The following is a 72,089-nucleotide window of genomic DNA, read 5'->3' on the forward strand; positions in this document are numbered from 1 at the left end:
TTCATCTTAGCTCTTCTATTGCACATGTTAAATACCAAACATCTCAGGATCATATGTGTGTTTTATTCTATATATAGGGCAGGGGTCGGCTGAATTGAATGGCTTTGGCACATGAGCAAGCAGATCCTGTCTTAGGGCCTCATTTGTCAACGAGCTTTATCATAAGCAGCGAGTGATGAAACTAGTTGCGTATGACAATGATGCTCCAGCCAATCAGCTCCCACTGGCATCTGTTTGAAAAATGACAGTTGGGAGCTGATTGGCTGGAATTGGTATGATTTTCCGCCAGACGCATGGCCTGCGGTTCGAATCCTGACAGCGGCATCCCGGCAGCAGTGAAAATCCCGAACGCCCTAAAGTAAGTATTTGCTAACCTATTCTACCCCCCTAACTCTAACCCTCCCTTAGGGGTGCCTAACCCTAACCTCCCCCCCAGTGCCTAACCCTAATCCCCCCTCTAAGTGCCCGCTGCCTAAACTTAAGTCCCCCAGAGGGGTGCCTAACCCTAACCCCCCCTTCTCCTAGTCTGACCCTAACCTCCTGGGGGGTGCCTAACCCTAAGTCCCCCCTGGGAACCCTAAAACTAACCCTCCCCCCCTGCGGCTATCTGCACTCGGCGCCCGGCGTCCCTTCGATCGGGATGCCGGGCGTCGGTCTTCCGACATATGTCTAATGACAGTCTTTAGACCCTTGCCGGGATTAGACAGTCGGGAAGCCGACGGTCGGAATTACGTCCATCGGCTTCCCGACTTCCACCCGATTGGCTGGAGCACCATTTATCACTCTTTGCGTACGATAAAACTCATTGACATGAGGCCCTTAGTTACCTATCACCGAATGCCAGCAGTTTAAATGTTTCCTTACAACTGTTATCTAGGCCCCTGACCTAAGGTCCTCCATCATTCTGTAGCCAGCAAGCATTATTTGTCCCGCCAGACAAGCACGAGCCCAGTAAATCAGTCCCCGCCCCCTTCCTCGTGGAGCACCTGCCCAACCTATCTACTTAATGGTATGCAGTCCGGATGTTTAACAGTGACGATATCATAAGTCACTATGTCGACCTGACTATGCTGGAAAACTGATGTGGATGAAATGCTACTTACAGCATATTACTCCTGCGGCGATATAATTTTAAACATGCCAGTTTGCGGCATGTTTAAAGCTACTACCTCCAGAGAAGTTTCATTCCCTGTTCAAAGATGACCGCCTGCGCCATCTTGTCACTGTGTTGAGTGTCACAGTGGGAGACAGTAGTATTTTTTTTTTTTTACAGTGAATTAGAGTTTAGAATGAATTACTTCCACAATATGCAGTAATATGCCCCAAGCACTAAGTACTAGTACTACAACACAGTAACACTGATTAGAAAGACTGATTTCGTTAGTTACATTGTATCATCGCAATTTGAAGATTCTAACCTAGGAATGGTGCGTTGTTTTAAAATCCTCCATTTTCTATTTAACAGCAAGGGTCTGTATAGATTGTAGACTGGTATCTCATACACAAGGGCATTGCCAATGATTTCACAGCATTGATATTATGTTATGCTTTATTATTTCAGCTTTTTGTCCCTCATCTGATTCCCCTTGGAATACTGGACCTCATTCAGAGCCGGACGCTATTTGCGCTCGCTCGTTCAGAAAAAGGGGCCGGATATTTAAATAGAGCGCTCGCTCTTTGCGGTCTGTTGACGCCTCTATGTCTGAACGAGCGAACGAAACATGTGCTCGCTATTTTTAAAAAAACGCCCCCTGGCCGCTCGCATCCTACGTCATCTCCGCTATTTATTAGATTAATCGAGTACATCGAAAGGCGTCTGAACTGCTCGCAGTGCTTGTGGTAGCATTTTCCTACCGCAATCATGCGAGCGGTTCAGGCTAAAAGACAACCAAGTGACGTGGCCGATGACGCTGCTTTGTTAATTATGCACACCCTTAAAACGCCCGTTTTGACTGTTTGGCACGCCTGCGTTCGGATCTCCACTCCCCGTTTTCAAGCACCTTCCCCTGTTACCACCCACAAACGCCTCATTCTGTCACTCATATTAGCAGGCATTCGCTATTTTGCGAGCACACAATTTCCGACCGCAATGACTGGTTGGCGCATGCGTATTACAACCCATACGCATGTGCAGTTGTGCGAACATCGCTCCGAGCGAACGAGCGGCCGCTTACGAGCGGCTCTGAATCAGGCCCACTGTCTTAGAGATGAGCAGTTTACAATAGTATATTGTGGGAATAAACTACTTATTTCAATTCTATTGTTTGACAATGCTGCCACGGGAAAACAGGGTAAGACCAAACCTTTGTGCTTGTATGAATATTGTAATTTTGTGTTCGTTGTGCTTTAAATGAGCTTCCTCTTGGTCTTTGTGTACTTGGTGATTCTTTGCTTTTCCAGACTGATTAAATCAGCAAATACTGCACTAAATCCCAGCAGCAAACGACGGGCTGTACTAATATAGCTTAGGATAATAAATTTGTGATAGGTGTTTACTAAAGCAATCACATTTCTAGTACTACCTGATGGCACAAAAGATGGGTTTTTGTCTCACGGAAACATAATAACCTGAATTTCAATAAGTTTTATGAAGAGACTTCTGGGTATATATCTGTCATTCTCACTTGCTCTTGTAACTAGGACATGTCCTTAGACTCTAGCACCATTAAATACACACACAAGAGACAAGGGACTGTTTGCGTTGCCAGAGGCACCATCTAAGGGTCTTCCCAGGCTTGTGCGGATAATGACAGCAGAAGTGAAAGTCACCATCAGTGACGTCTTTAAACAAGATATATACAGTTTATTTTTAACTACAACTCTTCTCGATTCAAATGGGGCCTACTAATTCTTCCTCATCCTAATCTCCTGAAATAAACAATACCAGAGCAGTACATTGTCAAATATGGCACGAATGAGTGTTTGCAAATAGTATATCTGTGGAAATGGAGGGGATACCACTGACACCGGTAAGTAAGAGACACCCCAGAAGCGTGTACGGCATTCCGGAACACTAAATTAAAAGTTTGCTCAGGGGGAAAACGCAACAGTTCTTATCTGATCAAGTGTTGGGACAACATGGAAGTAATCAGATGTTGGGTTTGCATCCAATGGTGATGGTTTCAGCTGTCAATGGCGGAGATTCCTGTACTCCCAGCTATATGCAAACGTGATCTCCTGTCATCTGCACATGTGCTATCCGCGACCAAAGATGGCAATAGCGATAGTTTCTGTCGATGGAGTGAAACTATCGACCATCAATGTTTTTATCATCGATGTCCATCCCTACATCAAAGGGATTTGGATGTATGACCAGTTCCAGTTCTGGATCTGCGTGGTGGTGAGGGGAGAGTGAGCGAGAGGGTGGTAAGGTGGGTATTGTGAAGATGAATTGGTCAATGGAAAATGATGATGAGAGGGGGTAATAATAATGAGAGGGGTTAAAGTTGATGGGATGGGATCAATAATGAAGAGAGGGGGTAAATGATGATGAGAGGGGGTTAATGTTGAAAGGGGTTAATGATTATGAGAGGGGTAATATGATAAGAGGGGGTTAATGATGATGAGAGAGGTTAATGATTATAAGAGGGGTAATATGATGAGGGGGTTAATGATGATGAGAGGGATTAATGATAATGATGAGGGGGCAATAATGATGAGAGGGGTTAATGATTATGAGAGGGGGTAATAATGATGAGAAGGGGTTAATGCCGATGAGAGGGGGTTAATAGTGATGAGAGGGGGCTAATGGTGATGAGAGGGCGTAATAATGATGAGAGTAGTTAATTATGATGAGAGGGGTTAATACTGATGAGAAGGGGTAATAATGATGAGAGGGGGTAATAATGATGAGAGGGGATTAATGGTGATAAGAGGGGGTAATAATGATGAGAGGGGGTTAATGGTGATGAGAAGGGGTTAATGGTGATGAGAGAGGGTAATAATGATGAGAAGGGGTTAATGGTGAGAGAGTGTTAATGGTGATGAGAGAGGGTAAAAATGGTGATGAGAGAGGGTAATAATGATGACAGGGGGTTAATGGTGATGAGAGAGGGTAATAGTGATGAGAGGGGGTTAATGGTGATGAAAGAGGGTAATAATGATGAGAGGGGGTTCATGGTGATGAGAGAGGGTAATAATGATGAGAGGGGGTTAATGGTAATGAGAAGGGGTTAATGGTGATGAGAGAGGGTAATAATGATGAGAGGGGGTTTATGGTGATGAGAGGGGGTTAATGGTGATGAGAGAGGGTAATAATATTGAGAGGGGGTTCATGGTGATGAGATGGGGTTCATGGTGATGAGAGGGGGTTAATGATTATGAGAGAGGGTAATAATGATGAGAGGTGGTTCATGGTGATGAGAGGAGGTTACTGGTGATGAGAGGGGGATAATGGTGAGGAGAGGGGGTTAATGGTGATGAGAGGGGGTAATAATGATGAGGGGGGTTTTATGGTGATGAGAGGGGGTTAATGGTGATGAGAGAAGGTAATTATATTGAGAGGAGGTTCATGGTGATGAGAGGGGGTTCATGGTGATGAGAAAGGGTAATAATGATGAGAGGGGGTTAATGGTGATGAGAGAGGGTAATAATGAAGAGATGGGGTTAATGGTGAAGAGAGGGAGTTAATGGTGATGAGAGAGGGTAATAATGATGAGAGGTGGTTCATGGCGATGAGAGGAGGTTACTGGTGATGAGAGGGGGATAATGGTGATGAGAGGGGGTTAATGGTGATGAGAGAGGGTAATAATGATGAGAGGGGTTAATGGTGAAGAGAGGGAGTTAATGGTGATGAGAGAGGGTAATAATGATGAGAGGGGGTTCCTGGTGATGAGAGGGGGTTAATGGTGATGAGAGAGGGTAATAATGATGAGAGGGGCTTCATGGTGATGAGAGGGGGTTAATGGTGATGAGAGAGGGTAATAATGATGAGAGGGGCTTCATGGTGATGAGAGGGAGTTAATGGTGATGAGAGTGGGTAATAATGATGAGAGGGGGTTAATGGTGATGAGAGGGGTTAATGAAGATTGATGATGAGTAGAAAAAGAAGATATTGATTACTGTAGGATGACTGGATAGTGAAGGATTATGGTAAGAGGGGTTAATGGAGAACAATTATATAGAAAGTGGTTTAAATGATGGAGGGGGAGGGGTTAAGGATTGATGCATTATGAGCTCTCAACGATTAATAAATGAATATTGGAGAATTATATAAAATTAGGACCATCTATTAGCAGTTACTAATCTGACATTTGGGCTATTGCAGGGAAGATTTATTTGTTTCTGTATTTAAATTTTTTTTTTAATTGTTAATAATATGACTTTATGCAGTAATAATATAGTATATAACACCTGTATACACATTGGTACAGCAGGCACATTGGTTTGGGCTGGGTGCAATGTAAGATGCGTCCAATATGATATAAGCACAAACGGTAAGTGCACATTTTGCTTACATTCATATTACCCTATAGTCCCTACATACACTTGGAGCACAAATGCATCTATATCTAAGGGGGAGATGTATCAAACCATCTAATGAGGACTAGTGAAGAAGTTGCTCAAACCGACCAATTAGCTTCTAACAGTTATTTATCTAGATTCTTGTATACAATGATTGGTAGACTCTGGTTGCTATGGGCATCTTCTCCACAACATTTGATACATCTGCCCCTTAATTAGGGGTGAAATTCTAAAGTTGCTAATGCATCTCCCCATACTGCTGCTCTCCTAGACGTATTGGGATGTATACATATAGGCCCTCATTCAGACCCACTCGCGAGCGGCTGTCCGCTCGCAAGTGGGTTGTTGGTCCCCACTGCGCATGCGCACGACGGAGGGAGCTCCGTCGTGCGCATGCGCGAGACCCGATGAGCGAAGGACTTTCCTTCGCTCGGAGTGTCTCATCAAAGGGGGCGTGCTGTCGATGGTGACTGACAGCACGCCCCTTTGGTGGGCGTGCCTGCCAGACGTAGGCGTTCCCATGGGAACGCCTACCGTCTGAAGCCGGCCCCACTGACATCACTAGTGATGTCAGTGGGAGTGATTTTGGCTCTGATAGAGCCAAAATCACTCCTGGCCTTGCGGTTGAAAAACCCAACCGCAGGCTTTTGCTCGCAGTTTCAATGGTCGCGATGGTCAAGACCATCGCGACCATCATCCCGCACGCTCGTATATGCTGTGGGTGGTGACCCACAGCTATACGAGCGTCCAGGAGGGCATTCCATATTAATGGAGGTGGGCCCTGAATCAGAGCGAGCGCTCTGGTCAGAGCGTCCGGGTCTGAATCAGGGTCATAAACTGTTGTCAGACTAAAGTCTGCTCAACGTGGGTAACTAAAAACTTGTACTGTACATCCTTTGATGCAACATAAAATAAATTAATGTGTGCCGTCTTTAAGTCCATTGCAATTGTCTACATTTTCTGAGGTAATATAAGGCAGGATCGGGTGCAGGACGGACAAAATAGCTAATTTATTAGTTTGTGCAGAATATTATACAAATGTACATCGTGGAGTATTTCCGCTGTGTCCTGTCATTAATAGGTTTAATCCAAAGTTTATCAAACATTACAATTGGAAAGCAGCTGTTCTTCTCTTCAAACAGCCGCCAAATGCATGGTCCATCTCCTGTCGTCAGGTAAGTGCTCAGGGCTGCCAAGACTTAGGGCAGGCCCGGGTGCTGTTAGGGTGTAGGCGCTGGATATTGAATACATTACTATGGTGGTTCATCGGGGGCGTAGATTGCAGCATTGCAGGGGGACGTGGTTATGCCTCCCTCACACTCTTAAGGCCATACAGAGGCTTGTGCCCAGGTAATCTGTACTCGCTTTCACCCCTCTCGGTGCCCCTGTGTCATATAGCGTTACACATAAATATAGTATTTATACTAGACATAGCTGACTGAAAGGTACTAACCATACCTTACCTACGCTAGCAAAGCTCTTGGTAGTAGACCAGACTCCTGGATCCGGAGGCTTGATGTGGTGATTCACAGTGAGTCATGTCATGATAGCACTGTCCCATCTGCTCAATGCCACAAATTGACATGGCCACGTGCCACAGAAGCTCCCACCAAAATCTTCCCTTCATGATTTCTGAGAAGGGAGAAATCAAATATTGGCAAGTATAGCACAGGACGCCATTGGCACCCCCTGAAATGCTTCCACTCAGGGGTTGCGTCTGCTAACCGATAAACAGAAGCCGCAGCGCTACAAGTAGGGAGTGTTAAACCGTTGAGTTCGGACCCATTGGGCCTAATTCAGAGGTTTTGACAGTGCCGATGTTTGCGCAGCTGAGCAATGTTTTGTTACTGCGCATGCACGAAAAGTCTGGATAACCCTTACTGTGCACATGCGAACCAAGGTGTGTGATGGCGTACCCAGCTAAGTACTACATCTGCCATCCCTGGGCATTTGTAGCTGGAGACTGGGAGCAGAACTAAAGTCATTACAAAAAGAGGAGTTATCAAGGGCGTGTCATGGGTATGTCATGGGTGTGTTATGGGAGTGTCATGGGTGTGTAATGGGTGTGTTATGCAAGTAGCATTGGCGTGTTATAGGAGAGCCCTGGGTGTGTTATGGGAGTGGTATGGGCATGTTATGGGAGAGCCCTGGGTGTGTTATGGGAGTGGTATGGGTGTGTCATGGGAGTGGTATGGGTGTGTTATGGGAGTGTCATGGGTGTGCTATGGGAGTGCAATGGGCATGTTATGCAAGTAGCATGGGCGTGTTATGGGAGAGTCCTGGGTGTGTTATGGGAGTGGTATGGGCGTGTTATGGGAGAGTCCTGGGTGTGTCATGGGAGTGTCATGGGTGTGTTATGGAAGTGTTATGGACATGTTATGCAAGTAGCATGGGTGTGTTATGGGAGAGCCCTGGGTGTCTTATGGAAGTGGTATGGGCGTGTTATGGGAGAGCCCTGGGTGTGTTATGGGAGTGGTATGGGCGTGTTATGGGAGAGCCCTGGGTGTGTTATGGGAGTGGTATGGGCTTGTTATGGGAGTGGTATGGACGTGTTATGGGAGAGCCCTGGGTGTGTTATGGGCGTGTTATGGGAGAGCCCTGGGTGTGCTATGGGAGTGGTATGGGCGTTTTATGGGAGAGCCCTGGGTGTGCTATGGACGTGTTATGGGAGAGCCCTGGGTGTGTTATGGGAGTGGTATGGGCGTGTTATGGGAGAGCCCTGGGTGTGCTATGGGAGTGGTATGGGCGTTTTATGGGAGAGCCCTGGGTGTGCTATGGGAGTGTTGTGGGAGAGCCCTGGGTGTGTTATGGGCATGTTATTGGAGTGGCATGGGTGTGTTATGGGAGTGTCATGGGTGTGTTATAGGAGTGTAATGGGCATGTTATGCAAGTAGCATGGGCGTGTTATGGGAGAACCCTGGGTGCGTTATGGGAGTGGTATGGGAGAGCCCTGGGTGTGTTATGGGCATGTTATTGGAGTGTCATGGGAGTGTAATGGGCATGTTATGGAAGTGGCATGGGCCTGTTATAGGAGTGGCATGGGTGTGTTATGGGAGTGGCATGGATGTGTTATGGAAGCGGTATGGGTGTGTTATGGGCATGATATTGGAGTGTCATGGGAGTGTAATGGGCATGTTATGGGAGTGTAATGGGCATGTTATGGGAGTGGCATGGGTGTATTTTGGGAGTGGCATGGGTGTGTTATGGGAGTGGCATGGGTGTATTATGGGAGTGGCATGGGTGTGTTATGGGAGTGGTATGGGTGTGTTATGGGAGTGGCATTGGTGTGTTATGGGCATGTTATTTGAGTGTCATGGGAGTGGCATGGACGTGTTATGAGAGTGACATGGGCATGTTATGGGAGTTGTATGGGCGTGTTATTGAAGTGGCATGTGCATGTTATGTGAGTGTAAAGGGCATGTTATGGGAGTGGCATGGGCATGTTATTGGAGTGGCATGGGCATGTTGTGGGAGTGGCATGTGCATGTTATGGGAGTGGCAAGGGCATGTTATGGAAGTGGCATGTTAATGTTATGGGAGTGGCATGGTCATGTTATGGGAGTGGCATGGGCATGTTATAGGAGTGGCATGGGCATGTTTCTGTATGCGGCTATGTTCTCTTTCCCAGCAATAAAGCCTCAGTGGTCATATTTTAATAAATTTACAAGTGTTACTCTGCGCCAGGCAGTGGCTGCTTGAGGAGTTGATGCTGTGACAGATGGTGATTTGATGGTGCAGAGATCAGATCAGCCAGCACAGTTGAGCATTGATCAGATATAAAAGTGGGTATCTCAGGACTTGCTGAGTCCATCACACGGAAGTACACAAGAGGAATGCTTAAACTGACATTTGCATAGTTTCACACTTGCGACTCCATGAGAAATTGCAGTCGCGCATGAACCTCGTCCATCTCTGAATCAGACCCATTTTGTGATACTGTAACCCTGTATGCTGCAACGTGTCACAGGTGTAGACTGATGGTTGTTATGGTAACCTCCCTCAGGACTACATGCCCCATAAGTCCAAGGGGAAGTCCAAGCTGGTGTCTGTGCCCTGGAGCAGAGCGTATTGCAGTGCTTACAGAGGGGTCTGCTGGAGTTGGGAGTTGAGTCTAGGCAAAGACTCCACTGAGATACCCCAATTTATGTCTACTGGATTTGTGTAGTTGAAGGTGGTCACGCCACAGAGAACCGGCTGAGAAGTGATAAGAGAGACTGAAAGTAGATGTAAGCTGGAAGTTATAGCCTGCAATACAGAGATACCCAGTATTTAAGGAGAGTGTAAATCTTTGTTACCTGCAGCAGCAATACCAAAGCTGATCCCTGATGCTGCAAGAAAATGGGAACAGTCAGTCTGGGACCTGTAGTACTGTAAGCTGTGTCAAGCATCTGCAAGTTGCACATGTGTGGCTCCCCTATTTGAATTTAGAACTGTGCTACAGCCCCACCTCTGGAGCCGTCAGTGTTTGCATATCATCGTGTGGTCAGATTGGGTGAGAACAGACTAGGGGTGTACCAGCCACTTTTCGTGTTTTGTGTTTTGGTTTTGAATCTGGATCTTTCTTCGTGTTTTGGATCTGGATTAGTTTTGCCAAAATCACCCTTCTGTGTTTTGGGTTTTGGATCTGTATTTTTTTTAAAAAAAAGCATAAATACAGATAAAATCACAGAATTTGTGGGCTTTTCTGCTCCTATGCTATTATTAACCTCAATAACATTAATTTCCACTCATTTCCAGTCTATTCTGAACACCTGTCACGTTCCGCTTCAGCTGACAGTGTTTTCACCAGCAGGTCTTTGCACCTCTGCAGGCTTGTGTCGGCCGGAAAGAGAGATACCACATAGGCTTTAAACCTAGGATCGAGCACGATGGCCAAAATGTAGTGGTCTGATTTCAACAGATTGACCACCCTCGAATCCTGTCAAAGGGAATGAAGGGCTTCATCCACAAGTCCCACATGCCGAGCAGAAACGCTCCATCTTAGCTCCTTCTTCACTTTCTCCAGTTGCTTCTGCAAAAGCCTGATGAGGGGAATGACCTGACTCAAGCTGGCAGTGTCTGAACTGACTTCACGTGTGGCAAGTTCGAAGGGCTGGAGAACCTTGCACAACACGGAAATCATTCTCCACTGCACTTGAGTCAGGTGCATACCCCCTCCTTTGCCTATGTCATAGGTGGATGTATAGGCTTGAATGGCCTTTTGCTTCTCCTCCATCCTCTGAAGCATAGAGAGGGTTGAGTTCCACCGCGTCAAAACCTCTTGCCTCAGGTGATGGCAGGGCAGGTTCAAGTGTGTTTGCTTGTGCTCCAGTCTTCGGCACGCAGTCACTGAATGGCGAAAGTGGCCAGAAATTTTTCGGGCCACCCAAAGCGTCTCCTGCACGTCCTTGTTGTGTTTCAGAAAATTCTACACCACCAAATTTATTGTGTGATGATTTCCCTCAGTTTCTCTAAGAGGTTGTCAGCAATGTGCCTCTTACTGAAACCGGTGATACACAGCGTAGCCTGCCTTGGAACGAGCTGGCGTATCTGAGCTGCGGCTACTGGTGACACTGCTGTTGTTGCTGCGTAAGGCGATACATCTACCCAGTGGGATGTCACAGTCATATAGTCCTTAGTCTGCCCTGTTCCATTTGTCCACATGTCCGTGGTTAATTTGACATTGGGTACAACCGCATTTTTTAGGACACTGAGGACACTTTTTCTGACGTCTCTGTACGTTCTCGGTATCGCCTGCCTAGTGAAGTGGAATCTAGACGGGAATTTGGTACCGGGGACACACTACCTCCGTCAATTGTCTAAATCCCACTGCACTAATGGCGTATACCGGACACACGTCTAAAACCAACATAGCAGTCAAGGCCTCAGTTATCCGCTTTGCTTCAGGATGACTGCTGTCGCACTTCATCCTCCTCTCTAAGGACTGTTTGAGCGTCAATTGTTTAGTAAAAGAAGTAGTGGTGTTCCTACTTCCTCTCTGGGATGATGAACGACTCCCAGCAGCAACAGCAGCAGCGGCAGCAGTAGGCATAGCAATGCAGGATCCTTTGGAGGAATCCTGGATAGGAGAGACAGTCATGCCAGTGACATGGCCTCCAGGGCCACTTCCGATCCTGACTAAGAAGGAAATTGACAAGGAGGGAGTTGATGGTGTGGTTTTCAAGCGCTTGGATACAACAGGACAACAGGATTTAGGGGTCCCTGGACTGCTTACGGTCTTGGCCAAAGTTTCTGAACTTGACAGTAACTTTTTATGAATGCGCTGCAGGTGACGTATAAGGGAGGATGTTCCTAGGTGGTTAACGTCCCTACCCCTACTTATTTCACCTTTACATATGGTACATATGGCAAGACAGTTGTTCTCCGGATTTGGATAGAAATATTGCCAGAACAAACAGGTGGAATGCATGGTCTTCTGCCCAGGCATGACCGTGATGGGCTTTTTCATCCCACGGACAACAACTGTCTCCCCTGGAGCCTGATTTAAACAAACCACATCAACATCAGAATCCTCCTCATCAACTTCCTCCTCAGCGCCAGCTACACCAATATCCTCATCCTGTTGTACTTCAACAGTGACATCTTCAATTTGAATATCAGCAACTGGACTGTGGGTGCTCCTTCCACTTGCAGAGGGCGTGCAAATGGTGGAAAGAGCCACCACTTCCTGTCCAGTGCTGGGAAGGTCAGGCATCGCAACCGCCGCCACACTTGGACTCTCCTTGGGGATTTGTGATATCTTCTTAGAACGCACAGTTCTTTGCTGTGCTTTTGCCAGCTTAACTCGTTTGATTTTTGTAGCGGGAGCAGGGCTTCCATCATCATGTGAAGCTGAAGCACTAGTCATGAACATAGGGAAAGACCTTGCCATTCTGTGTTGTAAATGGCATATTGGCAAGTTTACATTTCTCCTCAGATGATTTAATTTTTTTTTTAAGGTAATTTTCCTGAATTTGCCATTTGAGATTTAATATGCACTCTACTATGACATTGGGCATCGGGCTTGGCAGACGACGTTGATGGCATTTTATCGTCTATGACATGACTAGTGGCAGCAGCTTCAGCACTAGAAGGAAGTGGTTCTTGATCTTTCCCAATTTTGTTTTTATCGGACAAATTTTTGTTCTCCATTTATGTTATATTGATATATATGTGCAGCTAAGGCGCACACAAACACAGAAAAGTAGAATTTTTTAATTTTTTTTGGAGTGCACTTTGGGGGTTACACCACCCTTTAACAGATTTATGACACAGGCGCACGCTTGGCACTGCTACTTTCTTGATGCACGTGCGGCTACTGCGCACACAATTCACAACACAGAAAAGAAGAATTTTTAATTTTTTTTGGAGTGCACTTTGGGGGTTACACCACCCTTTAACAGGTGAGCCAGCCGGCCCTTTACTTATGACACAGGCGCACGCTTGGCACTGCTACTTTGTTGATGCACGTGCGGCTACTGCGCACACAATTCACAAACACAGAAAAGAAGATTATTTTCTTTTTTAGGAGTGCACTTTGGGGGTTACAGCTCCCTTTAACAGACGAGCCAGCCGGCCCTTGATTTATGACACGGGCGCACGCTTGGCGCTGCTACTTTGTTGATGCACGTGCAGCTACTGTGCACACAATTCACAAACACAGAAAAGGAGAATTTTTTTTTTTTTGGAGTGGACTTTGGGAGTTACAGCACCCTTTAACAGATGAGCCAGCCATCCCTTTACTTATGACACAGGCGCACGCTTGGCGCTGCTACTTTGTTGATGCACGTGCGGCTACTGCGCACCCAATTCACAAACACAGAAAAGAAGAATTTTTTTTTTGTGGAGTGCACTTTGGGGGTTACAGCACCCTTTAACAGATGAGCGAGACGGCCCTTGATTTATGACACAAGCACACGCTTGGCGCTACTTTGTTGATGCACGTGCGGTTGCAGCGCATGCAATTCACAAACACAGAAAAAAATATTAGTTTATTTTTTTTGTAGTACACTTTGGGGGTTACAGCACCCTTTAACAGATGAGCCAGCCGGCCCTTTACTTATGACACAGGCGCACGCTTGGTGCTACTTTGTTGTTGCACATTCAGCTACAGCGCACACAATTCACAAACACAGAAAAGAAGAATTTTTTTTTTTGGAGTGCACTTTGGGGGTTACAGCACCCTTTAACAGATGAGTCAGCCGGCCCTTGATTTATGACACAGGCGCATGCTTGGCGCTACTTTGTTGATGCACGTGCGGCTACAGCGCACACAATTCACAAACACAGAAAAATGTTTTTTTTTTTTATTTTATTTGTAGTGCACTTTGGGGGTTACAATACCCCTGTAGACTTTGGAGTGGACACAGCCCCTATGGACAACTGACTGCACAACACAGCCCAGCCAGCCCCTATGGACAACAGCAGCACAACACAGTCCAGCCAGCCCCTATGGACAACAGCAGCACAACACAGTCCAGCCAGCCCCTATGGACAACAGCAGCACAACACAGCCCAGCCATCCCCTATGGACTATGGAGGAGTGGACACAGCCCCTATGGACAACAGCAGCACAACACAGCCCAGCCAGCCCTAACTCCCACCCTCCCTCTTCTCTGTCCACAGCCGGAGTGAAAAATGGCGCCGACGCGGGGACCTTTTATGGAATCCAAAACCCGCGAGATCCAACAGCAGGATGATGATGTTTTGCCTCGATTTCAGATCCGAGTCAGGCGGGAAAACTCGAGCCTGACTCGGATCCGACTCTGATCGGGTGGGCTCGGGGGGGTTCGGATTCCATAAATCCGAACCCGCTCATCCCTAGAGCAGACCATGTTTTGTATCCTTCATATCAAAGTGCCCGTAATATAAACCATCCTTCATATAAAAGTGCCCCAACAGAGCACTTAACTAATGTTCTGTATGTGGCCCGGGCTACCAACGTTCAAGTCCAAACTCTTTTTACAAGCGCTGTTATTGCACCCAGAGAATAGAGGGTTCCACCTATTGGATGGACAGTGTACTTGGGCCGCAGTTTATTGCTGCTGACAATGATCAAGTGTTTGAATAGTTGCTGTTCTTGGAGTGCACCATCAAAATAATAGGTCTGTAGGATTAAACCATTATTCTTGTGAGGTTATTGATAGTAGCTGAATCATAAGGAAGCCTTGCTAGATTCACCCTAATACCTTAAAGTGTTGAGTGTTTATATATCGCAGCCCATGTCATTGATAAACCTTTGAAATTATCGGTGTGGAAATTCTGTTTTGGTGCATTAGAACCTCTAGGAGGTTAGTTAGTCATAGTAAATGCAGTTTTAATAGGATGTGCACTGCTGAACACAGATTCCCGATGGTCAGAATCTAAACAGGTGCCGCAGTACAGGTCCTACGTGATTGCATCCCAAATTACAAATCTTTTCAAGTGGAGAGTAGGTTTATTGCACTTAACCTTGTGTGTATTCACTGTGTTAGGTTTGGGACTCCTTGCCTTTCTGTTGTGGTGTGGAGGAGGTGCTACAATGGGCATTGCCAAAGGTTGGTGTCATAAAAAGAAGCTGAACCCTCACCTCATACTGCAACCAGGTAACATCGGGCCTGTAGCAATCACCCTTAATAACAGCTACAAATATATTTGGCATACTACATGTGCACCAGAGAAGCCTCTGTCCCAGCATGAGAGGCAGTGGGGACAATTTTCCCATTCTTCGCTTTCCTTACATACTGCAGGAGCCATAGGAAATATGATAGGTGATTGGGAAAACCCGGGTTATTGCAGAGTTAACCCAGGTAGCTCCTTAGTGTAAAAGGGGACAGGGTTGGATTCCCGGGTGGAGTTGTCGGCAATCCAACCCAGGTAACTTGCAGGGTTTAACACGGGAATAACCCGTGAAACCCTGCAGTGTAAACGGCGCGATCCGAGTCACGATGTCCTGGATTGTGCCGCATGCCTGCCGATTGGCAGGCTTCAGTAGCGCTTGGAAATGACGTCATCCCCAAGCGTCCACTTCAACGCTGAAAAAGCCGGGTCTCTGCAGACCTGGCTGCGATGTAAACAGCGCCGACTCGGGAATATCCTGGGTCGGCGCCAGCTAAATTCCGGGTCTGATCCGGTTTGGAACCCTATTCCAACCTCCGGGTCAGACACGGAATTTAGTCTGTATAAGTCAGAACACTCGTACATGGTAACTGTCTCATTACATTTCAGCAACCTTTAGTTGACAATAATTACAACACTCAACAAAGAGAGACAGTCAGATGGAGTCTCTGAGCAACTTACATTATCGCCCTTTGATGTGAAAATGTTCCTCTCACATCAGTATTATGCATTTCCCCACAGCCTGCAGTGAAGTGCACACCTAATTGCAATCATGAAAAGCTTTAAGAAGAAAACCATTAATAATTCATTCGTGAAATCACACAGGCTCCGCTTTTGAAAATAACTTTCCCTTGCCTTCAGAAAGTCCCTTTTTGGAAGGGGTATGAGGATGGGGAAAATGACAGGTTTCAGTCAATATCAGCCGAGCTTCACCATTAACACGTGGGATTAAATCATATGTTTACCCTGACATACACAAGGATTCTGTTCCTAATTAGGTTTGATTGCTCTGGCACTAGGAAAATGCTGGGTGTGTGATCAGTGGGACTGAAAATAATCAGTGTTGATCTGCTTTAAACACGTTCACTGCCAGGAGAAACTACAAACTACTAAAGTGGTTTTATAGTCATTGGAACGGCGTCCTACACCAAGGAGAAATTTCTGTGGTCCCAACTGTTGCAAAACTACAATACCCACAAGTCTCATTGACTTGGTGGATAGTCAGATGTATGGTGAACTGTGGTTCAGAAGATGTAAATTGCCAAAAATGTCTTGCCAAGAGTTGGATAACCAATACCAAATTTCAGTTTGGACTGAGTTGAATGGCGGCGTTTATCATACTTCAAGACAGCGGTCACACAACTGATAGGGGCACTCACAGCATGCTGCATGTGTTTTGGGCCTGATGACTTCTCCTTCTTCAATGGGTTCTACTGCTACTTGCTCCACCATAACACAGAGAACAGGCCCTACCGGAGCAGACAGAATCCTTTTGGTTGCTACTGAGCTCATGCCAAGCTTACACCTATGAAGGTGATGGAGATTTTCAAAAGCCCCAGTGTCCAACACTTTCATATAATGGCATTAACAAGATCACATTTAAACATCATTGACTCCTTCATGAAGCTTCTTTGATTTCTGAAATACAGCAAAGCCAGAGACAACCATGGGATGGACTGTGGGCAACCAACCTCGGAATCAGATGCCACAGGCATTGAAGCATAAACATCTGTGGTTGTTTGGGACACTCTGATCCTGAATAACGCCATAGCCATGGAAATGGCAGTAGCTGTAACAGCACTTTCTGTGAAAAGTATCCACCCAACATTGCTCGCTGGAAGTTCACTGTTTACTGCTGTGAGCTGCTATGCCACATGTGTGGCCCTAACCTATGGGCAAGCACCTCCTACACCAGCCTTCTTGGGGGGAGATGTATGAAACCTTCTGACGAAGAGATGTTTCCCATTTATGACCCTTACCAGTTAGTAGAAGAAATTTGTTTATTCTATGGGGTAAATTTACTAAAATTCAAGTTTGGTTTAGATGGCAATCTCGGGTGCGTTTAGGCATGTTTTTCATCTGGCAAATTTAGTAAAGGCAAACTCGAGTTTGGGAGAGAGTTCTTTAATCTCACTCATAATACTCAGATCTTCTCAACATTGGGCAAACTGGGAAGTACTTTTCATGAAAGAGATGCAATTTGCAAATTTACTAAGATTCGAGATTTCAATCTTGGGTGTGATTACAGCAAACTCACAGAGAAATTGAAGTTTCAAATACTCATCTTCCTAAGCTGTGAGTTTAGCAGAAACATACACAGATCAGTGTGATTTGTGTATGTTTCTGCATGTGTAGTTAATGTATAATGTTTTTATTTAAAAAAAATGACTTTGGGTCCAGCCCCAAAAGCAATAACCAGCCCCAGACTGGTAAGCCAGTCCTGGTTCCAAAAATTATGGGGAACAAAATAGAGTAGAGTTCCTCGTAACTTAGGAACCAGCACCTGGCTGCAGGGTCAGTGCTGGTTTTAAATATAGGGAGAAAAAAATTGCATAGTGGTCCCCTATATTTAAAACCAGCACCGCACACAAACCAACCGGGGTGTAAAGCCACAGCCAGGAGACCCTATTACCGGGTCTCCATGGCCAAAGCATCCTCACCCCAAGCCAGTCAGGCCAAGCCAGGGATCTCAAGGGAGGTGGGATCACCCAAAAAAGGGGTCCCCCCTATCCCAATACCCCAGGCTTAGTACGGGGGTAATAAAGTGTAAAATAGTAGAAAACTATTGTATTTTACAGTGGAAATACAGGTGCCAGCATGCCTGCCCTTTTGCACTTGTGGAACTACAAGTGCCAGCAGTAGGTCAGCACCCATACCCCCACTGTGTGTGGCATAGTGCCTGTGTGTGGCATAGAGCCTGTGTGTGGCATAGCTCCTGTGTGCATCATAGCGCTTGTGTGCGGTATAGCGCCTGTCTGCGGCATAGTGTCTGTGTGCAGCATAGCGCCTGTGTGTGGCATAGAGCCTATGTGTGGCATAGCTCCTATGTGCGGCATAGCGCCTGTGTATGGCATAGTGCCTGTGTGCAGCATAGCTTAGCGCCTGTGTGCGGCATAGCGCCTGTGTGTGGCATAGCTCCTGTGTGCAGCATAGCGCCTGTGTGGGCATAGCTCCTGTGTGTGGAATAGCGCCTGCGTGCGGCATAGTGTGTGTGTGCAGCATAGCATAGCATCTGTGAGTGGCATAGCTCCTGTCTGCGGCATAGCACCTGTGAGCCGCATAGCTCCTGTGTGCGGCATAGTAGCTGTGTGCAGCATAGTGCCTGTGTGCAACATAGTTTCTGTGTGTGGCATAGCACCTGTGTGCGGCATAGCTCCTTTGTACGGCATAGTGCCTGTGTGCGGCATAGTGCCTGTGTGCGGCATAGCGCCTGTGTGCGGCATACCTCCTGTGTGAGACATAGAGCCTGTGTGCAGCATAGTATAGCACCTGTGAGCGGCATAGCTCCTGTCTACGGCATAGCAGCTGTGTGCAGCATTGCGCCTGTCTGTGGCATAGCTTCTGTGTGTGGCATAGCGCCTGTGTGCGGCATAGCTACTTTGTGCGGCATAGCACCTGTGTGCGGCATAGCTCCTTTCTGCGGCATAGCAGCTGTGTGCAGCATAGCGCCTGTGTGTGACATAGTTTCTGTGTGCGGCATAGCACCTGTGTGGCATAGCGCCTGTGTGTGGCATGGCACTTGTCTGTGGCATAGTGCCTGTGTACAGCATAGCGCCTGTCTGTGGCATAGCTTCTGTGTGCAGCATAGCGCCTGTGTGCGGCATAGCTCCTTTGTGTGGCATAGCACCTGTGTGCGGCATAGTGCCTGTGTGCAGCATAGTATAGTGCCTGTGTGTGCCATAGTGCCTGTGTGCAGCATAGCATAGTGCCTGTGTGCGGCATAGTGCCTATGTGCGGAATAGTGACTGTGTGAGGCATATAGCCAGTTAGTGGCATAACTCCTGTGTGCAGCATAGTGCCTGTGTGCAGCATAGCATAGCACCTGTGAGTGACATAGCTCCTGTGTGTGGCATAGCGCCAATGTGCAGCATAGCAGCTGTGTGCGGCATAGCTCCTGTCTGCGGCATAGCAGCTGTGTGCAGCATAGCGCCTGTGTGCGACATAGTTTCTGTGTGCGGCATAGCACATGTGTGTGGCATAGCGCCTGTGTGTGGCATGGCACTTGTCTGCGGCATAGTGCCTGTGTACAGCATAGCGCCTGTCTGTGGCATAGCTTCTGTGAGCAGCATAGCGCCTGTGTGTGGCATAGCTCCTGTGTGAGACATAGAGCCTGTTAGTGGCATAACTCCTGTGTGCGGCATAGTGCTTGTGTGCAGCATAGCATAGCACCTGTAAGTGGCATAGCTCCTGTCTGTGGGATAGCAGCTGTGTGCTGCATAGCGCCTGTGTGCGACATAGTTTCTGTGTGCGGCATAGCACCTGTGTGCGGCATAGCACCTGTGTGTGAAATGGCACTTGTCTGCGGCATAGTGCCTGTGTGCAGCATAGCGCCTGTGTGCGGCTTAGCTCCTTTGTGTGGCATAGCACCTGTTTGCAGCATAGTGCCTGTGTGCAGCATAGTATAGCGCCTGTCTGTGTCATAGTGCCTGTGTGCAGCATAGCATAGCGCCTGTGTGCGGCATAGTGCCTATGTGCGGAATAGTGCCTGTGTGAGGCATAGAGCCAGTTAGTGGCATAACTCCTGTGTGCAGGATAGTGCCTGTGTGCAGCATAGCATAGCACCTGTGAGTGGCATAGCTTCTGTGTGTGGCATAGCGCCAATGAGCGGCATAGCACCTGTGTGCGGCATAGCTCCTGTCTGCGGCATAGCAGCTGTGTGCAGCATAGCGCCTGTGTGCGACATAGTTTCTGTGTGCGGCATAGCACCTGTGTGCGGCATAGCTCCTTTGTGTGGCATAGCACCTGTGTGCGGCATAGTGCCTGTGTGCAGCATAGTATAGCGCCTGTGTGTGTCATAGCACCTGTGTGCAGCATAGCATAGTGCCTGTGTGCAGCATAGTGCCTGTGTGCGGCATAGTGCCTGTGTGCAGCATAGCATAGCGCCTGTGTGCGGCATAGTGCCTGTGTGTGGCATAGCTCCTGTGTGAGGCATAGAGCCAGTTAGTGGCATAACTCCTGTGTGCAGCATAGTGCCTGTGTGCAGCATAGCATAGCACCTGTGAGTGGCATAGCTTCTGTGTGTGGCATAGCGCCAATGTGCGGCATAGCAGCTGTGTGCGGCATAGCTCCTGTCTGCGGCATAGCGCCTGTGTGCGACATAGTTTCTGTGTGCGGCATAGCACCTGTGTGTGGCATGGCACTTGTCTGCGGCATAGTGCCTGTGTACAGCATAGCGCCTGTGTGTGGCATAGCTCCTGTGTGAGACATAGACCCTGTTAGTGGCATAACTCCTGTGTGCAGCATAGCACCTGTGTGTGGCATAGTGCTTGTGTGCAGCATAGCACCTGTGAGCAGCATAGCTCCTGTCTGCAGGATAGAAGCTGTGTGCAGCATAGTGCCTGTGTGCGACATAGTTTCTGTGTGCGGCATAGCACCTGTGTGTGGCATGGCACTTGTCTGCGGCATAGTACCTGTGTACAGCGTAGCGCCTGTCTGTGGCATAGCTTCTGTGTGCAGCATAGCGCCTGTGTGTGGCATAGCTTCTTTCTGTGGCATAGCACCTGTGTGCGCATAGTGCCTGTGTGCAGCATAATATAGTGCCTGTGTGCAGCATAGCATAGCAGATACAAAAACAGAAAGAAGAAGTCTATTAGGCAGTGCACTGGGACTGATATAAGTAAAATATAACTTTTATTAATATATATTAAAAGAACACATCTAACTAACTGAAACCAAAGCTCAATACGAAATATTAAAATATCATTTAGAATGATAAAAACTACAAAGTGAAATTTAATAAGAGAAAAGTGACTATGTGAATGTTATGTTATAATACAATATAAAATCACTGTGTTCCACTGTAGAAATTATATGATAATTCTAGTGGTGAGTATGATTGGCTGCATGGGTATGAAAATAAATAACCTAATGATATCTCTGGATAAGATCAATCTAATGGAGTGATAATGTATTAGATCGTATGTAAAATTGTACCAGTTACAATCTGATGTACAGATTTTGATGAATGTTTATATACAAACTAATTTAGTGGCAAACTTTATGATAATATCGATGTTCATGAATGGATATAGAACCTGATATATTGCCTGATTCCTGCTTGTATATGACTTATAACTTATCTTATTGTATGTCAGATATTCATTTATTATATTAACCAGCAAAAGCAGAACTCCTGCTATATGTAGATGTGCTTTTATCACAGTATGGTGACTAGAATACAATTTTCTGTCACTCGATTGAGCAATATTTGTTATTAGTTCATCCACATTATATAGTTTCTGATGTCAGGCTGCGGTTCTAATCACAGTTATAATATCATGGTTTAGAATATCCTATTTAAATTAGGTTTCAGTTAGTTAGATGTGTTCTTTTAATATATATTAATAAAAGTTATATTTTACTTATATCAGTCCCAGTGCACTGCCTAATAGACTTCTTCTTTCTGTTTTTGTATCTATATATAAGTCTGGTGGTGGCACATCCCTCATTATTGAATTCTATATATGATACATATGTATAATTGGGGATCATAGGACTTTGTAATTAATAAATTAATCAAATTTATACGCATTCAAGATTAAATTAGGGTTTATAGAGGTCTGTGCGGAAACTATCTTTGTCAGTTCAGCATAGCATAGCGCCTGTGTGCGGGATAGTGCCTGTGTGTGGCATAGCTCCTGTGTGAGGCATAGAGCCAGTTAGTGGCATAACTCCTGTGTACAGCATAGTGCCTGTGTGCAGCATAGCATAGCACCTGTGAGTGGCATAGCTCCTGTGTGTGGCATAGCGCCAATGTGTGGCATAGCAGCTGTTTGCGGCATAGCTCCTGTCTGCGGCATAGCAGCTGTGTGCAGCATAGCGCCTGTGTGCGACATAGTTTCTGTGTGCGGCATAGCACCTGTGTGTGGCATAGCGCCTGTGTGTGGCATGGCACTTGTCTGCGGCATAGTGCCTGTGTACAGCATAGCGCCTGTCTGTGGCATAGCTTCTGTGAGCAGCATAGCGCCTGTGTGTGGCATAGCTCCTGTGTGAGACATAGAGCCTGTTAGTGGCATAACTCCTGTGTGCGGCATAGTGCTTGTGTGCAGCATAGCATAGCACCTGTAAGTGGCATAGCTCCTGTCTGTGGGATAGCAGCTGTGTGCTGCATAGCGCCTGTGTGCGACATAGTTTCTGTGTGCGGCATAGCACCTGTGTGCGGCATAGCGCCTGTGTGTGAAATAGCACTTGTCTGCGGCATAGTGCCTGTGTACAGCATAGCGTCTGTCTGTGGCATAGCTTCTGTGTGCAGCATAGCGCCTGTGTGCGGCTTAGCTCCTTTGTGTGGCATAGCACCTGTGTGCGGCATAGTGCCTGTGTGCAGCATAGTATAGCACCTGTCTGTGTCATAGTGCCTGTGTGCAGCATAGCATAGCGCCTGTGTGCGGCATAGTGCCTATGTGCGGAATAGTGCCTGTGTGAGGCATAGAGCCAGTTAGTGGCATAACTCCTGTGTGCAGGATAGTGCCTGTGTGCAGCATAGCATAGCACCTGTGAGTGGCATAGCTTCTGTGTGTGGCATAGCGCCAATGAGCGGCACAGCACCTGTGTGCGGCATAGCTCCTGTCTGCGGCATAGCAGCTGTGTGCAGCATAGCGCCTGTGTGCGACATAGTTTCTGTGTGCGGCATAGCACCTGTGTGTGGCATAGCGCCTGTGTGTGGCATGGCACTTGTCTGCGGCATAGTGCCTGTGTACAGCATAGCGCCTGTCTGTGGCATAGTTCCTGTGTGAGACATAGAGCCTGTTAGTGGCATAACTCCTGTGTGAGACATAGAGCCTGTTAGTGGCATAACTCCTGTGTGCAGCATAGCTCTTGTGTGCAGCATAGCATAGCACCTGTGTGCGGCATAGCTCCTTTGTGTGTCATAGCACCTGTGTGCGGCATAGCTCCTGTCTGCGGCATAGCAGCTGTGTGCAGCATAGCGCCTGTGTGCGACATAGTTTCTATATGCTGCATAGCACCTGTGTGCGGCATAGCTCCTTTGTGTGGCATAGCACCTGTGTGCGGCATAGTGCCTGTGTGCAGCATAGTATAGCGCCTGTGTTTGTCATAGCACCTGTGTGGAGCATAGCATAGTGCCTGTGTGCGGCATAGTGCCTATGTGCGGCATAGTGCCTGTGTGCAGCATAGCATAGCGCCTGTGTGCGGCATAGTGCCTGTGTGTGGCATAGCTCCTGTGTGAGGCATAGAGCCAGTTAGTGGCATAACTCCTGTGTGCAGCATAGTGCCTGTGTGCAGCATAACATAGCACCTGTGAGTGGTATAGCTTCTCTGTGTGGCATAGCGCCAATGTGCGGCATAGCAGCTGTGTGCGGCATAGCTCCTGTCTGCGGCATAGCGCCTGTGTGCGACATAGTTTCTGTGTGCGGCATAGCACCTGTGTGTGGCATGGCACTTGTCTGCGGCATAGTGCCTGTGTACAGCATAGCGCCTGTGTGTGGCATAGCTCCTGTGTGAGACATAGACCCTGTTAGTGGCATAACTCCTGTGTGTGGCATAGTGCTTGTGTGCAGCATAGCATAGCACCTGTGAGCAGCATAGCTCCTGTCTGCAGGATAGAAGCTGTGTGCAGCATAGTGCCTGTGTGCGACATAGTTTCTGTGTGCGGCATAGCACCTGTGTGTGGCATGGCACTTGTCTGCGGCATAGTACCTGTGTACAGCGTAGCGCCTGTCTGTGGCATAGCTTCTGTGTGCAGCATAGCGCCTGTGTGCGGCATAGCTCCTTTCTGTGGCATAGCACCTGTGTGCGCATAGTGCCTGTGTGCAGCATAATATAGTGCCTGTGTGCAGCATAGCATAGCAGATACAAAAACAGAAAGAAGAAGTCTATTAGGCAGTGCACTGGGACTGATATAAGTAAAATATAACTTTTATTAATATATATTAAAAGAACACATCTAACTAACTGAAACCAAAGCTCAATACGAAATATTAAAATATCATTTAGAATGATAAAAACTACAAAGTGAAATTTAATAAGTGAAAAGTGACTATGTGAATGTTATGTTATAATACAATATAAAATCACTGTGTTCCACTGTAGAAATTATATGATAATTCTAGTGGTGAGTATGATTGGCTGCATGGGTATGAAAATAAATAACCTAATGATATCTCTGGATAAGATCAATCTAATGGAGTGATAATGTATTAGATCGTATGTAAAAATTGTACCAGTTACAATCTGATGTACAGATTTTGATGAATGTTTATATACAAACTAATTTAGTGGCAAACTTTATGATAATATCGATGTTCATGAATGGATATAGAACCTGATATATTGCCTGATTCCTGCTTGTATATGACTTATAACTTATCTTATTGTATGTCAGATATTCATTTATTATATTAACCAGCAAAAGCAGAACTCCTGCTATATGTAGATGTGCTTTTATCACAGTATGGTGACTAGAATACAATTTTCTGTCACTCGATTGAGCAATATTTGTTATTAGTTCATCCACATTATATAGTTTCTGATGTCAGGCTGCGGTTCTAATCACAGTTATAATATCATGGTTTAGAATATCCTATTTAAATTAGGTTTCAGTTAGTTAGATGTGTTCTTTTAATATATATTAATAAAAGTTATATTTTACTTATATCAGTCCCAGTGCACTGCCTAATAGACTTCTTCTTTCTGTTTTTGTATCTATATATAAGTCTGGTGGTGGCACATCCCTCATTATTGAATTCTATATATGATACATATGTATAATTGGGGATCATAGGACTTTGTAATTAATAAATTAATCAAATCTATACGCATTCAAGATTAAATTAGGGTTTATAGAGGTCTGTGCGGAAACTATCTTTGTCAGTTCAGCATAGCGCCTGTGTGCGGCATAGTGCCTGTGTGTGGCATAGCTCCTGTGTGAGGCATAGAGCCAGTTAGTGGCATAACTCCTGTGTGCAGCATAGTGCCTGTGTGCAGCATAGCATAGCACCTGTGAGTGGCATAGCTCCTGTGTGTGGCATAGCACCAATGTGCGGCATAGCTTCTGTGTGTGACATAGTGCCTGTGTGCAGCATAGCACCTGTGTATGGCATAGACTCTGTGTGTGGCATAGTGCCTGTGTGCGGCACAGAGCCTATGTGCGGCATAGCGCTGTGTGCGACATAGCGCCTGTGTGCAGCATAGCTCCTGTGTGTGGTGGCATAGCTCCTGTGCGGCATAGCACCTGTGTGCGGCATAGCTCCTGTGTGAGGCATAGCGCCTGTGTGCGGCATAGTGCCTGTGTGTGACATAGCTTCTGTATGCGTCATAGTGACTGTGTGCGGCATAGCACTTGCCTGCATAGCGACTGTGTGCTGCATAGTGCCTGTGTGCGGCATAGCTCCTGTGTGCAGCATAGCTCCTGTGTGAGGCATAGAGCCTGTGTGCGGCACAGAACCTGTGTGAGGCACAGAGCATGTGTGAGGCATAGAGCCTGTTTGCGGCATAGTGCCTGTGTGTGGCAAGGCAGCTGTGTGCGGCATAGCACCTGTGTGCAGCATAGTGCCTGTGTGCGGCATAGTGTCTGTGTGCAGCATAGCATAGTGTCTGTGAGCGGCATAGCTCATGTGCACGGCATGGTGCCTGTGTGCGACATAGCTTCTGTGTGCGGCATAGCAGCTGTGTGCAGTATAGCACCTGTGTGTGACATATTTTCTGTGTGCGGCATAGAGCCTGTGTGCAGCATAGCACCTGTGTGTGGCATAACTTCTGTGTGCAGCATAGCGCCTGTGTGCAGCATAGCTCCTTTGTGCAGCATAGCACCTGTGAGCGGCATAGTGCCTGTGTGCAGCATAGCATAGTGTCTGGGAGCGGCATAGCTCCTGTGCACAGCATAGCACCTGTGTGCAACATAGCTTCTTTGTGCTGCATAGCAGCTGTGTGCAGCATAGGACCTGTGTGTGACATAGTTTCTATGTGCGGCATTGCACCTGTGTGCAGCATAGAGCCTGCGTGCAGTATAGCACCTGTGTGTGGCATAGCACTTGTCTGCGGCATAGTGCCTGTGTGCAGCTTAGTGCCTGTCTGTGGCAAAGCTTCTGTGTGCAGCATAGCGCCTGTGTGTGGCATAGTGCCTGTGTGCAGCATAGCTCCTGTGTGTGGCATAGTGCCTGTGTGTGGCATAGTGCCTGTGTGCAGCATAGCTCCTGTGGGAGGCATTGAGCCTGTTAGTGGCATAGCTCCTGTGTGTGGCATAGCACCTGTGTGTGGCATAGTGCCTGTGTGCAGCATAGCATAGCACCTGTGAGTGACATAGCGCCTGTGTGCAGCATAGTGCTTGTGTGTGGCATAGCACTTGCCTGCATAGCGCCTGTGTGCGGCATAGCTCCTGTGTGTGGCACAGAGCCTGTGTGAGGCATAGAGCCTGTGTGTGGCATAGCGCCTCTGTGCGGCACGGCAGCTGTGTGCAACATATCGTCTGTATGCAGCATAGTGCCTGTGTGTGGCATAGCGCCTGTGTATGGCATAGAGCCTGTGTTCGGCATAGTACCTGTGTGCGGCTCAGAGCCTATGTGTGGCATAGAGCGTGTGTGCGACATAGCTCCTGCGTGCAGCATAGCTCCTGTGTGTGCCATAGCTCCTGTGTGAGGCTTAGAGCCTTTGTGTGGTATAGTGCCTGTGTGTGGCATAGCACCTGTGTGCGACATAGCTCCTGTGTGAAGCAATAGCACCTGTGTGCAGCATAGCATAGCGCCTGTGAGCGGCATAGCTCCTATGTGAGGCATAGCTCCTGTATGCAGCATAGAACCTGTGTGCGGCATAGTGCCTGTGTGCAGCATAGCATAGCGCCTGTGAGCGGCATAGCTCCTGTGTGAGGCATAGAGCCTGTGTGCGGCATAGCTCCTGTATGCAGCATAGAACCTATGAGTGGCATAGCTCCTGTGTACAGCATAGCACCTGTGTGCAGCATAGCATCTGTGTGCGACATAGCTTCTGTGTGCGGCACAGCGCCAGTGTGTGGCATAGCACTTGTCTGCAGCATAGCTCCTGTGTGCGGCAAAGCTCCTGTGTGTGGCAAAACTCCTGTGTGAGGCATAGAGTCTGTGTGCGGCATAGCTCCTGTCTGTGGCATAGCACCTGTGTGCGACATAGTTTCTGTGTGCGGCATAGCACCTGTGTGCGGCATAGTGCCTGTGTGTGGCATGGCACTTGCCTGCGGCATAGTGCCTGTATACAGCATAGCGCCTGTCTGTGGCATAGCTTCTGTGTGCAGCATAGCACCTGTGTGCGACATAGCTTCTGTGTGCGGCACAGCGCCTGTGTGTGGCATAGCACTTGACTGAAGCATAGCGCTTGTGTGCAGCATAGCTCCTGTGTGCGGCAAAGCTCCTGTGTGTGGCAAAACTCCTGTTTGAGGCATAGAGCCTGTGTGCGGCATAGCTCCTATGCGAGGCATAGCGCCTGTGTGCAGCATAGCTCTTGTGTGCGGCATGGCAGTTGTGTTCAGCATAGCGCCTGTGTGCGGCATTAGAGCCTATGTGCGGCATAGCTCTTATGTGCAGCATAGAGCCTGTGTACAGCATAGTGCCTGTGTGCAGCATAGCTCCTGTGTGTGGCATAGTGCCTGTGTGTGGCATAGTGCCTGTGTGCAGCATAGCTCCTGTGGGAGGCATTGAGCCTGTTAGTGGCATAGCTCCTGTGTGTGGCATAGCACCTGTGTGTGGCATAGTGCCTGTGTGCAGCATAGCATAGCACCTGTGAGTGGCAAAGCGCCTGTGTGCAGCATAGTGCTTGTGTGTGGCATAGCACTTGCCTGCATAGCGCCTGTGTGCGGCATGGCTCCTGTGTGCGGCATAGCTCCTGTGTGTGGCACAGAGCCTGTGTGAGGCATAGAGCCTGTGTGCGGCATAGCGCCTCTGTGCGGCACGGCAGCTGTGTGCAACATATTGTCTGTATGCAGCACAGTGCCTGTGTGTGGCATAGAGCCTGTGTTCGGCATAGCACCTGTGTGCGGCTCAGAGCCTATGTGTGGCATAGACCCTGTGTGCGACATAGCTCCTCCGTGCAGCATAGCTCCTGTGTGTGCCATAGCTCCTGTGTGAGGCATAGAGCCTGTGTGTGGTATAGTGCCTGTGTGTGGCATAGCACCTGTGTGTGACATAGCTCCTGTGTGAAGCAATAGCACCTGTGTGCAGCATAGCATAGCGCCTGTGAGCGGCATAGCTCCTGTGTGAGGCATAGAGCCTGTGTGCGGCATAGCTCCTGTATGCAGCATAGAACCTGTGTGCAGCATAGTGCCTGTGTGCAGCATAGCATAGTGCCTGTGAGCAGGATAGCTCCTGTGTGAGGCATAGAGCCTGTGTGCGGCATAGCTCCTGTATGCAGCATAGAACCTGTGAGTGGCATAGCTCCTGTGTGCAGCATAGCTCCTGTGTGCAGCATAGCACCTGTGTGCGACATAGCTTCTGTGTGCGGAACAGCGCCTGTGTGTGGCATAGCACTTGTCTGCAGCATAGCTCCTGTATGCGGCAAAGCTCCTGTGTGTGGCAAAACTCCTGTGTGCGGCATAGCTCCTGTCTGCAGCATAGCGCCTGTCTGTGGCATAGCTTCGGTGTGCAGCATAGCACCTGTGTGCGACATAGCTTCTGTGTGCGGCACAGCGCCTGTGTGTGGCATAGCACTTGTCTGCAGCATAGCGCTTGTGTGCAGCATAGCTCCTGTGTGCGGCAAAGCTCCTGTGTGTGGCAAAACTCCTGTGTGAGGCATAGAGTCTCTGTGCGGCATAGAGCCTGTGTGCGGCATAGCGCCTGTGTGCGGCATAGTGCCTGTGTGCGGCATGGCAGCTGTGTTCAGCATAGCGCCTGTGTGCGGCATTAGAGCCTATGTGCGGCATAGCTCTTATGTGCAGCATAGAGCCTGTGTACAGCATAGTGCCTGTGTGCAACATAGCTTAGCGTCTGTGTGCGGCATAGCTCCTGTGTGCGGCATAGCTCGTGTGCGGCATAGCGCCTGTGTGCGGTATAGCTCCTGTGTGTGGCATAGCGCCTGTGTATGGCATAGAGCCTGTGTGCAGCATAGCGCCTGTGTGTGGCATAGCGCCAGTCTGCGGCATAGTGCCTGTGTGCGGCATAGCGCCTGTGAGCCTGATACAGAGGTGGGCTCTATGTATGCAGGGCTGCGATTTCTTACGGATTTACATCTACAAAAATATGCAGTTACCGTCTCTATAGCCAACGATCCCATAAGCAGCTGCGATTGCCAATTTACAGTTCAGAGATTTTACAGTAACAAAAATAAATCCCTCAACAGCGCAAACATCGGCATAGCGTCCAACTTTGAATCAGGCCCATTGACGCTGGTAGATCACCGCTGATTACTGTATGTAAACCTGACTCGTTTTTTGGTCTATGACGAAGTTATTCTGCCGGATAGCCTGTGTCACAGTGCGTAGGAACCTCACAGTTAATGTAATCTCACCCCTATCTGTTAACTGAATTCCTTACTGGCTTTTAGTACGTTTTACAGTGGGCAGTGTTGTACCTGTCATGAGAGCTGCCCGTACTGCTGCTATGGAGCACGGCGGGGAGAGGGGCCCTGCAATATAATGGCCTGTGCTATGCTCTTTTGGGGCCTCCACATGTGCAGTGATCCCCCAGTGACCTTAAACATTATACATAGGGGCGTATCTATAATGGGTTCAGGGTGTGCGGTGCACACGGACCCCCATATTGTTTAAAACTTACCTGTCTGACGTCCCGCGCCGAGTGTCAGCGCTGTACAAAAATCCGGAAAAATTTCCACCGCTGCCATTTTTCTGGTGGTTTGCGCATGCGCAGTAGACTCCGAGCACACTCTAGTGCCCAGAGTCTACTAATGCGGCACTGGCAGCCGCTGGGAAGAGAGGAGGGGGCCTCGGACGGGGAATGCACACGGGGCCCCCTCCGATGCCCCTGTACATACTGTTTTGTATAACAGAAGTCTAAGGGCCCGATTCAGAGGCGCTCGCTATTTGCGAGCGCTCGCTCTGAATCAGAGGAGGATTTAAAAAAAATAAAAATCCGCCTCCAGGACGCTCGCATAGCTGTGACCACCCACAGCTTTTGCGAGCGGCCTGGCGATGGTTGTGATTATCGCGACCATTGGGCTTGCGACGAGATCCTTGTGGTAGGGTCTCAGTTCCTGCAAGCCTGAGTGAACTTCCTGCTCTAATAGCCAGCCACCCCCCCTCCACGCCTACAAAACGGGACGAGCTGTCGATCAACATCGACAGCCTCCCCGTTTTTTAGCGAGCCCCGGAGAGAGTGAAGTTCTCACTCGCTCCGGGGCTCGCGCGTGCGCACCGGCCGGCCATCAACCCGCTTGCGAGCACTAAGACCACCTGAGTGGGTGGAGGGAGAGTGATTGCCAAAGGGAATCCCATGCAGTGCACCTACAGTATAAAGAACATGGCGTTCCTATATCATACCCCCCAATATTTGCATACACCAATGTGGGGCAAAATAAGCTCCGCCCAACCTATACAAACTCCACCCCTATTAACCCTAACTCCACCCCTATCCAACCAGAAAATCCCAATTTTTAATGAATCTCTGCCCCTTTCTCAGAATTGTGACTGTCATCATCGGGATGGTTTGGAGGAGGTACTGTACGCCTAATTGGTTCTAGAGCTGGTAATCTACAAAATGAAAACATAAAAAATCCTACAGCACTGAATCACAAATATATATTTTTGAACTATCTTAATTGAAACTTTTTGTTATTGCTAATGTGAGAGGTAGTGCGGTGCAGTGCCTGCTGCCGTGCAGGTGTACATCCGTTCCTTACCTTGTGTCGCACCCTCTCACCTTCAGGCCGTGTGTCCTGGAACTCCCAAACCAAACACGGACACGATGACCTAGGAGGAAGGAGACGATGTGAGTGCCGTCCCTCCTCACGTCGACCGACACGCCCTACCGAACAGAGGGATAAATTGAGGTTTTAAGTGAAGATCATCATTGGCACTTTTGGCCTCAGATCCCGAATTTTCACCTATCGGTACTCACACACCAGGTGAAGATCCGTCCTTGCACCGGGTTGCAAGGTTCACCGTCCGCCCAGAAGGAAGGAAAGATAGGTAGTGACAAACAAACAGGGAGAGACAGTACACACAGATATTTCTCACCGTGTCCACTCGTGCTCTTCGTCCACTCACTCGCCTACAGGTCCCTGTAAGGAGATACACAACACAGCCGTGCAGGGCCTAAACCTATGTCAAGCAACTACACATACTAAAACGACATAGCCCTCAACCTACAGTGTGTGTAGTGCGACATGTATAACAATAACTAAACTTTTGCCCTGCACGGAACACCAAACGCAGACTATAAGTATACAAGAGCAAACACGGTGCTGTCCCTTTAAATGCCTGCTTCCTACCTTTCCAGAGCTGGCCAGCTCCTCTTCTCAGTGACTGGGGAAACACTACCTCATTGGTGGGAGCCGTACAGCTCTCCACCACTGCTCACACCTCTAATCATCTATACGGGGCTACCTTTCTATAGCCTGGGATATGAGTGGCACACCTAATGGGCTCAGGGCCCTGGGCCTAACGCCCAGGGTCTTACCAGCGGCTCAGAGCTTATGCCTGCCTACTGCAGGGTATACGAGGGACTTGGGCCTACTGCCCAGCGTCCCCTTTTTCTATATTGTAGCCCAGGCCTAGATGCCTGCCTAACGGTGGGCTCTGGTAGTGGCCTGGGCCTAATGCCCTGACCACTTTTTATGGGGCTCAGGCAGTTGCCCGCCTACTTTATTATTTAGTGACCTGGGCCTAGTACCCAGGCCACTCACACCTGATTAAGGGCCAATCCTTTAACGGGGCCTAATGCCCGCTATTGTGCCCCGGGCCTTGTGCCCGCCTATTTGCGCGGAAGCCTAATGCCCGACAATGCCCCACGGGCCTAGTGCCCGACAACCCTGGTGGTCTAGGGAGGGGGTATATGGTGGGCCTCACGGAGGGCCTACCTGCTACGTTGGAAGAGGCTGCGGGGGGGAACTTCGTGACGCTCTTTTACTTCCCTCCCCCGCAGTCCTCTCCGGTCCTCAGCTGCATTCTTCAGCCGCTGGCCCATCCTGGCCAGCGGCGCCGCCTCTTCTTTTCTTCTTCCAGTTGGCGCCACCTGTCTTCTCTCTTGACAGCGGCGTCTTCTGGCCTCTTCCGCGGCCGCTGCCCCTGTTGACGCGCCGATCTTCCGCTCTTTGGGAGGTCTTCTCTCCTCCCTATCCGCCGCCGAACTCTCTTTTCCCACTTGGCGCCGTCTAATACAAGACGGGGTGAGTGGCCGGGGCTATGACACGGCGAGCCGCGATTGGCTCATCGCGTCTGCCTCCTATTGGCTGCAGGCCCGCGAGCCAGGTTTGGCTCACGGCCAGAGCCAAACACCCGCCGCACGGAGCGCCGCACCCAACGCTTGACCGGCGCTGGGAGCAGGTACTCTGTCCCAGCATTGGCTACCCACCGCTTCTTGGCTGCCGGACGCCAAGCTCCACTGAGCTTGTGCCCGGAGCCAAGCTTCTCCCGGCGCCACAGTACCGCCGGCACTGATGAAAGGGACCAGGAGGTCCCTTCACCAGGTGCCCGCCGCATCTGCACCGACGCTAGGGACATCACTGTGCCAGCGCCGGCAATGGATGTGTCCCGCAGAGGACACATCCCCTCTGCCTGTCCCTGCAACTCTGCTGATGCTGGGATCAAACACTTGATCCCAGGACAGCCTTCCACATTTCCCCCCCCTTTTTCCTTTGTAGTCCCTACAAAGTCTCCTTCCATCTCCAACGTCCGCGGGTCAGGGAATTCTATTGTCCCTCCAGAGAGGATCTGTTCAAGGGCCCAACCGGGACCGACTATGATCCCACATTCCTTCTCCACTGGCTCCAGGCTCTCCATCTTCGTACCTCTTGACTTCAGTCTGCGGATCCTCTGTGGGAGTGGCAACTCGGAAGTGCCACTCACGATGGGCCACCATGGGGAATTTCCTTCTAAGGGTGCCGCAGCCACCCACTCTTCTTCCAACTTGTCTGGGGCATCTTCACTGCATTCAGGCTGTGGCACTAACCACCACCCAATAGTCGCTTCCTCCGGGGCATCCTCTTCTTCCCGGGTCTCTGCCGACATTTTCCATGAATCTGGACTCTTCTCTACAGACTCCTGCAGCAAGCGACAGTTTCCTTCTTCAGCATACTTCATCTCTTCCGCTGACATCTCCGGGTATCCAGGTCGCGGACCCTTCCAGCATGTGGAGATCCTGGAGTTCTTTGCCACTGGGTCTTCACGCTCTTCCTTATAGCGCGGTATCTTCACCTCCCAGTCATCCACATCCGTCCTCTGCGGGCAAGGATTCTTCTTCACTGGGGCCTCTTCGGTGCATAACAGTGCCACTGCATCTTCCCAGGGACACTCATGGGCCAAGAGTCCCTGCCGCCGACACTTCCAGCACGGGGGTGCTGTTGCCACCTTCTTCACAAAGGGATCTCTACCCTTCGACTCCTGTTCAGGAACAATGGGCACCTGCAAATGTACTTCCAGCAGGCTCTTCTGCTCCACTTCCCTGGCTTCATCTAACCACTTCTGGGCTTGGCCATCCAAGATCATCCGGTCTTCGTCCCACGGACAATCTTGCAGCTCATGTCCCTTCTCCTTACAGAGCTCATACACTGGCTCCTTGGTCACCTTGTGCCGGAGTTCTTGGTGTTGCTCCACCTGCCGCGACACAGAAGATATTTCTGCTTTCTTCGGTGTTTCCGTCCAGGGACAATCCGGCAGCATGTGTTCTGGATCTCCACATCCTTCACACCGAAATTCTTCGTCCTGCTGGTGCCACTCTTCATCACGTGGACAGCTATTATGCTCATTCCCGTAGGTTCCGCAGAGCATACACCAGAGTCTCCTCTTCACTGGGTTCTTCTGACCACATCTTTGAACCGCTTGCTGGACCCTCTGTGTGATCTCCAATGGGGACATTTCTTCATCTTCTGTCGCCCTAAACTCACGCCAGGGACATTTGCTGGCATAATGTCCCAGCCGCTGACACGTCTTGCAGGGGGTCACAGCAGATTTCTTGCGCCCCTTCTCCCGGCATTCTTCCTTGCCGCGCTGTACCGGCCACTGCACCATCTTCATGATGTCTTCTCCCGACACCGTAATCCAGTCCTCAAACATCCGGGGATGGTTCCACTCCGGAGCTGTCTGTAGGGGGGTCCTCTTGCCGGTGGTTCACATCGTGTCCGTGATCCTGCCGACTACGCCAAATGTGAGAGGTAGTGCGTGCAGTGCCTGCTGCCATGCAGGTGTACGTCTGTTCCTTACCTTGCGTCGCACCCTCTCACCTTCAGGCCGTGTGTTGAACAGACGGTCTTGGAACTTCCAAATAGAACACGGACACGATGACCTAGGAGGAAGGAGACGATGTGAGTGCCGTCCCTCCTCACGTCGACCGACACGCCCTACCGAACCGAGGGATAAATTGAGGTTTTAAGTGAAGATCATCATTGGCACTTTTGACCTCAGATCCCGAATTTTCACCTATCGGTACTCACGCACCAGGTGAAGATCCGTCCTTGCACCGGGTCGCAAGGTTCACCATCTGCCCAGAAGGAAGGAAGGATAGGTAGTGACAAACAAACAGCGAGAGACAGTACACACAGATATTTCTCACCGTGTCCACTCGTGCTCTTCGTCTGCTCACTCGCCTACAGGTCCCTGTAAGGAGATACACAACACAGCCGTGCAGGGCCTAAACCTATGTCAAGCAATTACACATACTAAAACGGCTTCACCCTCAACCTACAGTGTGTGTAGTGCGACAGATATAACAATAACTAAACTTTTGCCCTGCACGGAACACCAAACACAGACTATAAGTATACAAAAGCAAAACATGGTGCTGTCCCTTTAAATGCCTGCTTCCTACCTTTCCAGAGCTGGCCAGCTCCTTTTCTCAGTGACTGGGGAAAACACTACCTCATTGGTGGGAGCCGTACAGCTCTCCACCACTGCTCACACCTCTAATCATCTATACGGGGCTACCTTTCTATATGAGTGGCACACCTAATGGGCTCAGAGCCCTGGGCCTAACGCCCAGGGTCTTACCAGCGGCTCAGGGATTATGCCTGCCTACTGCAGGGTACACGAGGGACTTGGGCCTACTGCCCAGCGTCCCCTTTTTCTATATTGTAGCTCAGGCCTAGATGCCTGCCTAACGGTGGGCTCTGGTAGTGGCCTGGGCCTAATGCCCAGACCACTTTTTATGGGGCTCAGGCAGTTGCCCGCCTACTTTATTATTTAGTGACCTGGGCCTAGTACCTAGGTCATTCACACCTGATTAAGGGCCAATCCTTTAACGGGGCCTAATGCCCGCTATTGTGCCCTGGGCCTTGTGCCCGCCTATTTGCACACGAGCCTAGTGCCCGACAATGCCCCACGGGCCTAGTGCCCGACAACCCTGGTGGTCTAGGGAGGGGGTATATGGTGGGCCTCACGGAGGGCCTACCTGCTACGTTGGAAGAGGTTGCGGGGGGGGAACTTCGTGACGCTCTTTTACTTCCCTCCCCCGCAGTCCTCTCCGGTCCTCAGCCGCATTCTTCGGCCGCTGGTCCGTCCTGGCCAGCGGCGCCGCCTCTTCTTTTCTTCTTCCAGTTGGCGCCGCCTGTCTTCTCTCTTGACAGCGGCGTCTTCTGGCCTCTTCCGCAGCCGCCGCCCCTGTTGACGCGCCGATCTTCCGCTCTTCGGGAGGTCTTCTCTCCTCCCTCCAAACACTGGATCCCAGCACAGCCTTCCACACTATGACACAATTCTGTATGTTGGATCCAGTTTCCCTAATAGGAGACAATTATTGAAATATTTGTCGTATTAGTGTTGCGAGGATGAGTGCGCTCACTTTTGTGAGAGCCCAGTGTTATATTATATGTGGAGCTTTACTTCTGAACATGCTCCCGGCTCGCTGATTTATACACAGTGAAATCTAAAGTGAAAAGCATAAAAAAGGATTATCCGGTATTGGCAAATGATACAGTGAATTAAACATTTAAGTGATATGGATGAAAGAACGGGACATGCAGAGTCTATTGTACTATAAAAAAGGATAAAATTATCAAAGTAGAGCCTTACAATAAGCCTGGAGTCACGCATGAACCAGAGGCATTATTGATTGAGCACTAGTTAAATGGACGTTCGTTTATTGCACAATACCACAGAGCCACCTAGTGGCAGATGACTGTCATTGTTTTTAAGACACATTTAAATTTGAAGGAAAAATATGTACTGTATAATAGGTTAAGTTTGTCCAGTATTCCTTATTTATTAGCAGTTACTTATGTAGGGCAGTGAATGTTTGGCCATTCGCATCAGCCCATGCCTCATACAATCTATATTTCATATGACATGGACTCGCACACACACTAGGGTTAATTTTTTAGTCAAGAGCCTATTAACCTACCAGACTATTTTTGGATTGTGGGAGGAAATTGTAGTACACAGAGGAAACCCACACAGGCATGAAGAGAATATACAAACTCCACACAGTAAGGGCCATGATGGGACTTGATCCCACAACCTCCGTGCTGCGAGGTAGTAATGCTAACCACTACACAATCCATGCTGCCCTTTTACTTATTGTTATGTTTTGCGTCCTGTTGCTTATTCTAAAACTCACATGTCCACCAAGCTTTGCTTTAGAGTTGGACATAAATCCAATTACAGCCTGCAAATATGCACTGTGCGTGCAGTGATTGTGCAGTGAAATACAGATGGATTTAGAGTAAAGCATAACTTACACTTGCAGCCCTCTTGCCCCGGAGGGGTTGATTGGGGGAATGTAAGGGCAAGCTAAGTCCAGCAGCTGACTGGCTACATCTACAGTGTAAACAAAAGTGTAAGTGGCGCAACTAACCATACAGTGTCAAAAGAAAGTATCTACAACAATTGTAGGTAATGCAAACAGAACATAAAAAATGAAACATGTGTTGCCCTCCCTCTAGTCTTTGAGGTGGCTGATAAGTTCTTCCAGAGAAATTATATATGCACAGAAATCATCAACAAAAATGGTGACAAAAAATGGTGAAGAGTGTGAGCGCCTTCAGTGCAAAAATATTTCAAAAATAGATACAAAGACTTTAACACCAAGGGGTCTAGTTACTAAGCAGTGTTAGGAGACAGAGTGAAAAGTGATAAGTCTGTGATAAGGTGCCAGCCAATCAGCTCCCAACTGTCATCTCACAGGCTGTGTTTGAAAAATGACAGTTGGGAGCTGATTGGCTGGCACCTTATCACAGACTTATCACTTTTCACTCTGTCTCATAACACTGCTTAGTAACTAGACCTCAAAGTCCGATGTACTTTAGGGGTTTCCACTGTCCCTGTAGAAATCTTTAGAAGTCTTCATATAGTGCTCCCGTGTTGAATATATGGGTAAACGCAGAACCGTAACTAGGGCTCTGAGCATCCTGTGCCAGCCCCACCCCTTTTCTGCGTGACTTCATGATGTTGCCCATAAGAGGGCGGGGATGCCGCCACTTGAAGCTGCGGCTATAATTATGGCAGGGTGCCTGCCTGTAGCGTCCAATGGATAGAATGACCAATTGGGAAAAAAATATTATTTCAAATAAAAAGTTATTTTTGTACTCCACCGTGTACTCCACACAACACGTGCCTTTTAGGTGACCCGCACCAAACGTGGATTTGTAAGGAATTATAATGCCTGTACCAACATTAGCTAGATCATAATTGGGTACAATACTGCAACTCTCTTAGGAGGTTTCCTTGTTCCAGAGGTACATAAATATGTAGAGAGATAAAGAGAAACAGCCTCCAATTGTGTAGTATTATAATAGACACACACTTTAATAAAAAAAAATAACAACTATAAAGACCCGTACAATGAGATAAAAAACAATCAGCTTATCTGTCTCAAGAATGAGGTGACCACAAGAACACCCAACGCGTTTCGTCCTGCTGTATACTCTGGGGACTTCTTCTGGGGAATAGCAGTACAGTGGTGTAGTAGTTGTGGCTCCCGAAGGGCCTAGAGAAAAGATATTTGATAATGATGATGATGGCGTCACCATTAGTAAATGCTGTGGTGCACTGGGCTGTGCATATGACATCACACTACAAGTTCCAGAAGCAGAAAGTTGCGTGCGGACACCCTGCAAGCCTCAAAATCTATGCTGGCTGAGCAACGGCAAAGCCACCTTCTGGGCCTTGGCATTCAGAGTGTCGCCACTGATCACAAACCCCTCCTTACACTCCTGCCAGTAGCATATATCTTTACTGTATAAATAAAAAGACATATATAGAAATAATGTGCCACCACTAAAATATGTAACCAGCAGCAACTAACCTGATTACCACTAAAGCAGAAGGACAATAAGTTTACAGTCCCCCTGCAAAAGAGACAGCCAGTACCAGGCTGAGATAGGATGCCCCGCTATCAGTATGTAATTCAATTTAGTCAGCACAGGAAATTGGGACAGCAAATTGACTGTTTTCAAGTCTAAGGGGTAAATTTACTAAGAATCGAGTCTGATCAAGTTTTTTTTTTCAACTTAATTAGCATCGCCGAAACTCGGGTGATTTGAGGCTCCTGAAACTCACAAATTTACAAAGAAGTGAGTTTAGCTAAGAGTGAGTTGGCTGATGGTGAAGCAGATCGCGATATCTCCCCCGGGTAGCAAGTTTTGTAGGAGATTACCCACCTTTGATTGAAGTGTTTTCTGTCTGCAAAACTCTCCCGAGCAAGCAGCCTGCACATATCAGTGAGATATGTGAAGGCTGCTTGTGTGTTGTAGCTGTAAAAAACGACTTAAATGTAAAAAAAAATGACATAGGGTCCCCCCCCCAAAAGCATAACCAGCCACGGACTGCACAGCCAGTCCTGGTTCCTAAATTTACGGGGAACAAAATGTGTAAGGTTCCCCCGTAATTTAGGAACCAGCACCCGGCTGCAGGGCCTGTCCTGGTTTTAAATATAGGGGGAAAAAATGTGTAGGGGTCCCCTTATATTTAAAACCAGCACTGGACCCAAACTGACCGGGGTGCAATGCCACAGCCAGGAGACCCTATCTCTGGGTCTCCAAGGCCAAAGCAATTGCACCCCAAGCTGGAGATCTCGGGGGAGGTGGCACCCCCCCTCAAGAAGGGGTCCCCCCTCTCCTGAAATCTCAGGCTTGGGCTGAAGCCCTGGGCTCTTCCCCGCACCCCTGGGCTGTGGGTATGGGGGTTATGTTTTAAATAGTAAAAAGCTATTGTATTTTACAGTGGTACTACAGGTGCCAGCATGCCTGCCCTTTTGCACTTGTGAAACTACAAGTACCAACATGCAGCCGGCACTCATACCTCCACTGTAAAATAAATAGTTTTGGGAGTTTCGGGAGGAGGGGACCCCTTTTTGGGGGGGTCCCCACCTCCCCTGAGATACCCAGTTTGGGCTGACTGCCTTGGGTTGTGAATGCTTTGGCCATGGAGCCCCGGTGATAGGGTCTCCTGGCTGTGGCATTACATCCCGGTTGGTTTGGGTCTGGTGCTGGTTTTAAATATAGGAGGACCCCTATGCATTTTTCCCCCCTTTATTTAAAACCAGCACTGGCCCTGCAGCCAGGTGCTGGTTCCTAAATTACGGAGGAACCCTACTCGTTTTGTTGCCCGTAATTTTAGGCTGAGCAGTCCCGGGCTGGTTATGTTTTTTTGGGGGGGACCCTACGTAATTTTTTTTTTTTAAATGTAACCCTTTTGTTTTTACTATATACAGGCAGAAACATACTTGGATCACACTGATCTGTGTATGTTTCTGTCAAACTTGCAGCTCACAGGCAGGTGAATTGATCTCACAAATTTTTATAGGAGTGTTGTCCGTTCTCATGAGAGCTTATAAACTCTCATCTTGGTAAATTCCCAAATCCTATCTTCACTAGTGAAAAGTTACTTGAGTTTAGCCGATGGTGAAGTAAAGAGAGTTTTCTAACTCTCCAGTATTTTCCCGTAGCAAAGGAGATTTCTCCCCCGAGTTTTACATTTAAATTTGCAAGTGGAAAAAAATGCCCAAACTCTCCAGAGAATGCTAACTCTCCCAAACTCGTTTCTTAGTAAATAGACCCCTAATAGTCTATACTGAAAAAATTATAAAGAACTGTTGTGGAACTAAAAGTCACAGACAGTCCTGGCAGCCAGGGCCGGCTCCAGGTGGTGTAGCGCCCTGTACTAATATTGTTTGATACCCCCAGTCCTCAGCCGAAAAGGGGGTGAAATCTAATTTCTATAGACCACGCCCCATAGATGATGCCATATTTGGTGCGTGCCCGTATGGCACGATTGCCATTTTACTTCATGCTGAGGGTGAGCTCAGCACTGCGTCAGCAGCTCGGCTGCCTCCAACCGTTGCCCTGCACTGAATGGACGCCCACGTGCTCATTGATATGGGCGTATTTCTACGTTGGATGCAAGATGTGGCCTCATAGAGATGTGTCCTGCTACATCTTTGCCGATCACACTACAAACCTGCACACGCATCGCGCCATGCAATTACCTGCAGCAGCATACCCTATGATACGCTATTGCGATTGCACCATGCAATCCTATGGAGGCGTGGGTATGAATGCAGCGCACGTATCTGCTTGCAGTCACACATCTCACGCCATGTTTGGCGTGATTATCTACGTACGCAGCAACGATGTAGCAGGACACATCTGTATTTAATCTTAAATTGCACTTGGAAGGCCCGATATGGCTCCTGAAGGTAAATCTGATGTCAGAACTAAACTTGCTGCGGCGTTGCCAGAGCTGTTACCAGGGGTGCGCAAGTGGTGCCGTCGCCCTGGGCACAGAGCCTGGGGCAGCACCATCGCTGCTACGTGGCACCAGAATTTGGCTTGCATGATGTCTGGAACAGTAACTTCAGCAGAACAACCTTGCATCCTGTAGAACCACCCGGAGTATCCTTAGGATGCTCCGGGGATCGCTTATCTTTGTGGTGTCCGTGGCGTATATTTGGTGGACAGCACAGGGCAGAAAATCACTGTGTTATGACGCTGAGGAGTGCAAAGACTATTGACAATGCCACATCAGGGCTCTAATGTGCCCTGTGCCTACCCTGCTGTCCCCTGTGCATGTGATGCCATGACGTCACAGAAGAGGGGGTCGGGACCAGGAAGCTGAGAACACATTAGGTGGCTCTCCAGATTGCAGTGTGCCTTGCAAGCCAAATAATAAGATCAACTACCAGGCACTAATGAGTAGCCAAGTCTAAGAATTGACAAACAACTGCAGCTGACCTCAGACAAAATGAAGGATAAAATGAAGGAAGACAGAGCGCTAATGTAGCTAATTGTTTTCATTGTGATACGGAGTCCATCAGTAAAACATGCACTGTTAAGGAACCCTGTGGACTGGAGTTGGAAAACACTGGTGGGGGGAGCTGAGATGGCTTCATACACTCTGACTCCAGTGTCCATCTGACTGCGTCCCAGCAATTTGCATAAAATGGGATGTGCATGCATAAACGAGCTACGAAGAATGAGTAACCATTAACGCATTTTGCGACCTATTAGTATGATCATTTAATCAGAGGTAATAAATACTGTTGCTACAGGTGCTCTCTCTCTCCCCCTGTGTATGGGGTTTATGCATCTTTTTCTGGTCTGCATCTATTTGCAATTAGGCAAACACAACCTTATTACCAATACAGTAGGTAATATGGGCCATCTCATGATCCATTAGTTCATCCAGCAACAAATGTGTGGAACTTCCCAATGTGGTCAGACTAGATAAAGAGGTGATCTAAAGTGATCCACAATAGTATGTTGGCATGGCTGACGTAATGGTTAGCATTGCTCTCACAACCCTGAGGTCATGAGTTCAATTCCTGACCAATGCCCTGTCTGTGTGGAGTTTGTACGTTATCCACATCTTTGGACAGCTTTCCATGGGGGGCTTAGGTTTCCTCTAGGTTAATTGAATCTGACAAGTTTAACACGAGTGTGTATCCACAGTGACCATGTGATAGGAAACATAGATTGTAAGCTCCACTGGGAATGATGTGAATGACTGTAAATCGCAGCGTAATGTGTGTTCTATATAAATATAACTTAAAAATGTAAAAGTGAGATGTACAAACAATAACTTTAGAGGGACTTACACATGTGTCCTTATACACTGTTGCTCAAGTAGCGACAGATACATAATATCTATAATACACAAAATGTAAAAGTGAGATGTACTGTACAAACAATAACTTCAGAGGGACTTACACATGTGTCCTTATACACTGTTGCTCAAGTAGTGCCAGATACATAATATCTATAATACACAAAATGTAAAAGTGAGATGTACTGTACAAACAATAACTTCAGAGGGACTTACAGATGTGTCCTTATACACTGTTTCTCAAGTAGTGCCAGATACATAATATCTATAATACACAAAATGTAAAAGTGAGATGTACTGTACAAACAATAACTTCAGAGGGACTTACAGATGTGTCCTTATACACTGTTTCTCAAGTAGTGCCAGATACATAATATCTATAATACACAAAATGTAAAAGTGAGATGTACTGTACAAACAATAACTGCAGAGGGACTTATAGATTTGTCCTTATACACTGTTTCTCAAGTAGCGCCAGATACACAATATCTATAATACACAAAATGTAAAGAAACATACGGTACACTACTCCTCAGTCTCAGTCGCCTTGGGCGTCTCACGCCATTTGACGCATAGATGCTAGGTTTATGAGGGCACATCTGTATATTGCAGCACAGAGAGTAATGAGCAGATTTTATTTCTTCAATAGCAACAAATAAAGACATCAACAAGTTATATAGCGCCGTCTGCAAAGAATTATAGAAACAATACGATTAAAGCACTATTGCACGTCATGGTAACTGAAAAGAGGATCTTGAATTACTTTTAGTAAGAGATCGGATCACATACTGTATGACAGTCTGGTAGAAAATTAAATCATGAGATAGAAAGAGAAAAGCTAGAGCGGAAAAAAAGATTGTTTTCAAAGGGAAATATATATATTTAGATGTTTAATCAGACGTGTGTCCTCTTCTATCCATTTTATCCATGAGCTTAGAACAAAGACTGGCAATAACATGCATTCTGCAATTAGAGGGAATATTGATGTTGGGGGTAATTTATCCTCAGGTTCTGCAAATGATACAGAACTAATAGAATCTCTGCCTGTAGAAAACGTTATTGGATAAATGATTGAATCTGCCTCCAATAATTCTTCATTTATGAGGACTGTGATTGACTAATATGTATCACTGTGCTTTGCATTAAATATAGCAACAAAATAAAAAGATGAATTAATGCCGGAAGGATTTTAGTGATGATGTAGCGAGGTGGAGACTGGGGGTGGCAGAGTGAGAGAATAATTAATAGTAAGGTCATTGCAGAAATGTGCATAAACATCCTTATTAGGAGTAGGTGGAAAGATAAACAATTGGCTTCAGAGTTGCACCCTAACGTGCATTTTACGTTGTATACTTCTTAATATTTGAGCAGTTCGATACACAGTTGAAGAATGCAGCAGTAACAGGACATGCTTAAAGCATACAGGGGTCTGTGTACTAGAGAAATAAAGTGGACGGTGATAAAGTACAAACCAAGCAGCTCTTAAGTATCATTTTTCAAACACAGAGCCTCATTCAGACCCGCTCGATGGTCGATGGTCCCACACCGTGCATGCGCACGCCGGTGCCGATGGACAAGACCCTACCACAAGGGTCTCGTCGCAAGCCCGATAGTCGCGATGGTCGGAGCTATGATGATGTGATCGTGTCATCACGCTTCCCAGACCTGACCATCGAGACCTACCGCCCGCAGTTCCGACCTGACTGCCTGCTCCCGGAGGAGGCAGTTAAAAGGTTGGCCAGTATAAGATTCGATAGAAACATTAGTTATCCTGATGTAGAGACGAAACTTCTCAGTTCTTATTTGGGAGTGGTAGAAGTACATGAGAAATGATTAGTTCACTTTACATTGGTCTATTTTCTATTGCTTAATTCTTATTGGGATGGATGTGTATTCATTATTTATTAAGAGAGCAATGCGTTTTCCATGAGAGTGGTAATTGAATGCGATAGAGCTCTCTTTATTAACAGTGGGCATTTATTAACATCAAGTGTGCATTATATCCATAGAATTGTGGCAGCCAGTGAGATTGTTTGTGATGATACTCAGGGGTCTGTTAGTTGTTATCACTATTTCCAGAAACAATTAGAAATCAGTGAAATGATTACAGAAGTGAATAAAATAAGCGTCTGAACAGAGTGTGGAAGCTTCTATACTGTAACATCTTGTATCCACTTGTATCTTTAGGTGAGTACCAGCGCCTTTTTCCTGAGTCATGGTGCCTTTATCCTGAGTACCGTTGCTTTTTTCCTGAGTACTAATGCCTATTAAATGAGTACTGGCTCCTTTTTCCTGAGTACCAGCTCCTTTTTCCTGAGTACGGATGTCTTTTTCCAGAGTCCTGGCACCTTTTTCCTGAGTCCTGGCACCTTTTTTCTGAATACTGATGCTTTTTTCCTGAGTACCTGCACCTTTTTACTGAGTACTGTCGCCTTTATCCTGAGTACAACAAATTTTTGTTGAGTACGGCGCCTTTTTCCTGAGTACTGATGCCTTCCTTAGTACCGTCGCCTTTTTTTGTTGAGTACTTTGAATACCATTGTCTTTTTCCTGAGTACTGATGCCTTTTAACTGATTACTAGAGTCTTTATCCTGAATATCTTTCTCCTGAACCCAAAGGCCTTTTTCCTGATTCCCGGCGTCTTTTTCCTGAGTCCTGGCACATTTTTCCTAAGTACTGATGCCTTTTTCATGAGTACTGATGCCTTTTTCCTGAGTACTGGTGCATTTTTCCTGAGTCATGGTGCCTTTTTCCTAAGTACCATTGCCTTTATCCTGAATACTGATGCTTTTTTCCTGAGTCCTGGTGCCTTTTTCCTGAGTCCTGGTTCCTTTTTCCTGAGTACTGATGCCTTTTTCCCCGAGTACCATTGCCTTTATCCTGAGTACTGATGCCTTTTTCCTGAGTACTGATGCCTTTTTCCTGAGTACAGGTGCCTTTTTCCTGAGTCCTGGTACCTTTTTCCTGAGTACTGATGCCTTCCTTAGTACCGTCGCCTTTTTTTGTTAAGTACTGATGCCTTTTTCCTGAGTACTTATGCTTTTTTCCTGAATACCATTGTCTTTTTCCTGAGTACTGATGCCTTTTTCCTGAGTACTGATATCTTTTTCCTGAGTACTGGTGCATTTTTCCTGAGTACTGGTGCCTTTTTCCTGAGTCCTGGTGCCTTTTTCCTGAGTACTGATGTCTTCCTTAGTACCGTCGCCTTTTTTTGTTGAGTACTGATGCCTTTTTCCTGAGTACTTATGCCTTTTTCCTGAATACCATTGTCTTTTTCCTGAGTACTGATGCCTTTTAACTGATTACTAGAGTCTTTATCCTGAGTATCTTTCTCCTGAACCCAAATGCCTTTTTCCTGATTCCTGGCGCCTTTTTTCTGAGTCCTGGCACCTTTTTCCTAAGTACTGATGCCTTTTTCCTGAGTACTGACGCCTTTTTCCTGAGTACTGGTGCATTTTTCATGAGTCATGGTGCCTTTTTCCTAAGTACCATTGCCTTTTTCCTGAATACTGATGCTTTTTTCCTGAGTCCTGGTGCTTTTTTCCTGAGTCCTGGTTCCTTTTTCCTGAGTACTGATGCCTTTTTCCTGAGTACCGTTGCCTTTATCCTGTGTACTGATGCCTTTTTCCTGAGTACTGATGCCTTTTTCCTGAGTCATGGTGCCTTTTTCCTAAGTACCGTTGCCTTTTTCCTGAATACTGATGCCTTTTTCCTGAGTCTTGGTGTATTTTTCCTGAGTCCTGGTGCCTTTTTCCTGAGTACTGATGCCTTTTTCCTGAGTACCGTTGCCTTTATCCTGAGTACTGATGCCTTTTTCCTGAGTACTGGTGCATTTTTCCTGAGTACTGGTGCCCTTTTCCTGAGTCCTGGTCCTTTTTCCTGAGTACTGATGCCTTCCTTAGTACCGTCGCCTTTTTTTGTTGATTACTGATGCCTTTTTCCTGAGTACTTATGCCTTTTTTCCTGAGTACTTATGCCTTTTTCCTGAATACCATTGTGTTTTTCCTGAGTACTGATGCCTTTTAACTGATTACTAGAGTCTTTATCCTGAGTATCTTTCTCCTGAACCTAAATGCCTTTTTCCTGATTCCCGGCGCCTTTTTCCTGAGTCCTGGCACCTTTTTCCTAAGTACTGATGCCTTTTTCCTGAGTACTGATGCCTTTTTCCTGAGTACTGGTGCATTTTTCCTGAGTCATGGTGCCTTTTTCCTAAGTACCATTGCCTTTATCCTGAATACTGATGCTTTTTTCCTGAGTCCTGGTGCCTTTTTCCTGAGTCCTGGTTCCTTTTTCCTGAGTACTGATGCCTTTTTCCCGAGTACCATTGCCTTTATCCTGAGTACTGATGCCTTTTTCCTGAGTACTGGTGCCTTTTTTCTGAGTCCTGGTACCTTTTTCCTGAGTACTGATGCCTTCCTTAGTACCATCGCCTTTTTTTGTTAAGTACTGATGCCTTTTTCCTGAGTACTTATGCCTATTTCCTGAATACCATTGTCTTTTTCCTGAGTACTGATGCCTTTTTCCTGAGTACTGATATCTTTTTCCTGAGAACTGGTGCATTTTTCCTGAGTACTGTTGCCTTTTTCCTGAGTCCTGGTGCCTTTTTCCTGAGTACTGATGTCTTCCTTAGTACCGTCGCCTTTTTTTGTTGAGTACTGATGCCTTTTTCCTGAGTACTTATGCCTTTTTCCTGAATACCATTGTCTTTTTCCTGAGTACTGATGCCTTTTAACTGATTACTAGAGTCTTTATCCTGAGTATCTTTCTCCTGAACCCAAATGCCTTTTTCCTGATTCCCGGCGCCTTTTTTCTGAGTCCTGGCACCTTTTTCCTAAGTACTGATGCCTTTTTCCTGAGTACTGATGCCTTTTTCCTGAGTACTGGTGCATTTTTCATGAGTCATGGTGCCTTTTTCCTAAGTACCATTGCCTTTTTCCTGAATACTGATGCTTTTTTCCTGAGTCCTGGTGCTTTTTTCCTGAGTCCTGGTTCCTTTTACCTGAGTACTGATGCCTTTTTCCTGAGTACCGTTGCCTTTATCCTGTGTACTGATGCCTTTTTCCTGAGTACTGATGCCTTTTTCCTGAATACTGGTGCCTTTTTCCTGAGTCCTGGTGCCTTTTTCCTGAGTACTGATGCCTTCCTTAGTACCGTCGCCTTTTTTTGTTAAGTACTGATGCCTTTTTCCTGAGTACTTATGCCTTTTTCCTGAATACCATTGTCTTTTTCCTGAGTACTGATGCCTTTTAACTGATTACTAGAGTCTTTATCCTGAGTATCTTTCTCCTGAACCCAAATGCCTTTTTCCAGATTCCCGGCGCCTTTTTCCTGAGTCCTGGCACCTTTTCCCTGAGTCCTGACGCCTTTTACCTGAGTACTGGCACCTTTTTACCTGGGTACTGCTGCCTTTTTCCTGAGTACTGTTGAATTTTCCTAAGTACTGATGCCTTTTTCCTGAGTACTGATGCCTTTTTCCTGAGTACTGGTGCATTTATCCTGAGTACTGACATCTTTTCCTTGAGTACTGGCACCTTTTCCCTGAGTACTGGCATCTTTTCCCTGAGTACTGGCACCTTTTCCCTGAGTCCTGGCGCCTTTTACCTGAGTACAGGCACCTTTTTACCTGGGTACTGCTGCCTTTTTCCTGAGTACTGTCGAATTTTCCTAAGTACTGATGCCTTTTTCCTGAGTACTGATGCCTTTTTCCTGAGTACTGGTGCATTTATCCTGAGTACTGATGCCTTTTTCCTGAGTACTGGTGCATTTATCCTGAGTACTGATGCCTTTTTCCTGAGTCCTGGTGCCTTTTTCCTGAGTATCGTTGCCTTTGTCCTGAGTACTGGTGTCTTTTCCCTGAGTACTGGCATCTTTTCCCTGAGTACTGGCACCTTTTCCCTGAGTACTGGCACCTTTTCCATGAGTCCTGGCGCCTTTTACCTGAGTACAGGCACCTTTTTACCTGGGTACTGCTGCCTTTTTCCTGAGTACTGTCGAATTTTCCTAAGTACTGATGCCTTTTTCCTGAGTACTGATGCCTTTTTCCTGAGTACTGGTGCATTTATCCTGAGTACTGATGCCTTTTTCCTGAGTATCGTTGCCTTTATCCTGAGTACTGGTGTCTTTTCCCTGAGTACTGGCATCTTTTCCCTGAGTACTGGCATCTTTTCCCTGATTACTGGCACCTTTTCCCTGAGTACTGGCATCTTTTCCCTGAGTACTGGCACCTTTTCCCTGAGTCCTGGCGCCTTTTACCTGAGTACAGGCACCTTTTTACCTGGGTACTGCTGCCTTTTTCCTGAGTACTGTCGAATTTTCCTAAGTACTGATGCCTTTTTCCTGAGTACTGATGCCTTTTTCCTGAGTACTGGTGCATTTATCCTGAGTACTGATGCCTTTTTCCTGAGTACTGATGCCTTTTTCCTGAGTACTGGTGCATTTATCCTGAGTACTGATGCCTTTTTCCTGAGTACTGGTGCATTTATCCTGAGTACTGATGCCTTTTTCCTGAGTCCTGGTGCCTTTTTCCTGTGTATCGTTGCCTTTATCCTGAGTACTGGTGTCTTTTCCCTGAGTACTGGCATCTTTTCCCTGAGTACTGGCACCTTTTCCCTGAGTACTGGCATCTTTTCCCTGAGTACTGGCACATTTTCCCTGAGTCCTGGCGCCTTTTACCTGAGTACAGGCACCTTTTTACCTGGGTACTGCTGCCTTTTTCCTGAGTTCTGTCGAATTTTCCTAAGTACTGATGCCTTTTTCCTGAGTACTGATGCCTTTTTCCTGAGTACTGGTGCATTTATCCTGAGTACTGATGCCTTTTTCCTGAGTACTGGTGCATTTATCCTGAGTACTGATGCCTTTTTCCTGAGTCCTGGTGCCTTTTTCCTGAGTATCGTTGCCTTTATCCTGAGTACTGGTGTCTTTCCCCTGAGTACTGGCATCTTTTCCCTGAGTACTGGCATCTTTTCCCTGATTACTGGCACCTTTTCCCTGAGTACTGGCATCTTTTCCCTGAGTACTGGCGCCTTTTCCCTGAGTCCTGGCGCCTTTTACCTGAGTACAGGCACCTTTTTCCTGGGTACTGCTGCCTTTTTCCTGAGTACTGTCGAATTTTCCTATGTACTGATGCCTTTTTCCTGAGTACTGATGCCTTTTTCCTGAGTACTGGTGCATTTATCCTGAGTACTGATGCCTTTTTCCTGAGTACTGGTGCATTTATCCTGAGTACTGATGCCTTTTTCCTGAGTCCTGGTGCCTTTTTCCTGAGTATCGTTGCCTTTATCCTGAGTACTGGTGTCTTTTCCCTGAGTACTGGCATCTTTTCCCTGATTACTGGCACCTTTTCCCTGAGTACTGGCATCTTTTCCCTGAGTACAGGCACCTTTTCCCTGAGTCCTGGCGCCTTTTACCTGAGTACAGGCACCTTTTTCCTGGGTACTGCTGCCTTTTTCCTGAGTACTGTTGAATTTTCCTAAGTACTGATGCCTTTTTCCTGAGTACTGATGCCTTTTTCCTGAGTACTGGTGCATTTATCCTGAGTACTGATGCCTTTTTCCTGAGTACTGGTGCATTTATCCTGAGTACTGATGCCTTTTTCCTGAGTCCTGGTGCCTTTTTCCTGAGTATCGTTGCCTTTATCCTGAGTACTGGTGTCTTTTCCCTGAGTACTGGCATCTTTTCCCTGAGTACTGGCATCTTTTCCCTGATTACTGGCACCTTTTCCCTGAGTACTGGCATCTTTTCCCTGAGTACTGGCACCTTTTCCCTGAGTCCTGGCGCCTTTTACCTGAGTACAGGCACCTTTTTACCTGGGTACTGCTGCCTTTTTCCTGAGTACTGTCGAATTTTCAAAAGTACTGATGCCTTTTTCCTGAGTACTGATGCCTTTTTCCTGAGTACTGGTGCATTTATCCTGAGTACTGATGCCTTTTTCCTGAGTACTGATGCCTTTTTCCTGAGTACTGGTGCATTTATCCTGAGTACTGATGCCTTTTTCCTGAGTACTGGTGCATTTATCCTGAGTACTGATGCCTTTTTCCTGAGTCCTGGTGCCTTTTTCCTGAGTATCGTTGCCTTTATCCTGAGTACTGGTGTCTTTCCCCTGAGTACTGGCATTTTTTCCCTGAGTACTGGCATCTTTTCCCTGATTACTGGCACCTTTTCCCTGAGTACTGGCATCTTTTCCCTGAGTACTGGCACCTTTTCCCTGAGTCCTGGCGCCTTTTACCTGAGTACAGGCACCTTTTTCCTGGGTACTGCTGCCTTTTTCCTAAGTACTGTCGAATTTTCCTAAGTACTGATGCCTTTTTCCTGAGTACTGATGCCTTTTTCCTGAGTACTGGTGCATTTATCCTGAGTACTGATGCCTTTTTCCTGAGTACTGGTGCATTTATCCTGAGTACTGATGCCTTTTTCCTGAGTCCTGGTGCCTTTTTCCTGAGTATCGTTGCCTTTATCTTGAGTACTGGTGTCTTTTCCCTGAGTACTGGCATCTTTTCCCTGAGTACTGGCATCTTTTCCCTGATTACTGGCACCTTTTCCCTGAGTACTGGCATCTTTTCCCTGAGTACTGGCACCTTTTCCCTGAGTCCTGGCGCCTTTTACCTTAGTACAGGCACCTTTTTACCTGGGTACTGCTGCCTTTTTCCTGAGTACTGTCGAATTTTCCTAAGTACTGATGCCTTTTTCCTGAGTACTGATGCCTTTTTCCTGAGTACTGGTGCATTTATCCTGAGTACTGATGCCTTTTTCCTGAGTACTGGTGCATTTATCCTGAGTACTGATGCCTTTTTCCTGAGTCCTGGTGCCTTTTTCCTGAGTATCGTTGCCTTTATCCTGAGTACTGGCATCTTTTCCCTGAGTACTGGCATCTTTTCCCTGAGTACTGGCACCTTTTCCCTGAGTACTGGCACCTTTTCCCAGAGTACTGGCATCTTTTCCCTTACATCTGGCGTCTTTTCCCTTACATCTGGCACCTTTTCCCTGAGTACTGGCGTCTTTTCCCTTACATCTGGCGTCTTTTCCCTTACATCTGGCACCTTTTCCCAGAGTACTGGCATCTTTTTTCATAGAAAAAGCACTGGTGGCAATCACACGGGACATGAACATACGTGACATTACACATTGATCTCTTATTTTAGAGCAGTTATAGAACCTTTATTACAGGTAACACAGAGAGCGTCAGCTACCTTATATCACACCAGCACGTATGAGATTATACACTGCACTTATTATTCCCTGGACTGAATCACAGACAAGTACAAACCGGTACAATAAAAAATATGACGAGAATCTTGCGCTCCAACTCAATAGTGCAGCACAATAACAATAAAGTGGTCGCACACCACTGGTAGTCATACAGGAAAAAAGTGCTTGCAATTGTGCGCGCCCTCCGGGGTAATACAATCTCATGTATCTCTCCTGTCTCTTCTCTATGTGTAGTCATAGAAATCTTATTTCTTCTTATTTTTCCACTTTTCAGATTCCTCTGAAGGATGTTGGTAAATCCTCCTTATCCTCTCCGTGTATAAATATGTGGAATAGATAGAATGGGACCCAGAGTGCTGAAACATGTTGGTGAGTGAAGGAGGGCAGTAATCCAGGTGAAGCAAGCTATTGATCTTGGAGGTTATCCAGTGCCTATACCCGGGAGGTTGCTGGCTATATTTTCATATATGCTTGGTAGGCTGTGATTATTGAGCACCCTATTCTATCTGGTACGCTGCTTTACCTTATGTTTATTTGTGGCTTTTATCGTTGTAATTTTCTTGGATGTTTTAAACCATATTATTATTAAACAATACTGCACTATATATACCCTTATCATCATTATTCCACATATTTATACACAGAGAGGATAAGGAGGATTTACCAACATCCTTCAGAGGAATCTGAAAAGTGGAAAAATAAGAAGAAAGAAGATTTATACATAGAGAAGAGAATGGAGAGATACATGAGATTGTATTACCCCGGAGGGTGCGCACAATTGCAAGTACAAACCGGCACACTGTATAAACACATGGTAATAAGGGATATAACAAAAGACCCAGAAGAATAGCTATTGTGAACCTGAGAGTTTCCAAATATGTCACAGCTTAGGAATTTAGGGCCCGATTCAGACTCGCTAGATGCGTTTGCCTGGACTCGTTCGCGCACATGCACTGTACTGCATACGCAAGTGCACATTGCAAACATCGCCAGGCTGCGTGCGAACGCATCCTAGCGAGCGATTCTGAATCGGGCCCTTAGAACCAAGTGGTGAATAAATGATCACAGCCAGTTATCTATCTGTCTACAGAGGAGAACGGCGAGGCTTTGCATTTGTGATATAGGCATCTTTGTCTATGTGCATCCTATTCTGAGTCAGACAGAACTTGGCAGTATCTGTCTTTCCATGAAATAAGGAGTTTTGGGGGCGGGAACTGGGCGGTGGCAAAGAAATTGTACATACAGTAACTGCTCTGACTTGCGGGAGCGTTCACGGGAGTGTATCAAAAGCTCCATACGATTTTGTGTACAGGAACGGAAAGCTTGTTTCAGACGTGTCTCTTGCACCTAACATGGAGCTGGTACCTGTGCAGATACTAATGATGGTGGTTGCAGCCTGCGTAAAATCACCAGTTACCGTTTTCTCATATACGAGCCCCCACATTGGTTGAATGGGTTCTTGCATTCGCATTAGGAAGTAAATCAGGCTTGCTCCCTGTGTTCATTAAAAAAAAATCTGTTACTATTGATAGGGGTATAATTAATAATTCAGGATAACAACACAGGGAGCAAAGCCATAATAAGTAACATTCACAATTGTGACTGGTGAGACATTATGGGATATATTTATTTTAAGAAAACTGCGTAATATTCCCCAAAAGCAGCCATTTGTGGGGTCTACCTGTAACTATTAAGCATCTCGTGTACAAGGCACCACAGCAGATACCAGAGATGTCCTCTGTAGTCCCCGTTCCCTATCACAAATGCAGCTCCCATAGGTTTCTGTTAATATTTCAAATATACCAAGCTCCGGAAAGCACACCGCAGCTTCCCCAGGAGCTAACACCATCTTCAGATGGTGCTACCCCAAAGTAGCCTATAGGCTTCTCTATCGCATTTTTTAATTTTAGAGACGGATACCTGGAATTCCTACCTGCCACCCAACCTGGCGCGTTCTCAGCCTGATGGATGGGCATGGATTTAAGCTGAGTCCGGAAGTTTGCTGCCATTCCAGGCATCACATCATGGGAGTGGGTCCTTAATGGAGAGTTTCAAAGTGAATCACATCTTCATGTCCCCTGTCCGCTTCACCAAATCAGTGGTGGGATGCAGGAAGGTTGCCCACTCTTCTGCTAGCAGGGAAAACTCCCCCAAATTCGGTAGTCTCTTAGAAATTACGGAAGGATGGTCAAGTGTGCAATGATTAAGGGCTGGTCCTTTCAATCTGACTTTAGTTTCAATAAAACTTATTTACATGTGCATGTAAACTGACTTAATGAAAACATACAAAGACTTACTCTAATGATTTTATTAAGTGCATAAGGCTCAGCTGGGGAATATTTTAGTGAATACTGCAAAAGTTCCTCTGCATTTTTACCATTTAGAAATGACCCTCATTAAGCTCATAAAGACTAAGTATAGAGTACAGCGCTCCTGCAATGTCTCCTCAATGTGCATACATGCTGGGTGCTAGGACCCAGAGTTTGCAGGGAGGTTCGTCCTCCGGCCTCATGTGCCAACTGCAACTGTGACTGCAGCCATGTTAGTACTGTGTGTGAGTGAGCACCAATACCTGCAAGCAGCATACACTCACTGGCTGGTGAGCTGTAAAGGATCACTGTACCTGCTATCTCTCAATAAACTAATATGGGTTATGGGCCCAGACACACAGGTGTAAAGTCCCCAGACACACAGGAGTAAAGTACCCAGACATACAAGCTATTAGAGATGCCCAGAGCTGCATACAGATGCCATCTTAGGCACATGTGTAGCGCACACTGCATAGTAACACAGAGAGGAGGCGGCGTAGTGTGTCAGCACAGAAGTTGCATGAGAAGCATAAGAGTGAAGAGAGCACAAAGTGTTTCCTTCTCAGTATAGCAGCAGTGAAGCTGGTTAAAGTACATAAGCTGCACAGTTATGTCTGTAAGAAACATAAATACAGGAGCTGCACCCATAATGGGGTTTGTCAAGCTAAAGGTGCAGAAAATTATACAACATGGGAATTTGCTATGGAAATGCAAATAAAGAGTGAAAGGTTGTGGAAGTCACTGTAGAACCAGATGCAGATTCAAGCCCAGATGATATAGCGAGAGGCACGGAGACCCTAGGCTTTAGTGTAGAACAACAGGTGTACTCTATAATACATGGGCAAGAGACAGCAAAAGAAATGTGGACAGCATGGCAAGCAGCATATCCAGATCGAGGTCTCATGAGGAGGATACATTTAAGACGTGTATTATATAACACCAAGTTGAGTAAATGCATGCTCCGCTCCATTATCAGTGTGCCTGTAATGGTGAGTACATCTGTGCCTGTTATCTTTCAATAAATCAACAACATTCGCCAGTAGCATAGCGTGGGAGGGTCAAGTGGGGCACGTGCCCTGGGCACAGTCGGACCCGGCGGCGCGGAGGTGGCTGCTGGACACAGTCCAGGACAGTGCGGTCCGCGGCACTACACATTAAAATAAATACGCCAGCGGTGTGTTTTTTAGCACTGCAGCCAATAAGAGTCAGACAGACTCTTATTGGCTGCTGCACCCAGGGCCGGAGCCAGACTGGAGCTCACTCATAAGCTCCGCTTTCCAGCTCCCACACTGGGTGAAGTAGTGCAGAGCGGGACTGGAGCAGCAGACAGCAGCGGGGGCAGCAGGAGCAGGGATTCAGGTAAGTGGAATTTTGTGTGTGTGTGCTTGCTTTATGTGTAAAAGGCACTACTACAGGGGGCACTGCATAGGTGGCTCTATATATGGGTAACTACTGGGTGCACTATATATTGGGCACTACTGGGGGCACTGTATAAGGGGCACTATATATTGGGTGCACTGCATAAGCGGCACTACTGGGGGCACTGTATAAGGGGCACTACTGGGGGCACTGTATAAGTGGCACTACTGGGGGCACTGCATAAGGGGCACTACTGGTTGCACTGTAAAAGGGGCACTACTGGGGACACTATATAAGGGGCACTACTGGGGGCATTGTATATTGGGCACTGCATAAGGGGCACTACTGGGGCACTGTTTTAGGGACACTACTGGGAGCACTATATATTGGGCACTGTATAAGGGGCACTACTGGGGGCACTGTATATAGGGCACTATATAAGGGGCACTACTGGGGGCACTGTACAAGGGGCACTACTGGGGGCATTGTATATTGGGCACTGCAAAAGGGGCACTACTGGGGACACTATATAAGGGGCACTGCATAAGGGGCACTGTATAAGGGGCACTACTGGGGACACTATATATTGGGCACTACAGGGGGCACTGCATAAGGGGCATTACTGGAGGCACTGTATAAGGGGCACTACTGGGGGAACTGCATAAGGGTAACTGCATAATGTGCACTACAACAGGGGGCATTGCCTACTACTGTGGCTGTGTAATTCTGTCCATTTAAAATGCAGATTCAGAAGGAGGTGTCACACACCTCCTTGCTGCATCTGCGTGATCCCAGCGCTGCGACCAAGGTCGCAGCCTGGGGTCACCATCTGTTGCGATGGTTGTACCTTCAGCCAGGCTGTGGGAGCTGAAGCTTGGTTTAATGTTTAACGTATGCATTGGGCAGACTGTATAGCAACTTGAAAATGATAAATATTGGAACCATTGTAGCATTAAAGCAGATAGATACTTCTAGTCACAAACTACTGTGTTGTGTGTATTTCTCTCCGGTTGTAAGCAGCTGCCTTCCTGAGGCTTGAGGCTCACCAAGAACTCAGTCCACTGCCCATAGGAGTGATCACATAAGTCAGAAGCGCTAGGGTCCCCCGCATAAGTAGGACTCCTGGCCTTACTTCGAAGGAGCAAGTGCCCCACATTGACCTCTTGAGTCACATTACCTTCCTGTCTAGTTGCGCCTCACCTGAGAGCAAATATTTATTAAAAACACCACAAAATTTTAACATTAAATAATGGCTTTGGGTGGATGGGTGGGGCTTCCAAACTGAAAAAGATGGTGACTGCTGAAGTACTCCCTATTTATAAACCCAGCTAAACCACGCCTACCAAGATTCCTATAGGCTAAAAACCACCAACAGCAAAAAACTTAAGAAGGTAAATCTATCTAGTAACAGGGGTTCAGCCAATTACAAAAATTCAGGATTCTTATCTAGTCTCAAGCTTAAACAGCCCTCGCCTACTTTAATTGGGGTAAGGTGCAGGGCCAGCATCACCTATACGCCGGGTACGTGGCCGCATAGAGCACCAGACTGAGGAGGGCGTCGCAGCAGTCACGGACATACTCACTGTCCCCAATGGGTGCCCTAAAGGCAAGTATGCGCTGCATGGAGCTGTGCTGTCACAGCGCTAGGCGCCGGGGCAGTGGCAAAACTAGTGGCTGTGCAGTCAGTGTCTTGCGCCAGGGCCCGCTGTGGTGCAGGGCCACATAGCCGCTGCACCCGCTGACAGTGTCCACCGAGCCCCACAGAATCGGAGCCGCTGCCGAAAGTACGGGACCCGAACCCGACCGGAGGTTCCGGTCCCTGCTGGAGGGGGAGGAGGGACCGCTCTCCTCCCCTCTCATCTATAGAGCGATGAAGCGATCGGATTACCAAAGTGATGATCTGTGACCAGCAGCTGGCCGCAGACCATCAATTTGTTAATCAGATCAGAGCAGTGCTGGCTGCACTGAGACCTACGTGGGAAGGGGCGGGGCCAGGTGACGGGTCATGTGCCTATGGGCAGACTGTCACTGTGACACAGCTGTCTGCGCAGGCACCCCGCAGCGCTCAGGAGGGTGCCCGCCATTGTCACTGCCAGCCAGACCTGTTCCCCCGCCTTCAGTCCTCTGCTGTCGCTGTTGGAGCCAGCAGGTAAGTCTTAGTAAGGGGCTGTGATGGAGGGGTGATGTAATGGAGGTGACTGTGATGAGGGGGAGTGAGAGGGGCTATGTTGAGGGGCTGAGAAGAGGGGATATGAGGGGCCTGTGATGGAAGGGCTGTGATGAGGGGAGTGAGAGTGGCGGTGATGAGGGGGGTTGTGATGACTGGGGCTGTGGTGAGGGGTGCTGTGATGAGGGGTGCTGGGCTGTGAGGGGTTCCATGGGGGGGATGAGTGAGCTAGGATGAAGGTCCACTGAGGGGCACCAAAATCTATTCCCGCCTACCAAAAAACATTGGCTTGGGCCGGCCCTGGTAAGGTGCAATCAGGGAGTTTGCTAGACTCTGCAGGGAGTCAAGGAGATTGCTACTATTTCAGGGGGTCTGGATTTCAGGGCTGGATTAAAGTTTGTGTGGGACCTAGAGCAACAAACCTGTGGGGCCCCTACTAATACTGATATATCATTATGGGTCGGTCCGCATGAAGTGGGCGGTCTGGGTAGTTAGATGATGTGATTTATACTGAATCACATCATCGTAACCCCTCTTTACATTTTTGTAAATGATGCCATCACGCTGTCACTCCCCTACACCACCCACCTGGCGACAATATGCCCCCCTTCACCCGCATCGCCAGCCTGACTGCCAGTAAGTCAGCAAGTATGGATTGAACTCCATGGGGAATTGGCCATCCTCCCAGATACCAGCAATTTTGACAGAGAAGTGGGCAGGGCCTTGGTGACACGATTCGCATAAGACACTTTGTCGCCCTCCACGCACACACACCAACACAGACACACACACTTCACCTATGTACCTGGAGTTCGGAAACATTGACAGAGATGCATGCCTGGCTGGCTAGAGAATATTTGAGTGTAGTAGGTATTACCGCCGACCGCATGGTTCAAATCCCGACAGCGGAAGCCCGGCAGGGTTGAAGATCAAAAACGTCAAAAGGTAAGTATAACTAACCCTATTCTACCCCCTATCCCTTCTTTAGGGGTGCCTAACCCTAACCTCCCCCCCAAGTGCCCAACCCTAACCCCCCTCTAAGTGCCTAAATCTAACCCCCCCCTTCCCCGCTGCCTAAACCTAAGTCTCTCGGGGGGGCTAACCCTAACCTCCCCCTAGCCTAACCCTAACCCTCCTGGGAGGGTGCCTAAACCTAAGTCCCCCCCGGGAGCCCCTAACCTAACCCTCCTCCCCCCCATGGCAGTCCGCGCCCAGCGCCCGGCTTACCTTCGATCGGTAAGCTGGTGTTGGGCTCCTGGCGTAGATCTAATGACAGGCATTGGGATTTCGACGCCTGTCATTAGTACCTTGCCAGGATTAGAAAGTCGGGAAGCCGGTGGTCGGGATTTAGACCATCGGCTTCCTGACTACATCCCGAATATGCAGGGAGGCCACGCTCTTCTTGATTTTAGAAATGATTTCATGTTATAGATTTACCAGCAAATTTCATCACCAGGATCTAGTCCTTCCATTGCTGCAGGATTAGTTCCCATAGCAGCTAATGAAACTCGCCAACTAGATGGACAGGATACAGAGACAGGCAGGCAATTGTTTTTAGACAAATACATAAGATATTGGAGACTTAGTAGAAGATTACAGCAGTGTCTAATGCTTCCTTTGTCAGGAAATTATTCCCTGGCTCTCCAACACACTGTAGCAAACACAATCTGATAGTCATTAAAAAAACAAAAACAAACAAACCCTCAAAAATTAAATTTTTAATAATGTTTGTATGGGGGATCTCTTGGCTGTAGTACCAGCTGAAGTCATGTACACCCAGTGGCAGAGATTCAACCCTGGGTGATGAGAATCTCCCATAGGTTGGATTATGCAACTCAAAATGCCCCCCCCACCACCCCCACTCCCTTCCAACTGGTCACCCTCCGCATGCAGACAAGATCGGCCGGTTCCCAATATTCCACATAGACTCAGCACTTGTAGTGCTGTATCATCAGACTCACTATGGGAGAATGTATACTGGCTCAAAATGAAGTGTGTAAATAGCCTTGTACTGTACAGGACAGGAGAGCAAGAATGGCATCCTTCCATCTCTTGGCGCCCCCTCCTCACCTGGCACCCAGGACCAAATGCATCTGTTGCCTCCAAGAGTTGCACCAGAGTTGTAGTGTGTACAATATAATCTTTTTATGATAGAACACCTGGTAGCTTAGTTCACCTTTGTGAGCACTTAATGAACTCCAGAGAGTGGTTTTACAATATCCTTTATTTAGTGAATTGCACTGATAGTGCTCTGGGTTATAGAACATATCTTCTATATGGCTTCAGTATGGTAACCCGGGATCAGACAGTATCTAAGAGTCACAATATATCTTTTGCCATCTGGTTATTCTCAGACTCTGTTTAATCATTAACATCCATTAGTTTTTTTTTGTTCTGATTAATTAATAAAAAGCTATTGGATTGGCATACATCCTAAGCTTTAGGGCTTGGACATTTTGTGGAACTTGTTTCCAAAAGGTACCAAATCCCCCAAAAATGTTAATTGAGTTCTGGGAGGCAGCACATTGTTGGCTAGGTGTAGAATGTTACTTCCAGATCCAAACTACCAATTTGTTCCAAATCCCTATGGTACAGGGCTTGGCAAATGGCCTTCTATAGCAATCAGTGCCACATCCAGGCAGTGTTTCATAGCAAGAGGCACCGAATCGTGTTTCAGTTTCATCTGTGGAATTTTCACTCTCCCAGCAGCTATTAACACTTTCATCCACCATATCAGCGCCCATAAAGATCATCCCACACAGCACCCATCAACCTATTCAGCCATTAACACCCCCACTCAGCACCTAATAACTTCCCCCTCCCAGAGCTAATTAACCCATTCATTAGTCAAAAGAAAAACTATATCAAAAAATATTCGAATGCTTGAATAAGCTTGAGAAGATATAAGCACACTGTTTTTTATTTTGGTACAGTACTAGTTAGAGCTGGTTTTTGTTGATAGTTTGTAATTGGTTGAGGTCAGTTGCCAATCATTATTTGGTTAGCCTATTAGCTGCCCCGTCAAGGCTGGAGGAGGAGTCAACTGCCTCTTGCCATTTTGAGATCCCTCCCACCCACCCGGCATATTGAGGAATTGGTTTGTACCAATATTTTATTCATGGTGAGAAATTGGTTTGTACCAATAGTTATCAGTTGAGAAAATTGGTGTGTGCCAATACGTTTCTCGCTGGAATATGCTATGTTTCTTTTTCCAACAGGTGAGGCGCAGCAGGCGGAAAGCAGTGCTCCTCGGCGGCTCAATTTAGCGCAGCAGAGCTTGGCTAGCATTCCCCCTCTGAGAAAAGCGAGTCGGTTGCTACCTTAAGGGAGAACCAGGTCTTCATCCTAGGGAGGGGCCAGCACTATGCTAGTTAAGGGGGGTGGTTTGTATACGAATTGGTTTATGGATTTTCAAGACACCTCTGTTGTGGAATTTGATACACTTATGGATGTGTTGTTTTTATAGACATACTATACTATGAGTTCTTTTTTCTGTATTTTTTCTTTTTTATGAGTGAGTCGTGATTTAGGACACTGAATAGACTGAGGAAAATTCCCTTGGACCTATCTGGATGGTTTACAGATTGGCAGGATATTAATGTGGATGGACTGAGTATTGGTCTTATGGACTGTATTATATGATTGTTTGGTTTGGAACATGACTGAGCGCCGTACCTGTTTTTTATTGTATATGATTGTGTGAAAGATTAGGTGGTCTAGATTCACAGGTGGCATCACAGTATGGTTTGTGCCTTGGGATATATTATATTACCACTTTGTTTTTGTACCAGAGAGCTGGCTCCCTCCTCACTGTGGCACCTTACTCAGCTGTGTACCGGGCAGGTAGTGCCGGCCCTGTATGTGGGTGTGGCCAGAGCCATGTGGGCGTGTACACCCCTTATACTATCAGCACCACTGTCTCCCTCCATGTATAAAAATAGACAAATTGCATAGTTTTGTGAGAAAACTAATACAAAAAATTTTAATACTTATGATTTATAGCTGACACAGTGGGCCTATTTTTAATTGGAGGCCTGGAGCGGTTACTCCCTACACCCCATTGTTAATCTGGCCCTGAATATTGGTCAAGGAGGTTAGAAGACTCCATCGTATGTATTGAGATCTATATTATTTATGCTGTTGATTTTATTAATTTTATATATAATTCTCTACATTTATTTTGCTGTTATTTAGCAGGTTGGAATATTATAGATGTAATATAATAACATATTTTTAAATATAATTTGGGTGTTGATCAAAACAATGCATTTATATTTCACTGGTTGGCTTTATCTGTCAGATAAATGTACAGGGGCGCCGAGAGGGAGGGGCTTGTGGCAGGGGCCCAGGTCTGTCCCCCTTCCTACATGTCCACAGCAGCAGCCTCTCTACCCAGTCCAGCACACGCTGTTGTGGGTTGAGCTGCAGTGGATTCAAGTAGGCAGCTGCCGCTAACAGTTTCCTCTGCCGACATGTGCGGGGGAAGGGGGAGCAATCGCACTGACCACCCACTCCTAAATCTGCCCCTGGTTGAGCCCCGGCACCCCATGCAGTGTACCTATTAATTTTTCAAAAATGGTCACGCCTCCCTGGTTAGGCTGTGCCCCCTGCAAATGTATACTGACATAGATAATGACTGTAAGTGAATGATCCCTGTCAGTGGTGTCGCTATGGGGATGAGGAACACAGAGGGGATGACACCAAAATGCTGGCTCCTCCTCAGTGATAGGAGCCGGGTGCTGTAGTGTGTGACATTCTCCTGCAGCACCCGGCTCCTGTCACAGAGGAGGAGCCGGCAGTGCAGGCACTAGCCTTCGGGGGCAGCCCAGCACTGGACACGCCCCTGGAGTGATGCAAGCGGGATTTCCTGTGAGGCCACGCCCCTTTTATGTTAGGTCTTGCCCCCTTTTTGGGCACGTGTAACTATGGGCATATGTAGAATAATGAGGCGAGCACTGGGGGACACCAGACCCAGTGACGCCTCTGATGGTGATCTATGTAATTATCACATTGTTATTATAACAAAATGTAGAAGTAACAAACCCCCTACATGGTAAAGCTGTAATGCTTGTACAGCTAGGCTGCATTTAATACAATAATTTCATAATATAAACTCCTTATTAAAAAGCTTTCACTATGCAGCAATACAAAAGTGATAACAGTGAATGAGCCACTTAATTAAAAACATCTGAATGTCTGTACTGTATATTTTAAGAAATAACTAAATGACAATGTTGTGGAGCTCTGGCATCAGGGAAATGTACAAAGATACAGCCGTATAGCATTCACTTATTAAGTCTAAGGGGTATATTTACTAAAGGTGGATTTCAATCAATTGTAATTAATTTCCAATTACATGTTGTCGAAGCTGGATAATTGGCTGAGACAGAATCAGTTTAAAATTAGATTGGAACGACACAATCTTGCGAATGGCCACAAGACACCATCTTAAAAATGAGATCTGCACAACGCCATTTTGCGAATGGCCGCCCAGCGCCATTTTAGAGAAACCCACACTTAAGTACATACGGCGATGCTATTATTAGCATCATGCGATCGCATATTTCACTATACACCATACACACATTAAAAATACGCACATTCACAAATGCATAATACCCCGCATACAGATGCTGTTTATTAGCTTCATACGTACGCATCTTCCCTGAATGAAAAGTCCTCAGTACATAAATCTAACTAGCATCTTTTCCCAAACCCCTAATACGTACACATTGCACATAAAAGGTTCCATAGCTTCAAAGTGTAATATTCAAGGTTTATTCATTTATTACTAATGTTGTAAAATAAAGACTATTTGATATCTAAGGTTTAGTACATGATAAGCAAACCGTGTTTGGAGTTGTACTGATCTACTCTGTCTCAACAGCTTTCCGGTGTCATCGGTAAGAAGATCGCAACATGCGTTCGCAACTTATGGACTGTAGCGAGTTAAAACACTAAAATGTACTATGTAATGTTAGCAGCTTAGATTTGCATGCAGCGGGAAAAGGGAGACAAAAGGCTGTTGGAGGCTGACCTGTGTCCATTTGAATCGACCTGTTAAATGTCCTGTAACAGAAGCATCGTGCCGGAGAACCAATGGAATCATGCCAAACTTGCCTATTGTATTGCCTATCCCTGTAAGGGTATATATGTGCGTTCAGATCCCAATCTGGAGTCTTGTTGATGCCGGTAACTGGTCCCAGAGCGCGTGCGTATGTAATAACTGTATCTTGGGTCTGTATGATTTCTTTGCGCTAAATTTTCTTTAGATCACAGCATGTAACTTACTGTTTTTATGTTGAATAATAACCTTTGTGCGTTGGAAACACAGTTTCAAGTCTGAAGGCATTTATTTACTGTATGACTGCGTACGCAAATAGCGACAATTCTAGAACGTATAGGCAGGATTTAGAAGGTATAGGTAGGATTTAGAAGGTATAGGCAGGAGCGTATAGAGGTTCAAATCCAACCGGTCTGTAACACTCGGTATCGAACTCTCAGCAAAAGGGTGGAGGCGCCTGGCAGGAGAATGCATTGTGCGTTCGGAATCTGTTACCACCGTTGTTGCTGAAAGTGCGCTACCGGTTACTGTGACTTTAGGAGCGCTGATTAAGAATCCAGGGACGGGGGAGGAAAAAGTTTGTTTTCCTTCGTCGATAGGTTGTATTTCCGTTTTATTTTGTGGGTTAAAAAGGGGGGTATCGCATTTTTGCGTACACAGCTGAGACGCATTTTTGCGTACGCAGCTAAGTGTAAAAGTCATAATATGGTTGTGTAATAGTCGCATTATTGTGTATGCGACTAGTCGCACAATAGCGTATACGTATTTCCGGTCTTGCTGCCACATGTTTTAAACAAAGCCATTGAGATTACATTATCAATTGTTGCCAATAAATGGGTTAACGTGTATTTTTCTGTGCAGGAAAAAAGTGTGTAACTGTGAGTATTTGTTTAGGGTGTAACACGGGACCTAAATGTTAAGGGTATCGTAGGACCCTTAAGTGCTAGGTGTAACGAACGGCCTAGTGACTCGGTAGTAGCTTACCGTTTATTTTGCACAAGGCAGGTGTATGGGTTGTTATTTTTGTTAGGCTTCGGCTCCCAGTGTGATTATAGCATTCAGTAATCGGTTAGGCTTATTTGAGAGGGTGGACGAAATCAACTGGAAAACAAAGGGTATTTATTGCCCCCTAGCGGTTGAAACGTAGTCAAAAAGGGATTTCTGCGTGGGAGCAGCTTTTCTTCCATAGGTGAGTGGAGGCGTCTAGAGGTCTTCCATAGGGTTCGTGGATACACCCTTTTTCCAAGACGTCCGCAGGTAAGTGAAAGTATCTTGACTGTCTTTCACCAGTTTAAATCTTTATTGAAAAACGTAGGAGTTGTCCCAGGATGGGAGCCACGCAAACAGTAGAGATGTTAGACAATGATGTGCTGCTAATGGAAGCTTGGATCTGCACATCGTATTATGCATACCAAGTATGGTGCTTATGCAATTAGGTACTGTGATATATGATTTAAGATGATGATAAAGAGTGTAAGGCCGTTTCCCAGAATTAGTAGTTTTGATAAGGATGTATTGTACAATGTCAGTCTGGTGCGTTCTCGAGTGAAAAAGGTAAAATATAACGAATGTTTAAAATTGTGGCAGCATGAGGGGGATGCGTGGCTTAAAGGTGTGCAAGAGACGCAAACTAGCGTCCCGAGCACGTTACCAGAAAGTACACCCGCAGCGCTAAATTGCAATGTGTGCGAGCCGCGAAATAGCGTGCACGTGCAGCAAGGTAGCATTGTGGAACGTATTGCCAATGGTTCATGCGCACCACCGCCGCCCTATGTTGATGGTGTTGTTGAAAAAACCCATAAAAATTTAACAAGTAATTTGTACCCTCTCTTAAGTAACCATAAGGAAAATGTTTATGATGTGGATGATGAGCCTATTGTTATGTCTGCTATTTCCCATGCTGTACACATGTTAGATGCTCCACCACGGCAATCACAAGTGGTGCCACCATCTCCATCAGTGATAGTACAGGAAGCGTTAACATCCACTGCACCCGTAGAGGAAGTTGTTAACCCTATACGTTGCAGTAACAGACTAAACCCCCAGCCACGTAATAAGGTCAAAAGTAGCAATAACTGTTCCCATTCGGAACAGTTATTGTCCGGATGGGATGCAGACAATTACCTTTTTCACTCGAGAACGCACCAGACTGACATTGTACAATACATCCTTATCAAAACTACTAATTCTGGGAAACGGCCTTACACTCTTTATCGGTCTGCATCCCATCCGGACAATAACTGTTCCGAATGGGAATGCAGATGCGAACGGAATAGTGCCCACAAGGGAAGTAGCAATGCATTGTCCTTGGACAAGAGCAGAGCTAAATTCCATAATGAATGATTTCCCCGATCCCAAAACGGAATTAGCCAAATGTCAAAGACGTTTGAGAAATTTGGGTAGTTCTCACGAGCCAACCAACAAAGATTGGCGGGTGGTGTTAAGGGCCTGTCTACCATGCAATACCAACGTGACAAAATGTATCACGGATTGTGTATTAGATGGAGATGTTCCTTTAACAGACAAAATTAATCAAGGTAACATTTCCCGCATTGTAACTCAATTGGGTGTATATTTTCCAGTAGTAGTTAACTGGAACAAAATCTTCACCATAAAACAAAAAGAGAGTGAATCTGCAGAAGATTATTGTGACCGGGCTCTGCAGACTATCACCTACTACACTGGGTTAGAAGATATTAAAGATAGCACTCACCACAGGGGAATGATTGTCACTGTACTCATGGATGGTCTTAAAGAGAACCTAAAAACCCATGTTCAGACCTCATAGCCTGGCTGGAGGGGAGTCACAGTAGACACCCTCATAGAATCTGCAATTGAACATGACAAGAACATCTCTAAAAAGAGAGAGACCCAGAGCGAGAAACTAATGGCTGTCAGTATTCAAGCTCTAGAAGGAATGACGGTAACATCACAGCCAGCAGACACACCTGCACCTGCACCTGAACAGTTACACGTCCTCACTAATCCCACACCACCGCAAACACAGCCCTACCCCACTTATCACACACAGCCACAATTCCCATACTGTCCACAAACCCCATATCTCCCACAATATCCTTACCCACCACCTTTCCCTCCTGCTCAACCCACACAACAATCCTTTAATCCACCCCACCCACGAAAGTGTTTTAATTGCAACCAGCCAGGACATCTAAGTAAGAACTGTACGGCAAAGAGAGTAGGACCCCCTAACCAGGGAGTACCTGGATATCCCCATAAAGGATATACACAGAGATCAGCAAATGTCCAACAGGCACCAGCTCCAATTGTGGCTGTTAATGCTTTATTGGAGAGTGGGAGCCAACGCTAGGGGTCAGGTCATACCTGTAGTCTACAGATAGTCAGGTTAACGGGAAGTACTAGGGAAGAACCGGTAATGATGGTTGATGTAGCTGATACTAAATATCCTTTTCTTGTAGACACAGGGGCGACCAGTTCAGTGATAAAATCTCCCGTTAATTTACAGTTAACCAACGAGACAGTACCAGCAATGGGTGTAACGGGTAAAGTGCAACATTATCCTTTAACCAAATCCACAGAGGTTACTATCGGGCCGTTGCATACCAGGCATTCTTTCCTTCTGGCAGCAGCAGCTCCTACTAACCTACTGGGAAGGGATTTGTTATGTAAGATGGGATGTGTCATATATTGTACCCCTGATGGTATATTTTTAGATATCCCAGAGAGAGTTGTGCACGAGGTGAGGGATATGTTGGACACTCCCCAAAGGATAATGTATCACTCTACCGGTTTAAGTGAAAATCCATCTCAGGTAGATCAAATGTTATCCCAAATTCCAGATTCACTGAGAGCATACTGGTGCGCACCGCGGAAAAGAGAGCAATGTCCTGTCTGACCTGCTTGAGGAAAAACATTGGGAAAACGATCCCTACCGAACCATCCCACATTCCACCAACTGACGGACCTTTCCAGGTAATACAAATTGATTTAATCCAATTACCACCTTGCTGGAATCTCAAGTATGTATTAGTGTGCACTGAGGTGTTTTCCAATTGGGTTAAGGCATACCCAGCATCCACTAATACTGCTGCGTTTACTGCCAAGAAAATTGTACAGGAGTTTGTATGCAGATACAGTATCCCTAAAATTATCGAGAGTGACAGGGGTACTAATTTCACAGGTGATGTTTTTCAAAATATATGTAAAATGATGGGTATTAATAGTCAACTTCACACCCCCTACCGACTGCAAGCCAGTGCCAAGGTAGAGAGGATGAACGGGACTATTAAAAATAAACTAAGTAAAATCCTGGCAGAGACTGGACTAGGATGGCCAGAAGCATTACCGTTGGTCCTACATAGCATAAGGACCACTCCTAGACCCCCTCTAAATCTGTCCCCCTTTGAAATACTGTTTGGTAGACATCCTCATTTGATTATAAGTCCACTTGAAGGGTAACAACGAGGTAACTGTAAGTTATCTGATATCAATGAGTAAACAGTTAAAACAGCAACAGCAGAAACTGAAATTGTTGTCCCATTATATGCCTGAAACTGTCATGATGTTGAACCTGGAGAATATGTTATGATCAGAAATTTCTTACATTCAGGTTGTTTGACTGATCATTGGGAGGGTCCATATCAGGTGTTGCTGACGAGTACCACATCTTTGAAGGTGGCCGAGAGAGATACCTGGGTCCATTCCACTCACTGCAAAAAGGTCAACCAACCGGTGGAGAAACAAAGCGGAGACAAGGCTGATAACGTGGACCTGTCGATCGCGAGCTTGTTTCGGGAGGATTAAAAGGTTGTAGTAAAATACCTGAGCTAAAGAAATTTGCAGGTCCTTGCTGTGGCGATGGACTGGTCTGCTGTGTTCATTTTCATATTCTCTTCCAGAGTTTCCATCATCCTGGTTTGTATGGGGATATCTGGTTTCTGTGATGGGGGACCAATAGAGGAGATGGGAGCTGATGGCAGTGCTGATGGAGTGGAGTCAAGAGGAGGAGTGCTATGCCAATCAGGGGAGTGTCTGACCAATCTTAGTACTGTAATTGTTAAGAGATCTGCTATTCCGGATACTCGGGGACGGTTTGGAGGTTTATCGTCTGAGGATTGCTGTATTTGTGAGCTTTGTGGGTCCCTAGTTGATGAGAAATGTATCCAACGGTGCCAGTCTAAATATAACCCGTACTGGGGTGGGTATCCTTTAGAGGATTATCATAGCATGGTAGGCAAAGTTTTAAATCAGACTGATTGTTGGGTGTGCTCACACGTGCCACAGGGACAGCATAATGTAGGGTTGGTGCCATTTCTGCTGAATATTATGGAAATTTTAGAATTACAAAAAGGGAAAACATTGGATGGAAAATTCCTCTCATCCAAACCGCCTCATTTCAAACTCCGTCAATTCCAAGTGGATATATCACTTTTGTGTTTAAGCATAACCAACCCCAATAAATCAGGGAGTTGGGAAGTGACGGGGAATAACCAGATGATGACCTTCTCACTGAGGACCTCATTGAGAGTCGGTCAAAGCGGCCGCACGGTCGTACGGAAAAAGGGGCCGGATATGCAAATGATTCCCTCGCAAGTTGCGTCCCTAAGTTCGGATCGGTAGTTGGCCGACCAAGGGGAGGAAGCGGTCGGAAGACAAAAAAATACGCCCCCTTCTCGTATGCATTGCACGCCATCTCCGGGCATATAAGGATTAATTGAGACCATCGGGACCCATCGGAACTGGTCGTAGAGCTTAAGGTTGACCATACCCTCTCTTAAGCTCTACGATCATGTCAGTGTAAAAACCTCCCAAGTCACATGTGTCATGACGCTACTTTGTTAATAATGCACTCCCATAATCCGTATGCACTCCCATAAAATGCCGTTCGCATAATGAGGCACGCCTGCGTTCGGATCTCCACTCCCCTGTTTTCAAGCACCTTCCCCTGTTACCACCCACAAACGCCTCCATCTGTCACTCAAACTACCGACCTGGCTGTGTTCAAGGAGAGAGAAATTTCTGATCGTAGCGGCTAGTTTGCGCACGCACATTACGAACTTTATGCATGCGCAGTATAGCGAACATCGGTGGCGTACGACCGTGCGGCCGCTTCGACCGACTCTGAATGAGGTCCTGAGAGCTGATAATGCGCCTATGAATTATGATCTGTTACGTTCAATTAGATCTAATGGGAGACACTTTAGGTATCGGTATACACTAAGTTCCACCAAAGAAATGATTGGTAAGGTACCAGACGGATATTGTGCTAAGATAATACAACCAGAAACTTGCATGTACCAGATGGGAGAACCTGAGATAGGATTATTTGCAAGGGAAATGTGTTTAATGATAATGATGCATACTATTCCTTATGTTCTCCCTGATTATGTATATTTTATATGTGGAAGAAAAGCGTATAAATGGCTCTCTCTGAGTTCTGAAGGTTTGTGTTACCTGGGAAGAGTAATCCCAGAGGTTATGACCCGCACACATGTTGAAATGCTTGGTATTCATAAAAACACACCATCACCATATCTTCACATGCAGTATGAACACAGAGGCAAAATAAATATGATACCTGGTGATGTGCATAAAGCCACACAGTTAATTAGTGAGACAACTGGCTTTCAAGTTTTAGTAACATTGGATCCCACCAGGATCGCTCGGGTACACAAAATTTTTGATATATCCAAGATCTTGCTAAATTGATAGATAATATCACCGAGATGTATGATGACACCTTCAGGTATACAGGTAGGGAATTGCAAGCGTATAAGAAAGAAATGGTGCAACACAGACTAGTGTTAAATTACTTAACAGCTGTCACTGGGGGGTACTGCGTAACTTTGGCCTCCCAATTTGGAGTGAAGTGTTGCACTTATGTCACGAATGATACCAGCGACCCCAAGGAGGTGATAGACCGGAAGATGGATGAAATTCTGCAGCTAAAATTGGAATTTCGGAAGAACCATAATGCTTCAGTGGCTGAAGTAGAGGAGACGGTAGAGGAATGGGTTTTCATGGTTGAACCCAGCAAAATGGTTCTCAGGTCTAGGAGAGTGGGTCCAGGAAATGATCGCAAGCATAGGTAAACTCCTGATCCTCATACTGGTTGTCATCATAGTAATTGGCATATGTGTCAGGTGTGTTCCTACTGTGTTGAAGTGTGGAAAATGTAAAGATAAGGTAAACCAGAAGAACGAAATTATGATGGTGGTTAGTAATGACAATATTAATACTTAGGTAAATGTAGAACTGCATTACAACCCTGAACTAGGAAATACCATCGTATAATGTATTATATTTAGACATGCAGAAAATGTATTATTAAAATGTTATTTTTGAACACCTTAAAATAATGTAAGTGCCTATTCCCCCTTAAGACTTCCTTTATAGGATTGGTGCATCCCCACATCTCTCCCATAATCTTCCAAGATCCGCGGTGTGCGTATAATGGTAGTTTTATATCCCCTCTTAGAGACCCATTATTGATGGATTAAGAACCACCTTGTGCCATCCCATAATATAACATTAAAATGATATGTCATAATGTAAGCCTAAATTAATGTAAGATCAGTGTATGATAGCATGTTGGTTGTTATCAAAGGGTGGACTGTCGAAGCTGGATAATTGGCTGAGACACAATCAGTTTAAAATTAGATTGGAATGATGCCATCTTACGAATGGCCACAAGACACCATCTTAAAAATGAGATCTGCATGACGCCATTTTGCGAATGGCCGCCCGGCGCCATTTTAGAGAAACCCACACTTATGTACATACGGTGATGCTATTATTAGCATCTTGCGATCGCATATTTCACTATACCCCATACACACATTAAAAATACGCACATTAGCGAATGCACAATACCCCGCGTACGGACGCTGTTTATTAGCTTCATGCGTATGCATCTTCCCTAAATTAAAAGTCCTCAGTACATAAATCTAACTAGCGTCTTTTCCCAAACCCCTAATACATACACACTGCACACTCCATAGCTTCAAAGTGTAATATTCAAGGTTTATTCATTTATTACTAATGTTGTGAAATAAAGACTATTTGATATCTAAGGTTTAGTACATGATAAGCAAACCGTGTTTGGAGTTGTACTGATCTACTCTGTCTCAACAGCTTTCCGGTGTCATCAGTGAGAAGATCGCAACATGCGTTCGCAACTTATGGGCTGTAGAGAGTTAAAACACTAAAATGTACTATGTAATGTTAGCAGCTTGGATTTGCATGCAGTGGGAAAAAGAGACAAAAGGCTGTTGGAGGCTGACCTGTGTCCATTTGAATCGACCTGCTAAATGCCCTGTAACAAAAGCACCCTGTAAGGGTATATATGTGCGTTCAGACCCCAATCTTGAGTCTTCTTGCTGATGCTGTTGATGGAGGTTTCTTGTTGATGCCGGTAACTGGTCCCAGAGCGCGTGCGTATGTATAACTGTATAACTGTACCTTGGGCCTGTATGATTTCTTTGCACTAAATTGTCTTTAGATCACAGCGTGTAACCATCTGTTTAATGTTGAATAATAACCTGCTGGAGTTCCAGGTGCCAGCTGGGTCCCATCCCTTATGCACAACATCATGATGTCATGCTCAAAGGGGATGGTGGCAGCACCTGAAC

The 72,089-nt window shown here is 46.6% G+C and overlaps 1 protein-coding gene across 1 annotated transcript; it reads right to left on the reverse strand.

Moving 5' to 3' along the window:
• Positions 1-9,540: 9,540 nt before the first annotated feature.
• LOC148535126 (uncharacterized) lies at positions 9,541-46,032 on the reverse strand. Its single transcript, XM_088464505.1, has 4 exons — positions 45,864-46,032; positions 45,574-45,764; positions 33,383-34,441; positions 9,541-9,708 (listed from the first exon to the last, which is right to left on the reverse strand). Exons 1-4 carry the CDS (start codon positions 46,030-46,032, stop codon positions 9,541-9,543), a joined length of 1,587 nt encoding a protein of 528 aa, XP_088320631.1.
• Positions 46,033-72,089: the final 26,057 nt, after the last annotated feature.

Source organism: Taudactylus pleione, unplaced genomic scaffold, assembly GCF_031769625.1.
Source record: "Taudactylus pleione unplaced genomic scaffold, aTauple2 ptg000061l, whole genome shotgun sequence".
NCBI lineage: Eukaryota > Metazoa > Chordata > Amphibia > Anura > Myobatrachidae > Taudactylus > Taudactylus pleione.

Coding starts and splice junctions, on each gene's coding strand:
- LOC148535126 (XM_088464505.1), bottom strand. CDS start 46,032: ATGACTCAGGAAAAAGGCATCAGTACTCAGGAAAAAGGCATCAGTACA. Junction 34,442..45,573: donor CTCAACAAAAAAAGGCGACG/GTACTAAGGAAG, acceptor ACCACCGGCAAG/AGGACCCCCCTACAGACAGC. Junction 9,709..33,382: donor GTCGCTTGCTGCAGGAGTCT/GTAGAGAAGAGT, acceptor TCTGTATTGCAG/GCTATAACTTCCAGCTTACA.